The sequence below is a fragment of the Cricetulus griseus genome, chromosome 7, assembly GCF_003668045.3.
Source record: "Cricetulus griseus strain 17A/GY chromosome 7, alternate assembly CriGri-PICRH-1.0, whole genome shotgun sequence".
Taxonomy (NCBI): Eukaryota; Metazoa; Chordata; class Mammalia; order Rodentia; family Cricetidae; genus Cricetulus; species Cricetulus griseus.
This window is the reverse complement of record NC_048600.1, coordinates 127,926,470-127,994,655: the sequence shown is the minus strand read 5'-3', so window position 1 is coordinate 127,994,655 and position 68,186 is coordinate 127,926,470. Positions and strand designations below refer to the sequence as shown.

Below are 68,186 nucleotides of genomic sequence, written 5' to 3'. Positions count from 1 at the left end.
AAAATGAGTCAGACTAAGATTAATTTCTATAATGTGACGTTTTACTCTTTTGGGGTTTTTTTGGGGTGGGGGTAACCACCCAGCTCCCAAATAAATTACACACAGAGGCTTATTATTAGTTATGAATGCCCGGCCTTAGCTTGGCTCATTTCTTGCCAGCTTTTCTTAATTATCCCCGACTACCTTTTGCCTCTGGGCTTTTTCCTTTGTATCTTACTTTCACTTATTCCGTGGCTGGCTGAAGCCTGATGTCCTCCTCTCCTTGTTCTCTTGCTGCTCCTCTTTTTTTCCATCTATTTATCCTCTCTGCCTGCCAGCCCCGCCCACCCTTATTCCTGCCTTGCTATTGGCTGTTCAGCTCTTTATTAGGCCCACCAGGTGTTTTAGACAGGCAAAGTAACACAGCTTCATAGAGTTAAACAAATGCAGCATAAACAAAAGTCACACACTTGAAAACAATATTCCCCAACAAACTTCATAGTATTAAAACCTTAGTGCAAGTCACTGCCTTTTGTGAGAACATGTGGGGCAAACAGAAGGCCTATGTGACCCATTTGGCCCAAAGCAGGAGAGCGCTGATGTATTATTATTAATTGTTATTGTTATTATTTAACATTATGAGGCCGTTTGTTACACAGCCTTCATTCTAGGCTGATGGTGTAAATCTGGAGCAGGATTTGTAAAAGCAGCTCTTCCGGGGCCAACAAGACGCCATGCTATTTTTATACATAATGATAGTTCTGCCTTCCCTTAAAGACACGGGCTCTCTGGTCCTTCTGAAAAGTTTTAGATACACGGTTGTTTTGGCTACACCCTCTGCACGGCAGCAGACAGGCCCAGGTGGGCCTTTCTCTTGCATCCTTACAGAGCAGGGACCCTGGATGGGCAGAGAACAGCTCTTTCAGCTCAGCCTAAGACAAGACTGTGCTTCCTTGCAAAAGCCAGAGCAGCCTGACCAGCCACTGAACCTACACAAAAGGCCCAGGCTTAGGGATAATGTCGCTCCCGCACAAGGGTAAAGTTTTCTTCTCTCTTTCCAAGACAGAGTGTCTTGTAGCTCAGGCAGGCCTCAAACATGCAACATAGCTGAGGATGACCTTGATCTCTGCCTCCACCTCCTAAGTGCTGGGATTGTTGGGATGTGCCACAATATCTGGTTTAAGTGGTGTCCCTAGGGCTTCCTGCTTGCTAGGTGAGCATTCCACCAGCTGATCCGAGTTCCCCCACAACTTTCATTGTTGTTGTTTTGAGGTAGGGTCTCGTGCAGTGAGGTTTTCCTTGAGATGTAGCCAAGGATGACTTTGAACTTCCCGATCCCATTGCCTCTACCTCCCAAGTGGTAGGATACAGACAAGCTCAGAGCAGGGATGAAGTTTTGAAATAGCCAGAATGGGGCCTCTAGAGCTAAATTAATTGGGGATGAGGACTTTACGTCCTGATGTCACTGGGGAAGCAGACCACAGCACTCCCCTCTAGCTAGGCTGTCATGACACAGCCTAGAACAAAAGCAGTTTTCCTGAAGGAAATTAGCTACAAACCCCATAGCTTGGGGCAAGTAACCTGCCCAGTAAAGATGCCAAAATATCCAGTCACCTAATATAAACCTAGTAAGGTATTTGAGGACACTTGCTATAGGAGTTTATGTATGTTGGGCCAAGGTCTGGAGGCGTCTACAAAAATAATTCGAAGCCTGGTGTTCCCATTGTTGAATGGCAGCCTTGTGATATAGCATGCACTTGGGGATAACAGGGGGTGGGGCGGGGCAGTGTGGTTGGCTATGAGAGAACCTCACCACCTTTCTAGTCTGTAACAGGATGGCAACGTTCAGCTCACCTTCCTAAAGGTGAGGTTCCTAAGTTTCAGGCCTTGGAACTGTTAGGTGGTCTAGGAAGTGACCATTGCTATACCATACACGGGGGTGGCCCTGCCTCAAGATCCAGTGGCTTAACCAGGATTCAAGGCCAGAGGAATGAGGAAAGGCCAAGGGCAGTTTCAATACCATGCTCTTCCTCCCAGGTGGGCTGGGCTGTGTGACTTCTTGCTGTTTGTAGGCTGGCATGGGGATGGGGCTCATACCACACTAGGGACCAAGAGGCGTTGAAGACTGCCTCAGAGACATCGAATGTGACCTAGTGGTCCAAGGATGATGGAGGAAGAAAAAAAAGAAGCTGCTTGGGGAGGAAGCTCAGACCGACTCAGGGAAACTGGATCACATTGCAAGCTCAGCTGCTCAGAGCCACCTGGAGGGATGATGGAAGGAGACTAGAAGCTGGAGAGCCAGAACCTGGAGGAGTCAAGAAGTAGTGGCGGCAGCTTGCTGAAGGATAGTGGCAGTTCTGGACTCAGGGGAGGGTGGCCTGGGAACCTGGAAGCTAGCTAAGCAGGATGCGGCACCAGGCAACAGACAGCCTGCTGTGACTGGATTAGCAGGCAACTCTGAACCAAACCAGGGAAGATACTGAGTCTGGGCTGCCACCTTCCCTGCCTGAACTTAGGGGCTTTCTGGGGCTTCCTTCTGGGGACTTTAGTGGTTATCGGTAAGGCAATGTACCAGAGAAAACAAAAGAGACCCTGAAATCCCATGGCCCCCCTGGCTGAACCTCAGGGTGGAGCAGGACACTCTTGAGAGAGAGGCAGGAAAGAGACAAGAAAATAGGTCAAAAGGCAGGAAATAGGTCAAGGTGGACAGAGGCAGAAAACACCAGATGGTGGAGCCAGGGGTCTTGCCCCACAGGGCACAAGAGTCAGGAGCTCAGAAAGGCCTTTGGGGGTAGTCAGAGTAGAGAAAGGGTATCATTTTCCTTACCATGTTGTCAGAGCATTCCCTGGGGTGGAGGACTCAACTCAAGGTCAGGCTGGGCAGGAAGGGGAGGTCAGGTCAGAAGAGCTGTGACTCAGCAGCCATCCCTCAGCCTGGACAGAGGTGGTCACAGGTGGAGGAGGGGGCAGGCAAAGAAAGAGCCAGTGCTTAATAATTAATTCATGATTTTTCTATTTTTAACAGGTGCTCATGGCAGCCAGTAGAAAGGACAGAGCAAATCCAAGCCCTCACCTGTCCTGACCACCCCAAAGTCAAACAGCATCTCTAGGAACAGTCTTTTTGGGAAGTAAAGTTGGGGCTTGGTCCAGGGTAGGGGAAAACAGGCAGGCAGGATACCCCGTGTGTGGGAGAGGAAACCACTCTACTGGCCACCCAGCAGATGGGAAGGGAAGGATTTGGGAATAAAATACAAAGAGGAGCACTTGCACGGGACCGCTGATGGGACTGTCTTTGGGCAGACACTCCTCCCCGTCACTCAGTCACTCAGTTCTCCTGGGCCGGCATGCAGAGCTGAGTGGCTAGCACTTCTTTTGTCCCCTACTTCCCTGTCCTTCATTTGGTCCCATGCCTTGGTACAAAGATTTCTTCCCCCAGAGTGCCCTCCCCTTCCTTCCTTCCTCCACCCTCCAGCTCAAAGCTCTCTTCACTGAGGGGGCCAAGCTGTCACACAGTTGTCACTTTGATCTCCTCTGCTGGAATGCAGACTCGGGGCAGAGATTCCCTCCCTAGACCCAGTGCAGCCCCTGGCAGGGAGGTACCGTTTCCCCATAGAGTGCTTCATTATCGGGTGTCCCCTCTGGTTCCTGGGCTCTGTCTATGACTGGAGCTGCAGGCCAGGCCAGCAGGACCCAAGAAGTGGGGGGTGTGCAGAGTTCTTCAGCCCCACTGGAATGGCAATTTCTACCCCTCATCAGACTCCACACATCTCCCACCCCGACTCTCTGGCTTCTTCCTCCCACATCTGGGCTGGGCATGGTGCCAAGCCTTCATTAGGGGTGCGGGAACTAAATGAGACTGCTATAGTATTAGCATCTGCCTCCCCTAGAGGCTAGCTTCCACAGAACTCAGCTTTTCATCTTTCCTTCTGAGCTAGCCTCTCCCAGGAAACCATCCCGTAATCGCTTACACTCAGAGCATACACACCCCCACCAGCCCTTGTGTACCCAGAGGTTCCAAGCTGTGACTGTTCCAAGGTCCCAGGATGATGTCTGGGACTCAAAGGAGGCCAACAGATGTTTACAGAGAGGAAAAGTTTTAAGGGTAGACACCAGGACAGAGAAGAAGGCACCCCATGAGCACGGGGCAGCTCATTGCATAGCCAAGTCTAACCCTAACCCTCCATCTTACACAGGTATCCCAAGGTTCTGATTCACTGACAGGTACTGGGACAGCTCCTCTTCTGCAGGTGAAGCCTGGCAGCCTGGGGGAGTGGGTCGGGAAACAAAGGCTCCAGGATGCAAGTGAATGCTTCCTACACTTGGAAAAGCAGAGCTCTGGGGCCCTGAGGATGGAGACCAGACCTCCGTGGCACACTCTGTGCCAGTGCCAGGCTTGTCTTTTAATACCTCGGGGCTTGCAGGCGACAGTGGGAAGGTCACTTTCCCCTAGATACATTTCCTTACCCCCTGAAGGTATCAGCCCCTGAGGATATCGGCAAGAACAGGCACCTTAGCAGAGAAGAGGGTGGGGCGGACTCCACACCAGCAGGCTTTGGCCTTGACCCTGACCCTCTCAGGCCTCCTTCTGGTAAAGACGACTCCACCTTCTCTCAGTGATGTCACTTTAGCCATCTCATCACCAGCTTCTATACCCCTTCCGGTCATCCTCTGGGCCCTCAGATGAGAGCCATGGAAATGACTCCCTCTTTCCCAGGGCAGGGAGTACGTCTGAAATGACTAAAGGATGCCTGCACATCCTGAGCCACTTGGGTGCAAGCCCAGTGCAGGGAAGGACTAGGGGATAATTTTCTCAGGAAGGCAGGCTGGAGACTCCAGGTTTCTTCACAGGCATGTTCTCTGCACCACCCCTTCTGCGCAGAGGAAAGCAAGCTGGGGAAACTTTCTGACAGAGTCTTAGAGCTCACAAATCCAGGCCAGGACAGGTGCTGTTGATCTGGAGCGATGACAACTCAACTGAGCCACTCCCGGCAAAAGTACCAGGAATCCCCTGCGGACTTCCATTCCACCTAGTACTCGGGCCTCCTAACAATACCCTACCAGGGATACCCCAATAGGCAGATGCTGCTACTAAGATGAGGAGGGTGATGGATGCCCTGTCAACTAGACACTTTAGCAGGTCTTTTGCAGGTCTCCCTCTATCGCGTCCGAATCTTCCAGGGCAGCGCCCCTCTCGGTCCACGTCCCCATTCTCAAGACTCATCATGCGCACCAGGTCCAGCCCAGCCCTTTTCTAGGTGATGCCGCCCAACAATGGAGTAGCGGCCAGGGGTCTCGGGGCACACGCCACTTCCCTTCCCGCCATGCTCACCCTGCTCCAGGTCCTGATGATCGTACCAGGACTCCTCCTCCTCTGCGGAGTAGTCCTCCATCCCCGCCGCTCTCCGCATGGCCCCGCGGGTGGCGGTGGGCGGACGCTGCGGCAGCTCAGGGCCTGGGCTCGCAGCCCGGGACAATGCGTCGGAGGCGGCCCGGGTTTCCCACGTCGCGGGCTCGGGCTGCAACGCCCCTTCGCCCGCCGCGCGCGATCGCCATCCGCTACCGGCCGTGCGCACAGCGGGGCCTCTCGCTCCCGCGCGCCCTGGGTCCCGCCGAGCTGGGGGCGTCGGGTGGCTGCGGCACAAAGGGCGGAGGGGTGGGGACTGCAAAGCGGGACGACGGCTGGGAAGACCCGGGACCGCCTGCAGGGCTGCGGCGTCAGGAAAGTGTGGGTGCCGCGGCGGATACCCCCTGCCCGCCTCGGGCCCGCACACCACCCGGCCCGCGCCGCGACACCCGGAGCCGCCGCTGCAACTCCGCCCGGCCCGCTTGCAGCTTCCCAGGCCGCCAGCTCTGCGGGGTGGGGCCTGCCGCCGGAGGCCAATCACAAGGCGTATGCAAATAGGGGGCGTGGCCTCGGGTGAGGCCCTTCCTGGTGTCCTGGTCTGGGAATTGCTGGATCAACCCTCTGTCCTGCTTTCTTTTTCCTCCACGTCCACGTCCGACTTTTGTTTACGTCCTTCTGAAATTATTTTGTTTACTTGTTGCCTGTCCTGGCTTTCCTGAGAGCAAGGGTCTGTCTGTTGTCCACAGCGGTCTTCACCGCGGAGAACCGGCTTGACCCACGGGTACATTCCAAGAATGTTCTTTAAAATGATATTAATTTACAAATACCTTTAAGTGGCTCAGGATTGGGGGTTTGATTACTGGAGAGAAGAATGGGGGTTAAGAGCTCTTGTTGAGAATCTGAGTTCGGGTTTCCGTACCCATGTCAAGCAGCTTGCTACAGCCTGTATCCCCAGCTCCCGGGGCAATCTGACACCTCTAGCCTCTAGGTACCTGCAATCACATGAACCTTCACACAAACACAAGGTTGGAAAGAGCAGGCACTGTGGCTCCTTCCGCTGATAACAAGACTTGGGAGGCTGAAGCAGGAGGATTGTCTTGAGTTCCAGGCCAAGCTGTTTTACACAGCATGTTCCAGGCCAGACTAAGCTACAGTGTAGGAGTCTTTCTGTAAACTAAACTAAGCAAAACTAAACATTACCTTAAGGGGTCTGAGGAGATGGCTTGGTACACTAAAAGTGCTTACCAGTTTAAAGAGGCAGGCGGATCTCTCTGAGTTCAAGATGAGCCTGGTCTACAAGAGCTAGTTCCAGAAAAGCCTCCAAAGCCACAGAGAAACCCTGTCTCAAAACTCCCAAACCCCCCAAAAAAGAGAGCCTTAATTTTGATCTGGAAATTGCTCAACAGTTTAGAGCATTTGTTGGCTCTTGCAGAGGAATCCATTCCCGGGACTCATATGATGGTCCAGAAACATCTGTAATTCTGGTTCCAGGGATCCATTCTCCTCTTTAGACTTCCTTGGGCACCAGGCACACACATGATGTTGATACATACATGCAGGCAGATACTCATACACATAAATATAGGTAAATACAGACATATATCACCTTTTTGGGTGGCAGGTTTGAGACGGATTCTCTGTGTAGCCTTAGCTGTTCTTGCCTTTCCTGGAACTCACTCTGTAGACCAGGCTGGCCTTGAACTCACAGAGATCCACTTTCCTCTGACTACTTAGTGCTGAGGCCAAAAGCGTACACCACCACTGCCTGGTAGAAATATAACACCTTAAAAAAAGAGCTTGACTGTTTAAAACCCTGTATATCTGGAAACAGGCTGGAAGGAGTGAAAGCTGAGGATGTTTTCTTGAGTTCTGGTCTTTCTCCCTTGAGGTTCTGTTTCTTATTGCTTGAGACGCAAATCTTATATCCAGTTACACCCTTAAAATCAGCAGTTTAATCCATCCAAGCATTTCTTCCTTCAAGGAGTTTTCATATTCAAGCATTCATTAAGCTTGCTTTTGTTGAGACCCATCATGTGTGGGCATTGTTGGAGCACTCTGAGTATGTGTTGTGATATACCCAGTAAACGACCTGTATCCAGAGTACAGCAAAACCTGAGAATCCAAAGGAAAAAGGCATAAGGCCAGGAGGAAAATGTGTAAAAGACTTGACAATTCCCAGAAAGAAATATCCAAATGGTACTCAGTTTCTTTAGACATCAGCAAATGATAATTAAATCCACAATGAGGTACCACTATTTCCATGTGCTTGGGTCCTCCAAGGCCCATGACTCCCTGAGTGGTGGTGTCAGGATGTGTAAAAATACTTGAGATAGCCGGGCGGGGGTGGCACAAGCCTTTAATCCCAGCACTTGGGAGGCAGAGGCAGGCGGATCTCTGTGAGTTCGAGACCAGCCTGATCTACAAGAGCTAGTTCCAGGACAGCCTCCAAGGCCACAGAGAAACCCTGTCTCAAAAAAAACAAAAACAAAACCAACCAAACAACAACAAAAAAAACCCTTGAGACATGGATAAGTACTGAGTATACGTGTGTGTGTGTGTGTGTGTGTGTGTGTGTGTGTGTGTGTGTAGGAGTCAGGCCTGTGCAGCAAGCGCCTTTGCTGCCGTGCCGTTGGCTGGCCTGAGCTTCAGGGTTTTAAGTGTAGAACTCCACAGGGTTGGACACACGATGCTGAGCAGCATCACCACCGTCATCTACTGAACGCTTTGCTTACCGTCAAAGCGAAGCTGAATCCCTCACTCCCTGTGCATTGAGATGTTTTGGTTTCCATTCTGCGTGCTGGTTGCACGGCTCATTTTGGGAAAATAGAGGTCTACTTGAACACCTAAGACGAATGCATATTTTCTGAAGACATAGCTTAAGGAAATAAGTAGGGGCTGGAGAGGTGGCTCCGTGTAAAGAGCACTGACTGCTCTTCCAGAGGATCCGGGTTCAATTCCCAGCACCCACATAATGGCTCACAACTGTCTGTAACTGCAGTCCAACACATTCTTCTGGACTCTGCAGCACTGCACGCATATGAATGCACAGACATTCGTGCAGGCAAAACATCCATGCACATAAGAGTAAAGGATAAGGGCTGGAGAGATGGCTCAGAGGTTAAGAGCACTGACTGCTCTTTCAGAGGTTCTGAGTTCAATTCCCAGCAACCACATGGTGGCTCACAGCCATCCGTTATGAGATCTGGTGCCTTCTTCTAGTGTGCAGATATACATGGAAGCAGAATGTTGTATAAATAATAAATAACTAAAATTTAAAAAAGTAAAGGATAAAAAGTAAAGGACATGGTGATCCAAGTCCAAACTCTCCATACTCATGAGGCCAGGCAGGCAGATTGCTGGAATTTGAGGCCTGCGTGGTTTGCATAGTACAAGGCCAGCCAGGGAGACATGGCAAGACCCTGAAAGCAAACTCTGAAGTCATTTTGAGCAACAGAGGGCAAAGGAGAAGTAAGGGAGGAGGAGAAGGAAGGAAATACCCTGTGACTGGAAGAGGCCATTTCTGCTCTTGTGTAGCTACAAGCTACAGTGTGTTAGGGACAAGGTTGGTGGGTTGTTGAGAGTCTGGGAGATACTTAGATCCAGCCTGTGGAGGTGCCACCCTCAGGGTCAAGCAGCAGCCATGTTAAGCTCTTCAGGAGAACGCTCCAGATACAGGAGACCTCTTGATGAAAGCTCCTAGGCACCAAAGAGCTTGGCTTATAGTAGGGTCCGTGGGGATGCAGCATGGCTGGGGTGGGATGAGCAGAGAGGAATGAGGTTAGAGTCAGAATTGTGGAGACCAGTCAGAATTTTATTCCTAAAGGAACCAATAAAAAGTCTTTTATTTTCATTTGTGGAATATCAGCCTGATGATTTGGGAGCATGGGGTTGCAGAGAGGCAAGATAGGCCTAGGAACTTTCGCAATGGCCTAGAATGGCCGTAACTGTGGGCTGGGCAAGGCTGTGGGGAGAGAAGGGCAGAGATGACGGTGGTGGAGTGAGTGCATGATTGACAGCGCCTGAATTAACCGGTGTATCAGACTGATGCTCACACAGACTGAGCTCTAGCAACTGGGCAGAGGTGAAGCCATCTGGAGCTGAGTGTGAGGGACGCCCGGATTGAGGGATGGAATTCTAAAGGGTTAGCTCAGGTGGGCTTCCCTGAGTGTTTGTAAGTTGATCTGCTCCCACACATCATTTCTTCATCCTGCAGCTCCGTGGGAAGGGACCCATGAGCCAGAGCTGCCCTTGCAGAAGTCCCAGAGGCAAGCAAGAGCTGAGGATCAGGTTTGAGGATGGCCACCTTGGTTTCCCCAGCCTGGGCAGTAAGGAGGCTATAGGGTATCCTCCTTGTTAGAGGAAAGAAAAAAAAAAGAGAGATTTGTTTTACTTTATTTATTTCCACCTTCCCCCAGATTTATTTTTAATGTATATTATGGGTGTTATGCACAGAGGCCAGGAGCTGGTGTCAGATCCTCTGGAGCTGGAGTTACAGGCAGTTGTGAGCTGCCTGACATTGGTTCTGGGAACCAAATCCCAGTCCTCTGAAAGAGCAGCAAACACTTCTTAACCATTGGGCCGTTTCTCCAGCCCTTTACTTGCTTGGGCAATTAAAGGCAGACCCCAAACAAGAAGACTCGCTTGGTCCCTTGTCACTAAAGCTGCTTCCAGAGGTGAGTTAAGTGTCCTTGGTGCTTGAGAGTCACCCAGCTCCTATTCACCTCCACCAAGCTCTCAGCATGGCTCCCTCCAATACTTTGCTTCCCAGAGGCAGGGATGGACATGCCATGTGTCAGCCCATGGAGATGGGGCAGGGGTCATGCTGTCATCTGTTGTTGTTTTTCCAAACATGCTGGTAGAAGAAAGTTGACTCTCAATGTACATCTCAGGTGGCTGGCGTGGTGTTAAGGCTGAAGCTGGGCCACTGACCTGTCCAGAGTGATGGAATCTCTTGGGCCCTTCGGCAGAACACAGAGGCTGCGGTGTAGGAAATTTGGATGTGAGTTGGCTGGGGGAATGGGAATACAAGATGTGGGCCAACCCTGTGATATATCCGTTGCCTGCCCTGGCTCAGAGGCCTCAGGTTCCTGGCAGTGTAGGGGTGGTGCTACTTCCTACTCTAAGCTGGTCCATGAAGAGACAGATCTGCCTCCCAGGAAGAAGGTTCCTCTACCCCCCTTAGCTACCAACCATTAGGTTCAGGGATCAACTTCAGACATGTCCCTGTCATGTTTTCAAAACCAGTTCCCCGGGGTAGGACTAATAAATCTCCTGGCCCCGATAACCCTTTGCACTGTATGCCTCATATTTGGGTCAGAAAACTCATGCCTGGGGGCATGAACGTGCAGCACCAAAGCCTTTGGCAGACTCGATGCCTTCCCAGATCTTGAGCAATACAATTTCCCTTGTTTTTTGTTTTTTGTTTTTTTGTTTTTTGTTTTTTTTTTTTTTGTTTTGTTTTTTTTTCCAGGCAGAGTTTCTCAGTAGCTATGGAGCCAGTCCTGGAACTAGCTCTGTAAACCAGGCTGGCCTCAAATTCACAAAGATCCACCTGCCTCTGCTTCCCGAGTGCTGGAATTAAAGGCTTTCACCACTGTCGCCCCAGGAGCAGTACAATTTCTTAGAGGTCTGTGTTGACTTCTAATAGCAAGACATACTTCTCTGGGCCCACCCTGGATGCCCAGAAATCTGAGCACGCAAGTTTTGGTCCTGAAGATGCAAGCCTAGGTCCTGGGGACGCGAGCCCAGACTCTGACTGTGGAATAGGTCCACGACTGACCTCGGAGCTCGCTGGAGTGGAACTTCCTGGCTGCCAGCTAAGCTCGGCTGAGGCTCTGAAAGCCAATCTGACAGCTTGGAGTCACACAGTCGCCCAGCCCTGAGGCTCTGTCCGCCACCTCCGCATCCAGCCCAAAACAGCTGGCCGGAAATGACGGCGCACGCGCTGGCAGCGCTGACGTTGGAGGTCCGGCGCCTGTAGTCACACCATCCTCTCCAGAAGAGGTTGAGGGCGTCTCACTTCCATCTCCGTGCCCTCCTGTGCCAGGATTAAAGTGAAAGAGGCGACACTAGGGATCTTTCTTTGGGATTTTTCACCTCTTCTGCAGGCGATGCTCCCTCCCCGTCCCCGTTCCCGATCATTCTAAGGGACAAACGGCACCCAATGATCCCTATCTGTCCTTTCTACCAGTATGAGGTCAGCGCCTGGCAGAGTAAAGCACTCAATACATCTGAATGGGTGAGGTCATCTGGTGTTCCTCCGCCCTCCCCCCTTGCACTGCTCTGAAAGAGGAGTTTTAGATTCTCACAGACCTTCTGGAAGGAAGTGCTTCCATGTGCGAGCCTCAGAGTGCTGGGAATAAAGAGCCTTCCTGAGTGCTGGGAGTAAAGCTGTGCACCACCTTGCCTGGCTCTACTTATCTTTTCTGGAAACAGGTTCTTGTGTATCCCAGGCTAGTCTCAAACTGTAGTCAAGGATGACCCTGAACTGTTTTTTAAAATTACAGAGGGTTGTGAGCTGCCATGTGGGTGCTGGGAATCGAATCAGGGTCCTCTGGAAGCACCCAGAGCTCCTAACCCCTGAGCAATCTCTCCAGCCCCGACCCTGAACTTCGTGATCCCTGAGTCTCTACTTCCCAAGTGCTGAGATTCCAGGGATACACCATCACTCTGGATGTATGCAGTGTTGGGGTCTGAAGCTGGCCTTTGTGGCTGCAACATTGTACCAGCTCAGCTAATTCCTAGCCTTTTCGTGTGTTTGGTTTTTGTTTGTTTTGTTTGTAGCCCAGGTTGTCTTCCAATTTACTGTGTGGTTGAGGATGACCTTGGATCCTAACCCTCCTTCATTCATTCACCTCCCAAAGGCTGGAATTACAGATTTGAGCCACCATGCCCAGTTAATTAACACACTTTTAAAGCTGTTCTTGGCCCTCACTGGTGGGACTCCTGAGGTAGCTGGCTGGGGAGGCCTGCACAGGAACCTTGCCTCTTGGCTGGGGGTTTGGGGGTGTGTGGGGAAAGGGCCAGGCTTTGCACTTCTGAAGGAGAGACCTGTAGAGAAGTCCCAGGGCACAGTGCTTCACTCTGGCTGCTCTGGCTCTAACTGTATCGTACCCAGTCACATCACAGCACGTTGTACCATCGCCTGGGATGTCCGAGAACTCCTTGAGGGCAGGCCTTTTGTGGCACATGGCTGGTATCCAGTCAGAACAGACATTCTAAAAATCATGGCAGAAGCAAACTCCTTGGCTTTCTTCACCCTTTTTCCTGGGACCCTCTCCTTATTGCTTCACCCCAGGGCCCCTGAAAAACTCCAAGGAGAATGAAAGATGACTTTGAAAACAGCTGGTCAAAATGTGTCATTCCCATGGCCCCCAGTGGAATGCAAATTACCCAAGACTTCATAAAATCAGTGTGTTGAGAGCAGGGCTGCAGGGAGCAAGACAGGTGCAGTCCCTGCTCATGCAAAACTTAGAGACAGAAGTAGAGACAGGCATGGAACAAAAATGCAAAAAATATACATATGTATGTATTGAAAGTGGCGTGCATGCCTGTGTGGCTCAGAGTTAAGAATGAATATTTCTCTTGCAGAGGACCTGAGTTCAGTTTCTTGTTGGTCAGTTCACAATAGCCTGTGACTCCAGCTCTGAGGAATTTCACACCATCTTTTGTACTCTGTAGGTATTGTACTCACATATACATATACCAACACACACACACACACACACACACACACACACACACACACACACAAACAACTAAAAAGGAGTTAAATCTTAGATAAAACAAAACAACATAGCCTGGCGTTGGTGGTGCACGCCTTTAATCCCAGCTCTCAGGAGGCAGAGGCAGGTGGATCTCTATGAGTTCGAAGCCAGCCTAGTCTACGGAGCGAGTTCCAGGACAGGCTCCAAAGCTACAGAGAAACCCTGTCTCGAAACCCACCCCCACCCCAAACAAAACAAAACAAAACAAAAACAGATGATTAATTCATCTGTATGGTGCTAGATTTGTTGTCCCTCCATAGAGAGGTGGGCTCTAGGTCCCCTTCCCTTGAATCCAGTGGGCTGTGACTATTGATCTATGCAGTAGTATGGTACAGTGATTTTGTGTGTTACTTTCCAGGCTTGGCACTAATGGGCCTTGTAGCTTCCCCTGTTCTCTGGGAACACCCTCTTGTCATACACACTTTTGGGGTGTCTCTTTTCAGCTCAATGTCCTTGCTTCTGGGGCCCAAGTCATAAGGCAAGGCCACAGGTCAGTGTATTTTTAAACATTATTTTATTTATGTGTGTCTGTGTGGATGTATGCTGTGTATGTCGGCTGGATGAAGGTGTTGAATCTCCTGGATCTGGAGCTGCAGGCTGTGTGTGAGCTGCTGGACGCGGGTGCACTCTTAGCCACTGAGCCTCTCTTCATCCCCACGTGCCAGTATTTTATCTTCAGACGCAGCTGAGCCTAGCCTTTGGCCTGGATGTGTGAATGTAGAAGTTCCCAGGCGGTTCCATCTCCCAGCGGTTCTGAGATAACCCTGCTGCAGCCATTCCAGTCTTCCCAGCTGAGACCCAGGCAGGAGATGGAGACCAGCTGCCTCCCAATTGAGTCTCTAACCCAGGGAATTTAAGAGACAGTGAAATGGGTATTGTTTTATGCCATTTGGTGGGGAAGTTGTTTTGTGGAAATGCTCCTTTAAAATGGCCATCAGATTGACAACCGGATTCCAGGACTCTAAGTGCATTCTCTACCTCCGCCCTTGCTGCTACTGCTTTGGTTCAGCCCTATCCACTCTCCCCCCAACTTACTGTCAGCATTCAGCTTACTTTGTTCCTTCTGCTTCAGCCAGGACAGGACCTAATGCCATCTGGTGACATCATTTCTCCACTTCAAAGGCTTTTTATTGGTCGTGCAATAAAATTAAAGCTTATCGGGTTGTATGTAGCTCTCTATAGTCAGCTCCTGGGATATTTCAAATGTTATCTCTCATCACCCCCTGCCCCCCTCCCCAGGTCCCTGGATGTCATACCAGGCTCTCTATGCTCCAGGCCTTCCTGTCACCACTGCCCCCTCCCCCACATCCCTGGATGTTATACCAGGCTCCCTATGCTCCAGGCCTCCCTTTGCTTGTTCTCCCTAACAGCTGGACGCTGAAAATTTTCCACTTGCCTGTGTATATTTCTATCTGTCTCTTCCACCTTGTTTCACACCTGGATGGCTGAGCTTTCTTGGGTTCTCATCAATGGGTTCTCTTATCTTTCTCCTTTCTGGGGGTTCACCTGATTGGCAGGAAGCAAAAGAGGAGTAAGTGGGGTGTCCATTTAATATCTCATTCTCTTCTGGAAGACTACAGCTTCTGTTGGAATTTTCCTATGGAGGGATCCCTTTCCCCGGGTTCCAGCAACTATTTCTTTTCCTGCCCCTTAGGGGTCTCAGTTACCCATTCTGCCCCCATAATGCTTCCCTGTGAGTAGCCTCTTGAGCACTCTTTGGGTACCCTGTCTTCTGTCTGTGTCCAGCTGGGTTCCTCACAAACCATTCATTCACCCCCTCCCCTGTCCAGTTTTTCCTTACCTGTTTCTCCCAGGGTCCCTGGGCAGACATTTACTTCTGATGTCATAGCTCTCAGGCCTGTATTGTTGCCCTTTGTGTCTCGTTCTCTTAACAGCAGAAACATGCACAGGGTCCTAGCCCCTTTAGTGGTACCCAGCACCTAGCAGGTTCTAAGTCAGTGTTTGTTGGATGAATGATGGTTGAGCTTAGAGAAAGGACTCTGGAGAGGGCCACAGGAGCAAGACTTTTATCCTGGGCACAAAACAAGTACGTAACATACTTTCTCATAGCCAAAACACTTCTAGAAGATTGTCACATTGAAGAGGATTTCTGTTAAGTGTTCAAAAGTGCTATTTTATTTGCTGATGGTATGTGTAGGCACACAGATTATTTTCTTAAAATGTTTACTGTAAAAACTTTACATGTATACAACAGTAGAGAAAATAGTGTGTTGAGTTAATTTCTTTGCTGCAACAGCTTTTATTTTTCTTTATTTGTTTGTAGGGCTGGGGATGGAACCCAGGATCTCATGCGTGCTAAGGAAGCAGTGTACCAACTAAGCTATAGCCCATGTTCATTGTCCTTCTATTTTAAAGTCAGGTTTATTGAGGTGAAATTTACATACAGTAAAGCTCACTCTCGAGACATACAGTTATGAGAACAATCAAACCGAAGGTTTTCATTGCCCCACAAAGTCCCCTCGTTATCTTTCTGAATTCCACTTCCAGCTCATGGCAACTACTGGTTTGTTTTCTGCTCCCACGGCTCCACTGTTTCCAGAATGTCTATAAACCATAATGCAGAATATTATAGCCAGAAATATTGTACACATTGTAATCCCAACAGGCAGAGTTGGAAGCAGGAAGATCAGAAATTCAAGGCTAGTCTCAGGTACATGATGAGTTCCAGGCCAGACTGAGCTACCTGAGACCCTGTCTCCAGATAAACACACAAACAAAGAAATAAAAATAATCTGTCAGTTAATCAGTTAATAGCTGATCCCACCAACCAACTAAGCCACAGAAGCAGATTAATCTCCCACTATCTTAGGGCAAGCTGGAAAATTAAAAATTTGACGGCCTGCTTAGGAGTTTCTGAGAAGGCCACCAGCCAATGGCATTGGTGCTTCTTGCTGTGGCATGTTCCCAGATATTTTTTGTTTGTTTGTTTGAGACAGAGTGTCATTATGTAGCTCTGGCTGGCTGGCCTAGAGCCAACTATGTAGAACAGGATGACTTTGAACTCAAGGAGATCCACCTGCCTCTGCCTTTTGTGTGCTGGGAATAAAGGCCGGTGCTACCAAACCTGGCTATGTGGTATGTTTGTTTATTTATTCTTACTAATAAGGAAATCATTTATTATTTTGGAGTGACAAAGAAAAGCCCTGGGCATGCCCAGGATTTTGTTCAGGGCAGGGATAACACACCTTTGAAGAAAAGCTAGAGCTACCCAGTGCTGTGGCATGTTCTGTGAAGGGGTGACACTGTGCCCCTCTCCCTGCTTCTGCACCTGCTCCAACTTTAGGATTCCTGTTTGGGATAAAGTCACCTTGTTTTGAAGTATCCAGGATTCCCAGGAGCTTTCGGACACAGTAGGATGATGGTGTGTGAAAATACCACTTTTTTTTTCTACATAGCTCTAGCTGTCCTGGCTTGCTATGTAGACTAAACACCACTTTCTTGCGGGTGAGGGGATCTGGACTTGACTTTCTTTTTCCAAGGCTGGTCTCAAACTCACTATGTACCAAGGATGACTGGGGCTTCTGCTTCTCCTGTCTTCACCTCCTGAGTTCTGAGATTTCAGGTGCATGCTAGCTATTATTATTATTATGATGATGATGTATCCAGCCATTATCCTTAATTTAAGATTAGAGTGCTTGCCTAGCATGCACAAGGCCCTGGGTTCGATCTCCAGCACCTCATAAGATCAATGTTGGTTGTGCACACTTGTTATCCTGACACTTGGAGAAATGGATTAAAAGTTCAAAATCACTAACAGTGAGCTTGAGGCCAGTCTAAGATAAACTCCCAAAGCAAAGTGTACTGGGCTACACCGTGAGTAACTCCTTTATTCTCCTAAGAGCAGGTTCTGTGATGTGGTCCTGCAGAGACAGTGTTGTCTGCCTGCTCCTCTGCACTTCAAGGAGTTCCCAGGGAAGCCAGGGGACCAGAGAGGGGTCAAGACCCGAGGAGGCATCGTTTGTTGCCAGCTAGGTGCTCAGCTACCTTCCTGGAAGAGAGACACTGAGTCAGACCCTCCACACAAGTTAGGGCTGAGACCGCAGTGTGGTTAGAATAACTGCTGGGGTACCTATGGGTTGGACAGGTCAGAAAGAGAAACAAACAAAAAAATCCAAAAAGGAAAAAAAAAAAAAAGAAAAGAAAAGGCTCCAACAGCAACAATAATAGGGAAACAGGAAAGTCAGAGAGAGATGGCTGGAGGAGAAACTGCAAGCCCTGGGGCGGAGCGGGAATAAAGACTCTAAATGGAGGCAGGGGGTGCGATGTCCGGGGGATTTTGATCTTGGAGACTGAGTGACAGAAGCGGGAGATGGAATGGGACAACACTCGATTGTAGTTCAGTAGGACCAGCAGTTGGGTTCCACTGAGAACTCTGGACCACCGCTTCTCTGGAGGCCTGAACGGCAGGTGCAGAGGCGGGGCCTCTGGGGGCGGGTCTAAGGGCGGGGCCGCAGGGGGCGGGGCCGACGCCGGCGGCGGGCGGGGTTCGCAGCTCCGCTCCGCTCCTCCGCTCCTCCGAGAGCAGCTGGGGCCGCCGAGCTGGAGCTAGAGCCGGAGCCCGAGTCCGCGGCGGAGTCGGAACCCGGGGCTGGGCCGGAGCGGGCTCCATCGACATGGGGTCCGCAGACTCCAAGCTGAACTTCCGGAAGGCGGTGATCCAGCTGACCACCAAGACGCAGGTGCGCCCGGGGGCCCAGCCTCTTCATCCACCTGCGGGGCTTGGGGGCAGGGCAGGGCAGTGACGGGGGCTGGGTGAACTTGCCTCACTCGAGCGAGCGTAGGGTGACCCGCTAATCCCTACGGGAGGGGGATGCTGAGACCAGCACCGGGACGGGATCTTCCCTCTGCTCCGCAGGGCTCCATCTCTACCTCTGGGAGCCCACCCTAAGCCTGCTCTCCCCTGGGAGCACTCTCCCGGGCGCTGCGGCTGCCACCTTAGGCTGACGTGTGCCTACTCCCGAAGCCGGCGGCGACAACGCTATCCGCCCCCCGTCCCGCCCTCCCCAGTGCCCGCAGCCCCGCATAGCCAGCCTCATCCCGCTCCCACCTACCCATCCATCGCCCGGCTCTCCTTCCTGCCCTCAGTGCCCACGATCCCGGACGCACAGCCCGGGCTGACTCAATGCAAACAAAGCCGGGCCGGCGCCTGCCGGGCTCGGGGAAAACAGCTGGTGTGCGGTGGCAGCGGCGGCCTCTCTGGGCCCTGGTTGATGCCTGCGGGCAGGGAAGGCCCAGGTCTTCCTGGGAGCTCACAGAGTGGCTGGCGGCGGCAGCCGAGTAAGAGGAGCTGTCCTCGGGCCTAGGGAAACCAGCTTCCCAGCTAGGGATGCTCCAGGGGCTTCTCCGGGCCCGATGGAGCTGATTGGCTGTGCATTCTGGTCCCCGAAATGGGGATTCGGGGATTCCGGGTTCAGGTATGAGGAGGGACTCCCAGACTGCCTTTAGTCTGTTGCAGAGGGAGCCATAGGTACCTTCAGCTCAGTCCATGCTCCTACCTTTCCCCCTGAGTCCACAAGTGTCACAGAAGCCACCCCCTATCTCAAGCACACACACCTCTTGACACGGATAGGTTCCTCCCTTGCCCTCCTCTCTCTCCTTATTGCTGGGACCAAGCTACTCTGATCAGGAGCTACCCAGCCATGTCTCTCCGGGGCGGGGGGGGGGCTGACTGTCAAAGGGCTCTGGACCTACTACCATCTGGAACCCCACCCCCATCCCGCTGTTCTCAGAGCTCTATATTGTTCTTGGCCGGTTTGAGTGGGATCAGGAGAGCCATCTTCCCACAGCCAGCCAGTCACAGCCTCAGCGGGCAGAGCTCTACTCCCTCCCATACTCGGCTGCCCACCTTGGGAAGGTCTGCCAGGGCTTCTGTCCAGAGAGGCATTTCCAGCCGAGAGGCACTTGATGAAAACCAGAACTTCTCTTTGCTCCCATGACTTGTTCCAGAACCCCAAAGATGAGACTCTAGGTCTGTGGGCAGCAGAAAAGGGTGGTTTGGGGCACCTCACACAGTATAGGGTGACAGGGAGGGAGGAGGGTGTCTTCCATGTTTACTGCCTTGCTGGAAGGTGTGGTAGGCGCAGCAGGTCTTTGGGGAGCAGGATGAACTCAGACTGATCTAGAAGGTGGGCAGTGCCGCTGCTTTGGCAATCTCCCCTGAATACTGCATCCGAGTCTCTTTTCCTGGCTGAGATGGTCTGTCATCCTTAGCTGAAGACACTTAGTTGCGTGGACCAGGGCCTAGAGTAGGCTGAAGACCTGGCCTGGGCTACTCCCCGTCTCCCCACCCCTTCCCTTCTCCTTTCCCTCCTCTTCCTCCTCCTCCTCTCTCACCCCTTCCTCCTCCTCCTCTTCAATTTATATTATTTATTTTTGGGGTGTGTGTGTGTGTGTGCCCGAGCGTGTGTGTGTGTGTGTGTGTGTGTGTGTGTGTGTGTGTGTGTGTGCACCAAGGCCTATGTGTGGAGGATAACCTGTAGGAGTCAGCTCTCTTCTTCCACTCTGTGGATCCTAAGGATTGAATTTAGGTTATTAGGCTTGCATATCAGCAAGCAGAAAGTGTCTTTACCAAGTGTTTTTACCAAGAGCCTTTACCAAGAGTTTTTACCATGAGCCATTTCACCTACCCATGGGCTTTTTTGTAAGCATGGGACCTCTCACAGGTGGGAGAGGGTCAAAGCCTTGGACTCTTTGTAGTGATCAGCTTTGGGCAGCTGAGATTCAAGAGTCTAAGGTGGTCTTCCTGGACCTTCACTCAGTGTCCCCAAGGTGCTTCAGGTGTGTTGACCACAGGATGACCTCACTTCTAGACCCTCAGAGACTGTGCTTTGGGCATTGAATGAGTGGACTCTTCTGAAGCTGGGGCCTGGGCCCTTGCAGGTCAACCTTCCCTGCTTTCCGCCCCGCATCCTGTTTTATTTCCTGCCCTGTTGGCCAGCCCTGGGCTGGGCTTAACCCTAACTCTGAGGCCAGCAACATTGGTTGTGTTTCCTGTCTCCTTACTTGGCTGGAGCCCCAGGGTGGGACATTAGCAGGTTCAGAGACACCCCTCCCCCCAGATCCTGCCTATTTGAGGGTGCTGTGCTACAGGCCAGGGTAAGAGCTGATAGGTTCACATGCACATTCGTTCACATGCACGCACACGTGTGCCTAGGGTGTTTTGATCACCTGTCAGGACAGATCATCCTCATCAGGCTAGATCACAGCTGGTTTTGCCCCCTGCCACACCCACTCCAGAAGGAGACTGTTAAAAGCCACAACTGGGGGGCTGGAGAGATGTCTCAGTGGTTAAGAGGGCTTGTTAATCTTTCAGATGAAGAGTGGTTCACAGCACCCATATGGGTGGCTCACAACTATCTATGACTCCAGCTCTGGGAGATCCAACACCTTCTGGTCTCTGTGGGCACCCTCATGCATGTACATGCGCGCACACACACACACACACACACACACACACAGAGAGAGAGAGAGAGAGAGAGAGAGAGAGAGAGAGAGAGAGAGAGAAACATACACACACACACACACAGAGAAACACACATACTCATAAATAAAAATAAACTATTTTTTAAAAGCTGTATCTGGTTCCCTCAACCAATGTAAATGCCTTAGCTCAGTGGGACCAGGGAGGAGGTACAAGCTGAATTAACAATCATGAGGTCCTGCGGTAGTCTCCATTATGAGAGGGAGTGGGGATGTGAAGGAGTGACGGTTTGATTTCCACAGTCAGGTGTGGTGTAATCCTAGCATTGGGAGGTTGAGGCTGGCGGGTTATGGTTGTAAGGCCACCCTGGTCTACACAGAGAATTCCAGGCTAGCTCTGGCTACATGAAAAGGTTGGGGTGAACAGGAAGACAATAACTTGTTTCTGAACGGTCACCACTCTGCTTCTAGGTTGGACCTCTAAGGCCCCCTTTAAGTCTCATTTGGATTCCAGTCCCTAGATGATGCTTGCCTAAAGAACTATGGCAGAGATCAGGTCCATCTGTGCTCAGCTGGGCTTCTGCCCCTGTAAGGGTGGTGACTACCTGGGAGGCGGGCTGGGTATTAGAGGTGCTCCCCAGAACTCCTTAGGATGACTTCCCATTTCACTGTGGCTCCAGGCCACTAGGACTGGGGTCCCCAGCGCCTGCCCTCCCCCCATGTGTATCTGTGGCTATAGAGCTGAAATCCAGCAAACCAGCTCCAGGGCCTCTCTCCCTTGGCCTTTGTTTACCTCCAGCTAACTTGCTCTACCAGTTCTGGGACTGAGGCTGCAGCCACAAGCTACTCTAGGGCTCCTCAGAGTGGAGTGCGGGGGTTTTTTGTTCAGGGAGTGGGCACTTTGGTGAAGTGTGCAGCCCCAGCCTTGGGTTTGGGCAGCCCCCTGGCACTAAGCCTTGTCAGGATTCATGGCAACTTCAGCACCTGTCATATGCCTCAACTGTGAGGTCAGGGACAAAGGGCAGATGGGCTGCCAGGCAAGGGCAGGGGCAGGAGCAGGGGCAGGGGCATCTAGACCTGAATCAAGAATGTGATGACTTAGCCAGGCGGTGGTGGCGCACGCCTTTAATCCCAGCACTTGGGAGGCAGAGGCAGGGGCAGGGGGCTCTCTGTGAGATCTCTGTGAGAGATCCTCTGTAAAAGGCCAACATGGTCTACAGAGTGAGTTCCAGGATAGCCAGGCCTACGAAGAGAAACCCTGTCTGGAAAGACAAAACAACAAAACAAAACGAATGGGATGAGTAGATATTGGGGCTGCAGGCTCCCTGGTAGGAGCATGCCTGTACATAGAGATGAAACACCATGGCCAAAGCAACTTGCAAAAGAAAGGGTTTATGTTTCCCCATCACTGTTCATCATCAAAGTCAGGACAGGAACTCAGGACAGGGCAGGAACCTGGAGGCAGGAGCTGATGAGACCATGGAGGAGTGCTGCTTACTGACTTGCTCCCCATGACTTGCTCAGCCTGCTTTCTTATAGAACCCAGGACCACCAGCCTAGGGATAGCTGACCTGGGCCCTCCCTCATTAGCCAGTAATTAAAAAAAAAATGTCCTACCTGCCTGCCTACAAGTCCAATCTATGGAGGACTCTCTGTCTGTCTGTCTGTCTGTCTGTCTGTCTGTCTGTCTGTCTGTCTCTCTCTCTCTCTCTCTCTCTCTCTCCCTGTTTTTGTTTTTTTTGAGACAGGGTTTCTCTGTGTTCTGTGTACTGTACTGGAAGTCACTATGTAGACCAGGCTGGCCTTGAACTCAGAGCTCTGCCTGCCTCTGCTTCCCAAGTGCTGAGATTAAAGGTGTGAACCAGTACACCCAGCTTGAGGTTCCCTCCCTCCTGTCAAACGATCCCAGTCTGCATCAGACTGCTATAAAACTCTCCAGCATGGTGGAAAGGGTTGTCCAGCACAGGGGAGGGGGATTCTAGAAATGAAATTTATCATCTAAAGCTGGCTTGGTCATTTACTTGTATGACTGTCTATGTGATTCCAAGACCACAAATTTTATGTTTAATTTTTTTATTTTTATGTATGTGTATTTCATTGTATGTGTGCTACAAATGTGCATGAGCCTATGGAGGCCAGAAGAGGGTGCCAGATCCCCTGGAGCTGGCTGTACAGGGAACCAAGCTGAATCAGATGGAAGGTTGTGCACACACTTAACCTCTGAGCCAGCCATCTCCAGCCCCCATGAGCATGGCAATTTTTTAAGGCTTGTCTCAATAGGACCACAGGGATTTTATTCATTATCTTTTGTTTATTTGTTTGTTTTTGAGATAGGATCTCACTATGTAGCTCTGGCTGTCCTGGAACTCACTCTGTAGACCAGGCTGGCCTCAAACTCAAAGAGAGATTCACCTGCCTCTGCCTCCCATCTGCTGGAATTAAAGTTATATGCCACTACATCTGGTCTGTTAAAATTAACAAACAAACAAACAAACCTGGGGGGGCGCAGGGAAGGTTTAAATTTGTGCAAAGTCACATGTGTGGCGGTCAGAGGACAACTTATGGCAGTTGGTTTACTTCTGGTAAGTAGACCCTGAATTCAATGCTCAGGTCATCAGGCTTGGTGGCAAGCCCCTTTACCAGATGAGCCATCTGTCAAGCCCCAAGCCGGTAGGACTTTGTAATTATTGTTGAAATGAGAAGATTGTAGTGGGAAATGGGGACAGTCTGCCCAAAAGATCTGGTTTGATTTTCTTTGTGTAGCCCTGGCTGTCCTGGAACTCACTCTGGAGATGGGGCTGCCCTTGAACTCACAGAGCTCTTCCTGCCTCTGTCTCTGCCTCCTGAGTGCTGGGATTAAAGGTGTATGCCACCACTGCCTGGCTTGTGTGTATGTGTTTTTTTTTTTTTTTTAAGATTTATTTATTTATTTAATGTATATATGAGTGTTCCATCAGCATGTACATTCTTGCACCAGCAGAGGGCATCAGATCCCACTACAGATGGTTATGAGCCACCATGTAGTGGCTGGAAATTGAACTCAAGACTTCTGGAACTAACTCACTCATTATGTAGTTGAGCATGACCTTGCTGGTGCTGGGAATACAGGCCTTCACCACCAATGCCAATGTGTACAGGACTGTGGGCGCTACACAAATACTCTATTAATAGAGTGTTGAGCTGATGTTTAGAGTTGACCCAGCAGGCAGTAGGGACCTCAAAGGCCTTTATGTGACTTTGGCCATTTGCTTTGTTTGGCGCATGGGGTTGGGGGAGTGTACAAACAGCACCGAGAGGGGGTAGCCTTGAAGGCTGGAGCTCCTGGAAGGTGACTGGACCTGCATCATGGACCAGCCATGGGTGCTGAGAGGAGCATGTGGCCAGTGAGCTCACTGGGGTTGGCACTTGGTAGATGTGCTGAGGAACTGTTGGGAGTGAGAAGACGGCATTGGGGACAGTAAATGGAGGGCTGTTGTCTTCCTTGGTGGGGAGCCTTGGTCTGCGTTCTAGACACTTGACCTGGTGTGGCCTTGGCATATGGCCTGGTGAGGATGACAGCTTCTCTTTCAGAGGCAAATGGAGACTTAGCCAGGGTTACACAAACCCTCGGGGGCTCAGTTGGCTTTAGTGCCTAGCTGACGCTTGGCCATGCCCACCTCTCTCACTGCTGGCCCTGTCTTGTGACAGCCCTTCATCCAGACTGGGTGCTGGCTGGATGGAAGGTAGTGTAGTGCTATGGTCTCCCTGCCAGGGTCTGTCTGTGACTATCAGGAAGGAGTTGTGTAACTCTGGATAACGGATTCCCCTGTAGCCCGTGGAAGCCACCGATGATGCTTTTTGGGACCAGTTCTGGGCAGACACAGCCACCTCGGTACAGGATGTCTTTGCGTTGGTGCCGGCAGCAGAGATCCGGGCTGTTCGAGAGGAGTCACCCTCTAACTTGGCTACCTTGTGCTATAAGGTAAGGGCTGTCTGGTCCCTCACTGCTGCTTTCACCCTCTCCAGGGTGGCCTGATGACCCAGTCTTCAGTAAGTCAGGGCATACATTGGAATATCCCATCCCCAGGTCCTGAGGACCAGTCTCTGTGTCTCAAGTTCTCTTTGGTAGGATTGAGGGGGAAATAATCGTGGCCACCATTTAGGAGTATTTTATTCTGCCTTGGTCTGTATTTTCCACACACTAGCTCACTCTGCATTCTCTGTAAGGCACTGTTGTTATTTTCTCTCTTACAAATTAAAAAATTATGTATATGAATGTTTGCCTGCATCTATGCATATGTTTCATAAGCATGGGTGGTGCCTGTGGAGATCAAAAGAAGGCATTGGGTCCCCTGGAACTGGAGTAACAGATGATTGTGTGGTGCCATGTAGGTGCTGGAACTAACCCTGGGCCCTCTGCAAGGACAAGTGGGATTTGTTTTGTTTTGTTGAGACAGGGTTTCTCTGTGTAGCCCTGGCTGTCCTGGGACCCGCTCTGTAGACCAGGCTGGCCTCAGACTCAGAGATCCACCTGCCTCTGCCTCCCGAGTGCTGGGATTCAAGGCCTGCATTTTAACTACTCGGTCTCCATGAACTAGCTGACCTCTGCAGCCTGGGTAGCCTGAACCCAAAGGGCCACTTCACATGTCCCTGCCTTGCTGCCTGTCCCCACAGGCTGTGGAGAAGCTGGTACAAGGAGCAGAGAGTGGCTGCCACTCAGAGAAGGAGAGACAGGTCGTCCTGAACTGCAGCCGGCTGCTCACCCGAGTGCTGCCGTACATCTTCGAGGACCCCGACTGGAGGGGCTTCTTCTGGTCCACAGTGCCCGGGGCAGGGCGTGGAGGGGTCTGTGGGCCTGGCCTGGGCGGGTGGGAGGAGCCTGGCGGGGCCACCTGCTATTCAGGAAGAGTGGGGATAGGGACTAGGGATAAGATGCCACTGAGAGGAAAGGAGCCAGTACCAACTTTTCAGGCCCTCAGTTTTGCTCCCCAGGGATAGGGCTCAGTGACTGTCATTAGAGGTCCAGAGGGACTATATTGTCTTCTCCCAGACACCACCTGCTCTGGGCTGATCCCCAGGCAAGGGCCAAGGGTTGAGACCCCATGATTCCCAAGAGGGCTGAGACCTTGAGCTTGGTGCCTGACACCCCTGGTGAGGAGCCGTGTCTCCTCACTGTTCCCCAATTCCTGTCTCTGCTCTCTTGTGGCTGAGGGAGGTTTGGGGTAAGCAGGAATTCATTTCCCTTTCCTTCCACTTCTTCCTCCCTCTGTCCCCACATGCCTGCCGAGACCCAGTCCCTGTCCTCTACATTCTAAGCCCCAGCCCCGGGGCCACTTCTCCTTGGCGCACCTCCACTGAGCGACCTGCGTCTTTCTCTAGCAGGGTGAAGAAGATGATGAGACTGCTCGCCCGTTGGCTGAGTCCTTGCTTCTGGCCATCGCTGACTTGCTCTTCTGCCCAGACTTCACTGTGCAGAGCCACCGCAGGAACAATGTGGTGAGACCCCCCCCCCCATTGACCCCATTGGGGCAGGAGATACAGGGTATGGAAGCAGGGGCGGTTCGGAGAGCAAGGCTGATAGCTGTACTTACCCTGGGTGGGGTAGGGGTGGCACAGCTGGAGAGGAGCCAGCCGGTGTCCGGCCTGCCCCTGTCTCCCAGGCAGCCTTGTACAAGCACTCATTGTCCTCTCTGCCTGAGGCGGGAGGGGTGCAGGGCTGGAACCAGGAAGCCTGACATTTTTACTCAGGGCCTCCACCAGGAATCCTTCTCCACACCCCATACCCCCAGCCTTCCCCTCCCTCCTCTCCCTGCCTCAGACTGGACTCAGCAAGTAAAACGGTCAATGTAAGACCGAAAAAAAAGTGAGCTTTCTAAGAAGCCCAACAACATTCGCTTCGCTTACATTAGGACCTAGGGCGTGCGGCGGGGGTGCGGGGATGGGAGGGGGCGGGGGGGCTGTCTTTGGGAGAATACTGGGGCATGTTGCTGCAACTAGGGGCAGCGGGAAGCTGGGGTTTTCTGGGCCTGCGTCACGTGGTCACGTGGCTATTTGTTTCAAGATGCCCTCACCCCCTGCAATCACTCCCTCTTCTAGGACTCAGCAGAAGATGTCCGTTCCCTGGACAGCTGTGAATACATCTGGGAGGCTGGTGTGGGCTTTGCTCACTCTCCACAGCCCAACTCCATCCACGACATGAACCGGTGAGCCTATGTATAGCTCCTAGACCCACGGGGAGGACTGGGGTCATTTTTTCCATGGTCCTTGGCCAGGGCGGTGGGCAGGTCCGGCAGCTCCCTCCTAGAGGGAGCCGGGTCCTAATGTGCCCTTCCGGTTCTTCTTGCAGAATGGAGCTGCTGAAGCTGCTTTTGACATGCTTCTCAGAGGCCATGTACCTGCCGCCATCTCCAGAAAGTGGCAGCACCAACCCCTGGGTGCAGTTCTTTTGTTCCACAGAAAACAGGTGAGAGGCTGCCCTCTTTCTAGTCTTGCAAGGCACTCTTTAAGTTGAGCGCCAGCCCTGTTGGCTTTATTTGAGGAGAGGTACTGCCCCCTGGTGGCATGAAACCATAATCTAGCTACACCTTCGAACCATCAAGATCCCCCAAACCTCCTGGGGGCCCCGGGTGACCCAGGTCCAGATCTACCATCTGGAATCACATTGTTCACTGAAATATAATGTGAGGGCCTTGAGATGCAGCTCTGTGTGTAGGGTTCTTGCTTGGTATGCACGGAGTCTGACCACCAGCACCCTGTGAAACAGGTGTGGGGGTGCGCAACTATAAACCCAGCACCCAGGAGGTAGAGGCTGAAGCAGCAAGGTGTTTAGGGCCATCCTTGACTACTAGTGAGTTTTAGGCTAGCCTGGGGGTACATAAGACCTGTCTCAAAGGCAAAAAGAAAATTAATGTATCTATCCTATTTAATTCAGTGTTTTAAAAAGTGAGCATTATGTTTGTCATGAGTTTATACAGCTATCAACATCATTTGCATTGCTTTCTCTTGTGCTTCTTTCCCCAAATCCGGTGTGTTCATATACTCCCAGCATGCTTAACTGGACCAACCACTCAGCAGTACTCAGTAGCCGGCCACATGTGGCCTGTGGTTGTCCTTTGGGACCGTGGGTAGAGAGGAGGGTCTGAGGACCACCGCGATGGATGGAGAAGTCTGGACTATGGGGGCACCCAAGGAATATGGGGACACCTATGAGTACATGTGGGTGTCACACAGTCATCAGTGGAACACAGTCACTCCAGCTATGCATATCCGGCTCTAGCGTGGCTGTGATGCTGGCATAGACTGTGACTTTCCAGAACGTTTAACCTTCCTGCTTCTGGACTCTGATCCCTGCATAGCATGGTTCCCCTCCTCTGTGTTTTGCTGGCTTCCTGCTGGATTTCTTTTTATCCCCGGAAGAGAAGGGCTCCCAAGTGACCCCTCTACACCAGTCACAATCAGAGGCTGGCCAGAGTTTCTTCTCATAGCTGCGTCAGGCAAAGTGCCACCCTGTTGCTCACTTAACAACTGGATCTTAGTCTCCTCACCTGTAAGATGAGGAACTTGAACCCTGACATCTTCTGGGCCCGATTCAAGTCATCCTGTGGCCTGTGAGCTGGGGGATGGACTGGGCTCTGCTCCCCAAGGGGAAGCTGTGTTACCCTGCACTTCTAACGGCTTGTCTGGAGCCCCCGTGGAGGGTGTGTACCACTGGGGACTGAAAAGGATGTAAGTGTGTTTTCCCACAAGGCATCCTCTGCTCTTGGCTCAGCCTGGCCCTGGCCAGTGTCAGCCACATACACGGAGAGGGAGGGACTTTTCTATTCAGGAAGAGACAAGCTTGCACTTCTGCCTCCCGGGTCCCAGCCTGCAGCCCAATAGCTCCGCAGCTCCTTCTGTGGCTGGAGAGGACCCATGGGAGCACCCCTGCAGCTCTGCTCTCCTCTCCCTACAGACATGCACTACCCCTCTTCACCTCGCTCCTCAACACCGTGTGTGCCTATGACCCTGTGGGCTACGGGATCCCCTACAACCACCTGCTCTTCTCGGACTACCGGGAGCCCTTGGTGGAGGAGGCTGCTCAGGTGCTTATTGTCACCTTGGACCATGACAGTGCCACCAGCACCACCTGCACTGTGGATGGCACCACTACGGGCACTGCCATGGATGATGCTGAGGTAAGGACCCGATGGAGAGATGGCTGTGGGCAGATGGTATCTCCTTTAGCAGAGGTCCTGGGCAAGAGGCACACATGGGAGGGGCCCGATGGTGTGCCTGGGGGTGTTCAACTGCTGCTATCCAGGCAGACCAGACTGGAGGATCTGCTCACCACAGCTCCTCCCCTTGGCAGCCTCCAGGGCCTGAGAACCTGTTTGTGAACTACCTGTCCCGAATTCATCGTGAGGAGGTGAGTCAGCCATGCTGGGAAATCTAACTGCCCTCCTTCTACAGTGGCTGTGGTTTTGTGGGGATTGAGTAGTCCGATCCCGATGCATGAAAGAACATGGTCACCATAAGTAAAATAGTGATGGCAATACTTGGGAGATTTTGAGGTATAGAAAGGGTTGATGGGAGTTGGGGGGTGTGGCTCGACAGGTACAAAACCCTCACGTCAATCCCCAGCATTACACGGTCAGGGAACATGGGTCAGGGCCCATGCCGAATGACTGTAAAGCCAGCATCTAGGAAGTGGAGGCAGGAGGTTTAAAAGTTTAGAGTTGTTCTTGGCTAGCCTGGGCTACAGGAGACCCTGTCTTTTAAAGTAAATAAATAAGCTGGGCATAGTGGCACATGTCTTTAATCCCAGCACTCGAGAGGCAGGCAGATCTCTGTGAGCTCGAGGCCAGCCTGGTCAACAGCCAGGACTGTTACACAGAGAAACCCTGTCTCAAAAAACCAAAACCAAAACCAAGTAAATAAATAAAGAAGGAAAGAAAACAAAGGATTCATAGCCCTAGCTGGGCCAGGATAACCAAGGCAGCTTCCCAAAGAGGGGGGCTGCTGTGACGTTGGGGTTCAGAGGTGGCCTAAATGTCCAGGCAGACTCGAGGAGAGGTGCTACAGTTCCTGGGACCCTGAGTTCTGCAGCTGCTCATCAAGGCTCTGTAGCTGAGCCAGGCCCCTTCTCCACCCCTAAGATCAAAGTAGAGCATAGCCCAGCTTGTGTGTGCCCAGTAAATAGCAGCTCTATGAGAACTGGGGAGTACTTCTGTGGGGGGGGACAGGGGGAGGTGCTAGGGTGGAGCGAAGGACAGTCCCTGTCAACAAGGAATACAGGTGTTCAGGGAGCCTGGTTCAGGGGTCCACCTGGGGGTTACTGGGAGCTGCAGCCTTGCATAGGGGGAATCCTCTGACTTGCTGGAGGGAAGGCAGAGGCTTGGCTTTCCAGGGTGCTGGCAGTAATGTCCAAACCCGAGCCCCCTGACTGGAGATTTGAAGGTTATAGGAGATTGATAAGGAAAAGGGAGAATGAGGAGGCCTGTATGGGGTAGCCAGAGCTGTAGGGAGCTGGTTGGAAGAAACCCTTCTCTGCCCTCCCAGGACTTCCAGTTTATCCTTAAGGGGATAGCTCGGCTGTTGTCCAACCCCCTGCTCCAGACCTACCTTCCCAACTCCACAAAGAAAATCCAGTTCCATCAGGAATTGCTCGTTCTCTTCTGGAAACTCTGTGACTTTAACAAGGTGAGTGGGCTCTGGCCGGAGGGCAGCAGACACTGAGGGCTGCAGCTGATGACTAAGCAGGGTCCACAGAGTCCAAGGACTGACATAGCACTGGGGTCTCCCCAGCCTAGGTGGGAGGACAGAGCCAGGCCTCTCACTGACCCAGGCCACCTGTCCCCTCTCTCATTCCCAGAAATTCCTGTTCTTTGTCCTGAAGAGCAGTGATGTGCTGGATATCCTGGTCCCTATCCTCTATTTTCTCAACGACGCCCGGGCAGATCAATGTATGGAGTAGTGGGCTTGTGATCGTCGGGTCGATATGGGATCTTAATTTCGGGTGGGGTCCAGCCAGTCTGTCCTGCCTCCCACCTGGTGTCGCCCCTTCCATAGGGGGCTCCCTTGAGCCCCTGGAGATGGGTCTTTGCTGAGTTCCCCCCGCCCCCTTGCTCGTGTGACGCCCCCCTGTGTTGTGTGCCTCAGCTCGGGTGGGCCTGATGCACATCGGGGTCTTCATCCTGCTGCTTCTGAGCGGGGAGAGGAACTTTGGGGTACGACTGAACAAGCCCTACTCAGTGCGAGTGCCCATGGACATTCCGGTCTTCACAGGCACACATGCAGATTTGCTCATCGTGGTAAGGGGTGTGCGTGCGTGGTCAGCCTTGCGGGTGCGGGAGTGACATTCTCTTCTAGGCGGAGTCTGGAGATGGTGGGTAATTCACGCCACCCCTTGCCCTTCCTGCATAGGTATTCCACAAAATCGTCACCAGTGGTCACCAGCGGCTGCAACCCCTCTTCGACTGCCTGCTCACCATTGTGGTCAACGGTAGGGGCCTGGAGCCTATCTTCCCCATGCTCACCAGCAGGTGGTGCTAGGCCACAGGCCAAACAGCAGGCCCCTGGTTCCATGGCCTGCTGATTTTTCTAGTACAGTGTAAGGGGCAACCAGACAGGTAATGATGGCTTTAGAGCACCTATGAAATGGCTCAGCAGGTAAAAGCTCTTGCCATGCAAGTTGGGCGTAAAGTGGAAGGAGAGAATTGATACTGCAAAGTTGCCCTATGACTTACACACACACACACACTCATGCACACTCACTCACTCATGCACACAATAATAAATAAAATTTCTATAAAGCTTTAGAATATACTCTATCTTCTAAGTTCAAAACGCCGCCTCTTAGATATGAAGAAACTATAAAAATCACTGAGATAGTTTATGTTCTGTTTCATATCTGGTCTTCAAAGTTCTGTTCACACAGGACATTTCAGTTGAGACTGGTTGTAGTGCAGACATTTCATGGCCACATATGGCTGCTGGCTATTTATTGAGTAGTTAAGGTTTGGGGTGTTGGCGTTTCAGTGTGGGGGTATCAGCAGCATCTTCGGGGCTGCAGGCTGCTCTGGGAATGCAGGCGGGAAGGCTCAGGCTAGCTGGGGGTCCAGCAAGATGGGTAGCAGTAGTCTAGAGTAGAGTGATTTCATGGATGTCTTTTGGCCAGTGTGGTTCATTGATAGGTCTAGTTTACATTCCTGTCACAGTAACAAATACCCTTACATTGCTTTGGCTTATAACACCAGTTTACAACTCAACATTGAGGGGAAGTCAAGTCAGGAACTGAAGCAGCTGGTCACATGACATCCACAGCCAGGAACAGAGAAATTAACAAATCGTTGCTTGCTGCCTAGCTTCACAGGCTCATCTAGCTCTCTGTATGCTTAACTGTTCAGGGCCCAGCTTAGGGGATGGCGACACCCACATTCGTAGTGGGTCTTCCCACATTAATTAACAGGCAAGACAACCCACAGGTGACATGCCCACACGTGAACGTTATCTAGATAATTCTTCGTTGAGGTCTCTTCCCAGGTGATTCTAACTTGTGTCATGTGGACAGTAAAAACTAACTACCCACGATGACCATGCTGTGATTTGAACTTCTGAGTATCTGGGGCGGCACAAGGGGTCCTAAGGTCTCTAGCTAGGTTATGAGCTCTGTACTTTCCCTTAGTTGATCCATTGATTCTGTTTGACAAACCCTAACTGAGTGCCCAACAAGCAGGGCAGTTCTGAGAATGCCTTTGTGACCAAGACAGTCCCACCCTCTGAGGTCTTCAGCAGGGTCAGGGAAAAAGGCAGGGGACAAGGACACACATAGGTCAAACTATGGTTTCCTCTCTGATTCCCACTCATAAAACTGTCCTGAGAGATATAAATCTAATGACAGCAGCTTGTCACTCTTGAAAGATGTCACGTCCCGTGTTAGCACCCCTGCCCTGTCATTTTATTGCTGGGGAACTTGGGCTCAGTTTATAATCTTCTCTCAACCCCAGTCTCTTTATCTACACCCTCATCTCTGTTCTTCCTCCCTCTGTGCTGGGGAGAGATGATCTGAGTGTGCCTTTGAGGTTGCGGGGTGGTGGGCCTCTCATCGACTTTGGTGGGGTAGCTGGGGACACAGGGGATCAGTTAAGGTGAGCTGTTCTGCCCTGGCCTGGAATTTTCAGGGATGGTCCAGCACAAGCTGGCCCCTCCCTTGCAGTGTCACCCTACCTCAAGAGCCTGTCCATGGTGACTGCCAACAAGCTGCTGCATCTGCTGGAGGCCTTCTCTACCACCTGGTTCCTCTTCTCAGCGTCTCAGAACCACCATTTGGTCTTCTTCCTCCTGGAGGTCTTCAACAACATTATCCAGTATCAGTTTGATGGTGAGGCCTGACCTGAGCCCCTGGCTTGGCTTAGGGAAGCCCTAGCCCAGGAATCTTGCCTATTAGCTTGCTTCTTCGATGTGCACCTATTGAGCACCTTCAGTGTACCTGGGCACAGGGATTGCAGTGGGGAATCAAAGCAGATATTCGCCGTCCCTCCTGGAGCTTACAGCTGGGTGTAGAGTCACAGAGGGAGGCTTTAGGCTGTCAGCCTGACCCTAAAGAGTTCATTTAGAGTTGGGTGGCTGGAAAACTTAGAGCATCAAGAGCCTGCTGGCTGTCACAGCAGGTGCCTTACCAGTATCACAGGTACAAATCCAGATCTTGCCATTCATGTGCTCTGTGGCCATGAGAATGTCAGTCTCAGAGCCTTGGTCCCCTCATCTGTAAGATGCTCATAATGATACTGCTGTATGTCCCTCTCCAAGGGCACACACCTTTATTCCCAGCACTCAGGAGGCAGAGGCAGGTGAATCTCTGTGAGTTCAAGGCCAGCCTGGTCTACAGAGTGATTTCCAGGATATCTAGGGCTACACAGAGAAACCCTGTCTCAAAAAATAAAACAAAACCAAGAACAAATAACAAAAAAGGCCCTTTCTTAGAGATTATTGGAGGGATTAGTAACTCACAGAAAAAGCACTTGGCACAACATCTAGCAACTCACATATTAGCAATTATTATTACTATTTCCAAAATAAGTAAAATTTAGATGTATGTGTGAGTGCCAAATGAGAGCAACGTGGGCACAAAGGCGTTGCATGGGCAGGGGAAAGTGCAAAGGCCTTGGGCGGACCTTAAGCTAAAGGCAGGATGGTACAATCCAGGACTAGAGAGGTAGATGCGGGCACTGAAGGCTCCGGAAAAGTCTGCATCTTCCCGATAGTTGTGGGAACCCAGGTAGATGATGGAGGGCAGGCACATACAGCAGTGTCCTCCTAGACCTCTCTGTGTGTCACTGAGAGGGTTACCTTTTTAACGTTGGTGTACAGAGATAGGGCTCAGGTTGTCCCACCATGCCAGATGACACCCCCTTAATGCTGGGCTGCAGAGGCTTTCAAGGTATCCAAAGAAGGATACTAGGGGAGCTCAGGGCACAGCTGTTTTCCTACAGCCTGACATCTGGACGTCCCACCAACATAACTATTTGGTATCTCTCATATCTGCTGTGGCCACTGACACCCATACAGCTGGGCCTGTCCTGCTCTGGGCACCGTGTACCAGTTTTTATCCCTGGGGAAGAAACCTTCCTGTCTCACAAACTGCCCTCTAGTCCTGGAAGCCATCTCAGACAGAGTGGGAAGCAAAATGAAGATAGACATGATCCTCCCACAGGCAATTCCAACCTGGTCTATGCCATCATCCGTAAACGTGGAGTCTTCCACCAGCTGGCCAACCTGCCCACTGACCCACCCTCCATCCACAAGGCACTGCAGCGGCGGCGGAAGACGCCGGAGCCCCTGTCCCGTGCTGGTTCCCAGGAGGGTGCTTCCATGGAGGGCTCCCGCCCGGCTGCCCCTGCAGAACCAGGCACCCTTAAGACCAGCCTGGTGGCCACTCCAGGTCTGGATGCTATCAGGCTGGGAGAGTGTGGGACTTGGTTGGAGATGGCACTGTTGGGGGGGGTGTGATCTCTGGGGTTTCGTTCCTGTCCTGGCATGTGGGGTGGAAGCATTGGGTGGGCCTAGAAAGGCAGCTTGAGAGGGGTCGAGGGTGGGGGAACACAGACAGGGCTCAGAGATGAAAGTGGCTCTAGGAGGGAGGGGTGGACACAGGACCTCTGTGATTAATCGGTAGCACACAACTTCTGGACGGAAGGAGTACCGTGGCATACCCCCTCTCCCTCCTGTGTCCCATCCAGGCATTGACAAGCTGACAGAGAAATCCCAGGTATCAGAAGATGGTACCTTGAGGTCCCTAGAGCCTGAATCCCAGTCAAGTTCAGCGGAAGGCAGCCCGTCTGAAGGGGTAGGTACTAGGGATGCCTGGAGGGAGTTGAGTATCACTTCATTGCCTTTCTCTCTGAACCCTGAAGCGTAGGAGTGGGCAAGGCCAGGGCACACTGAGGTTGCCGTATTAGAACAGGGGAATCAGGGCTGGCATTGCTGAGCCAGGGTGAGGGGGCCATTTACAGGCCTCTCTGTGGTTTACTGCTTGCAGCAAAGCCTTGTGACCTTCAGGTTCCTCATCCATCAACCTTATCTGAGTCTGGCCTTTAGCCTGCCTTCTCTGTCAGGCCCTGGCCCTAAACCTGTCACTGAGCTGGGCTGGGCTGGACTGGACCGGGCCTTGGCCCCAGGGCAAAGGGTACAGGACTGGACCCACCTCTCAGGGGCTGCCAACCTATAGGTTACAACACCATAGTGGGGTCAGAGGAGACACGTTGTTGCTCTGTGACTGCACCCTGTACCCATTCCTTCCCTGGTCACTTCCATTCCTTTCTGGGAACCAGGAGCCCAGTCAGACATGGAGAGAGCAACGGCGGTTGTCCAGTGCATCAGCCAGTGGCCAGTGGAACCCAACATCAGATTGGGTGAGGGGCAGAGCTGGAGCAGCTGGGAGCTGGGGTTTGGGTGGATGGCGTGAGGCAGGGTGTGTCAGAGCTCCAGCTCTGGATGGGGTTAGAAGACCAAAGACCTTTGGCTGGGAAGCCAGGCTGAGGGACAGTCCTTCCAGCTGCACGACCTTGCCTCCGCTTGACCTTTCAGAAGTTGCCCGTATGACTGCTTCCTCTGTCAACCACCCTTGCTTGTTCCTCCCCAAATGGCTCCCACTCCCTGCGTGTTTCCTGGGAGCCCCACTGATTGCTCTGGAAGGGGGTAATAAACACCCTGCGATCGTGCCATCCAGCCGTTGTGAGGATTAAAGGGGACAGTCTTCCGGAAGGCATGAGGCACAGCAGCTGGCCTGTGGCCCTGCTCAGCACAGCCTGGGCTCTTCCCATTAGCAACGGTTCCCCTTCACAGGCCCTGCTTGATGCAGGCCGGGCTGAACGGTGTCCTGGGGGAGCCTGGGACTGTGGGCCGAGGTCAGGCCCGTGCCATAGCTCTGGGTGTGGCTCTCACAGATCTTGTCCTGGAAGTCCAAGCTGCCCCTGCAGACTATCATGCGCCTGCTGCAGGTGCTGGTGCCCCAGGTAGAGAAGATCTGCATTGACAAGTGAGTTGCAAGCTCCTCCGTGGGCGGGCGGGTGGCCCTGAGAGGGAGAGGGGGAGGGGCCAGCCCAGGCTCGGGTGGGTGTGACCTGGGGCACACACCTCAGGGTTCTGTGTTCAGTCTCCATGACGCTCTGGAGGCCTCACCTTTCTCTCCAGGGGCCTGACGGATGAATCTGAGATCCTGAGGTTCCTGCAGCACGGCACCCTCGTGGGACTCCTGCCCGTGCCCCACCCCATCCTTATCCGAAAGTACCAGGCGAACTCAGGCACGGCCGTGTGGTTTCGAACCTACATGTGGGGTGTCATCTATTTGAGGTGGGCCCTGCGAGGGGCAGGGGAGTACACCCCGGGGTGCGCATGGGAGTCTGCCTGAGGACTGCCCACAGGGACACAGCTCTGGGTTCCTCCATAGTGAGGGTGGGCACTCATCACCCAGAGTGGGGGCCTGAGGGTGGGCGGGGACCTTGTAGCTACCTAGCTCCTTGGCTTCACGGTGCCCCCTTCTAGAAGGTGACAGCCCACTCCCTCTGTAGGAATGTGGACCCACCCATCTGGTACGACACTGATGTGAAGCTGTTTGAGATCCAGCGGGTGTGAGGACGCGGCCCGGGGGGAATAGGGCCAGGATGGCTGGTCCTAGACCCCAGGGCTCCCCCAACCCTTTGTTCTGAGCTTTAAAGGACCAATATCAGGGCATGGGGCAAGTAGAGTGGTTGGTCCTGGATGTCAGGTCCCAGGTGCCCATTGTGGCTGGAGACAACAGGGAGGAAAAAGAAGTGCCCTCTGCCCTCTAAGCTGTTGTCCTAGAAGCCTTTTGTCTCCAGAGACATGAGTCCCACCAGAGCCCTTGCCCACTCTGGCTCCTCCTTCAAGATCTGCCCTTGTGCTGTCTGCTCCTAGAGGCTGCCAGGTTGCTGTGCCCTAATAGGTTTTCCCCCCAAAAAGGAGCCATGTGCTGTCCCGTGGGGCACCTGGGCATGGTGAAGGAAGCCCTGGCTACCTAGCCTGAGACTACTGTTCCAGGCCCTCTCCTGGCCAGGGCCTTTGGGGAAAGAGCAGTTGAGCTGCTGGCCAAGGAGGCTGGGGGCTGGGGCAGCTTATAAAGCAAGACTGGTGGTGTGCTGTAGGGGCTTGGAGCAGGGTGTCAGGGTCCCCTGTTACTGTCTTTGGACCAGTGGATATTGCCTGACTGGCGGGGTCTGATGGATGTCAGTGCCCCTGCCCTGCCTGGGTGGTGGGGTACCACACTCTACTGGCCCCAGCTCTGGCCTCCGGGTCTCCCTTGCCCCACCTGTGTCAGTGCAATCTGCTCTGTGCAATCGGCCACTTTACACAATAAAATGTCCCTCTCTGTGCTGTGCCTCTATGCCTGGAGTCGGGGGAGGTGCCTGACTGGGGCTCTTATTTCAGGGCAGATGGGGACTCTACACCCCAGGGTTCATCCACTGAGGGCTCTTGCCTGTATGACTGAGACATTATCTGTCATTTCGGGGAGGGGATGGGACACTGAAGGATTGAACTCCATCACCTGGTGTTTGGCCGCAGCTACCCCAAGTAAAGCCCACACAGGAGGGGCCAGAGGCCTTGACTAAGTCTTTTACATAGACTTAGGTAGCCAGATCTAGTGTTGAGGGGGCCTAGGCCATCATCCCTGGGCTTGACAGTGTGTGGCTTCATGGGAGTAGGAGGATTCCAGGAAGGGCAGAGCCTTGGCTGCAGGGCCAGGGCCACACTCTTTGGGCCTAGCCCTGAACATATTTGTTCTGGGCTCAGAGAGATGGATGAAGTGCTGGGGTTGCCTGCTTGCTCACCTTCCTGCCACACCCAGTGGTTCAGAGGACCAGACAGGCCTGGGAACTGGGCAGGCAGAGGTCACAGTGACCACCCATAGTAAGCCAGTTGCGAAAATGGCCCTGAGGCTCTGTTCCCAGAGATGGTGCTAGCAAAGGGCAGAGGTCAGGGCTATACAAGCCTAGACTCATCCCTTCCTGCCTCTGTCCGTGGATCAGACAGAGACTCTCTGGTGTAGACCACTCCTGGCAGAGGAACGGGACTGTCTTGCTTGAGAGGCCCACTCTCACCACACCTGGAGTGGCAGTTCTGTCCCCAGGAACAAATGCCACAAAGGCTGAATGGAATCGATCAAACAAACAGGGTTTATGGAAGCAGGAAAGAGCTGTTGAGCCCTGCCTGGCAGCTAATTAATGAGCTCATTAGGAAATGGGGTGTGTGGAGAGAGGGGCGGGGCTGCCTGCCAATCTTCCAGTGCTGGGTTCTGAGCTCCCAGTAGGAGTTCTCCAGGACATCCAGGAGTCCCTTCCACCAGAGTAATCAGTCCCTTTCCAGACCCCAGACTCCGTGATGTCCTATTGACCCTCACTGATGGTAGCCTTTTCCAGTCACCTGGGCACATCCATAACTACATGGACTATAGTGAAGATGCTCTGGCCAGTCTTGTGCTCAGGCTCCACTTGCAAGCCCTGCCCTTGGTTTTGAGCTCCAGGCAGTACTCACCCCCTCAGTCAGGATGAGGAGAGGTCACTTTGGGAGCCTCTGTGATGTGATGTGTCTGCCCAGATGGGTCAATCTTCCTTTCTGCCTTGGCACTTTGGGATTTCTGCTGTGACTGATTTCGTTGGGCACTCAGGCCCCCAGGTAGACTTCCACCAGTCCCCCAACAGAGTGCATTCGATAGAAGACCCCCACAGGCAGGCCGAAGTTGACAATGGTGAACCAGGTCCTGTAGCCGTAAAACTCCTTTTCCAGCCCGTTCTCAAACTCAGGGTGTATGCCGAATGCAGGCATCATCCACAGCTGGGGAGAGAGAGGAGGCTCCTAAACCTTAAGATGCTCAGGGGAGGCTGGACTGGACCAACAGTCCCTCCAGCACGGTCCCCACTCCATCATCCTGGGGCTTTCAGAGCAAGATCCCCAGCCCTGATGTCTTTCTTACCCCAAACACAGAAAGTCTTGGCCACATTGGCTTGCCTGAGGCCAGGCTGAGCCCCATACATGGCATTTGGCAGGATTTCACAGCCAGCAATCTGTTTGTGCTGGAAGCCCCGAGCTCAGGCTTTGCTATTTCTGCTAGTTACAGCCACCTGCATCCCCTTTGCTCTCCCATGAGAATTCTACCCATTTGCCAAAGCCTATATGAACCTTATCCACCTTCCAGAAACACATGTTGGCTCTTGGGATACATGCTTCCATCTCCGAACTCTTGACACGGTTTAAAGCCAATTTATCACTTCTCTGCATAGACCAGCTGTTCCACATCTGGGCTGTGTTTTCAGTGCTTTTAGAGGTTTCCAGCTAAACAACCCTGAGTTGTCCCATATCTGCCACTTACAGGTTGTGAGAGCCGGGACTGATCAGACGACATATGCTTCAGTTTGTCCAAGGGGCGGGGGGCGGGGTGGACAGTAACACTGCTGTCATTTGGAGGTACGGTGATGATTAAAGGAGGTGCGGAGATAGTGCTTGGACCTTTGGGCCTGCTACTTAGCAGCCAACAGATGCTAAGAGACCAATGCCGACCTCCAATTCCACTAGGGATTAATAGAAACTAAGTAGTTCTTTTGGCCAAATTCAAGGGATGATGAGTTCAGTGGTCATTTTCTAACAGGCTCCCTGGCACCTTCCCCATCAAGATCAAAAGCTTCTGGGGGTCAGAACCGCACACATTTGTAAAGAGGCATTTGCCATGGTGGATCACATTCATTCATGCCAGGCAGTCTGCCGGGAGCTGCTGGAGATATTCCTGGCTCTCAAGCACCATCAAACTAGCTAGAGATGAGTGACTTCCTAAGGAAGAGGTTCTGGGTCCACGCACCCTCCCCCCCCCCCCCCGTGCCCTAGGAGTTTCTGCCCAGACACTCACTGTGATGTTGCAGAGGATGAGGAAGAGCGAGATCTCCTTCAGCATCCTTCGTTTCCAGTTGAGGTGGCTGTAGGAATGGATGTAGGCCCTCGAGGCTCTCCGTAGGTCCTGGCCCAGCTCCCGCAGGGAGCCCCTGCGGGGCAGCTCGGCATCGGGCTTCCCCGTCACATCCGTCACATCCGAGAGCACGGGCTCCCAGAGGGGGCGGCGGTGCAGGCCCTCGATGATGAAGAGGTTCTGGGTGATATGCTGCAGGATAAGCAGCAGTGAGTAGGCCAGGATGAGTTGGTTGAGCAGCTCATGCGGCTGCGTGGCCACAATAGCCACAATGGAGAAGTAGGCAATGCCCATCTGGCCCAGCGCGGCGCACATCAACAGCACCACATCCAGGCTGCGGGTGGGGTTCTTGAGTGTGTCCAGTTCTCGCTCCTCCAACCCATGCATGGCTGTGCCCGCCAGGCACGCCAGGCTCATGGTGGGCAGCACCACCACATAGAAAGCATAGTAGAGGGTGAAGTACTGGCGGCCTATGTTAGGGCCACTTGCCTCGATCTGGAAGAGCACAAAGACGCACACGCCAGCCACCAGTGCCAAAAGGCCCAGCAGTGGCCCAAAGATGGCCCCATGCAGGCGGAAGGGTGGCCTGTTGGGATGGGCACCTGAGTGGGCTGTCAGATGGCGCCCCACATTCTTCCACATGACGAAGAGCACCGCGCAGCAGATGAGGCAGTACTCGGTGCTGAAGGGGTAGAGCATCAGGTAGCCCTTCCGGAAGACCTCGCACACGGTGGCGTTGAGGCACATGCAAGTGTTGGTCTCGTTACCTGAGAGAGGGCAGGGCAGGAGGAGACAGCATCTCAGGCAGGGTCCTGCACTGAAGAATCTAGCGCCACTGACCCCTCTCACCCACCTCCTGGGGCATACTGGATTCGGACAGGACCCAGTTAGATGTTTGTTTTACAGATGTGGAAACAGCTGAGGCTGGAGCATAGAGATTGGAAATCACAAAATGATTACTCTTTTACAAAGATTGGTAGGTGCCAACCTTTCATAAAACAAGGCATGCTCTCCCGGATTCCGGGCATCACCTGCACATGTTGCTTGGTTGGCAGAGCAAACCCATCATTTGCAATAAGAAACTGGGCTGCCACACCTGAATGCAGTGACCGGCCTCAGCAGGACATACTGGGGTAATTAGAAGCCAGCTCCTCTGGAGGAGAGCATGGTGTCACTGGGGCACATGGGTGCCAAAACACTGGAGCTCAAATCCAAGTCAGACTTTGGGCTATGCATCCAGATCTAGGAAAAGCAGGGGAGAGGGAAGGAGCTAAATGCCACCACTGCCAAGCAACTGGAAAACCTCACGGTCATTTTAAAAAGGAATCTGTACCAGAGGCTGGAGAGATGACTCAGTGGACCGTCCCTGCAGAGGGCCCAGGTTCAGTTCTCAGCACCCACATCAAGTGCTCACAACCACCTGTAACTCAGGTTCCTAGGGATCTGATGCCCTCCTGCCTCTGCAGACACCCACACTCATGTGCACACACACACACACACACACACACACACACACACACACACACACACACTTAAGAATAAAATAAAATTTTTTTTCGAAACAGGGTTTCTCTGTGTAACAACCCTGGCTGTCCTGGAACTCACTCTGTAGACCAGGCTGTCCTTGAACTCAGAGATCCACCTGCCTCTGCCTCCCGAGTGCTGGGATTAAAGGTGTGCACCACCACCACCAGGTGAGATTAAATTATTTAAAAAAATAGAATCTTAATTGAAGTGCCACGTGTGGCAATACACGCTTGCAATCCCAGAGCTTGGGAGACCAAGCCAGAAGGATTTCAAGTTCAAGGCTAGCCTGGGCTACATAGTGAAACTCTGTTTCAGAAAGTCAAGGGTTAGGAATGTGGCTCTGTGGTTGATCTTTTGTCTAACATAAAACCTTGGGTTTGAACCATTATACTGCAAAACAGCAAACAAACAAGACCTTTAACTTGGGATAGTAGCTCACACGTATAATCCCAAAACTTGGGAAGCTGAGGCAGAAGGATTGGGAATTTTGGGTTAGCCTTGGCTAACCTGTCTCAAAAAAAATCACTATATTGTGTATTTGGGGTATGTGTGTGTGTGTGTGTTATCACACTCACCCAAACATGTGTGTATGTGTATGTTTGATGTTGATTTGCCTTCCTTAATTGCTTCTCCACCTAATGTTCTGAGTCAGGGTCTCTCACTGAACCCGGAGCTCAGTGTTCTAAACTGACTGGCCATTGAGCCCCTGGAATTGCCCAACAATAATAAACAGAAGCCCTGGGTGTGGCTCAGTGGCAGAGTGCTTGCTGAGCATGAATGAGGCTCTGTTCCAAGCCCTAGCCGCAGACATACAAACATACATCCATGATGTCACTGGACCACAGTTCCTTCTTTACACTTTTTGTGCAAAGTGCAAACACAGTATAAGGGATGGCCACAACACCCAGACATGCCATGATTCATGCTTTGGGTGTGTGAATGCATGAGAGCTGGTGCACACAGGTCAGGATGCCACCTGTGGGTGGGGCAGACACATAGGTGTGGCTGAATCCCACAGACTGCAAGCTCCCCACGTGGATTTATGGGATGTTGCTTCAAAGGGCAGACTATAGAGACTCAGGATTGGCCAGATGGGATGACCTAGGGAGAGCTGTCTACCCACAAGTCTCCTCTCCCTCCTGGTATGTTTAGATATTCAGATTGCATTAGGACAGCATTCCTTTCAGCCCCAGAGACCTTTTAGTTTCATACAAGGAAAATACAAATATAATGGGTAGGTGCTTGCCTGAGAGACTTCTTGGTAGCCAATTCAGCCAGGATTAGTGGCTGGCTTGCTGGCAGCAGCATGGCCACAGGGAGTAGGACAAGAGGTACCAGTCCCCGATGGAGTGTGAAGGGGACAATTGACATGATGAACTGTGTGTGTGTGCATGCATATAGAGACTGAAAGACACTCAAGAGAGTGTAGTATCTTAGGAAGTATCTGCTTTTTTTTTTTTTTTTTTTGAGACAGTCTTTCATTAGCCGACAGTTCACCAATTAGGCTGGTTGGCCGGTGAGGCCTAGAGATTGATCTGTCAGGCCATGCATGATCTTTTTTTTTTTTTTTACATAGGCTCTCACTGTGTAGCCCTAGCTGGCTTGGAACTCACTATGAAGACCAGACTGTCCTTGAACTCACGGAGATCTGTCTCCCAAGCATTGTGGGGATTAGAGGGGTGTGCCACAATGCCTGGGTATGCCTAGCTTTCTTAATGTGAGCTTCTAGGGACCAAACCCAGATCCCTGTGCTTGTGTGACAAGCACTTTATAGCTAGAGACATCTCTGCAGGCCATACTTTACTGTTTAACAGTGACGTGGCCTTGAGTGTGCTCCCAACTTCAAATTGTGTGTGCCTCCCGTGTGTGTGTGTGTGTGTGTGTGTGTGTGTGTGTGTGTGCACGAGCGTGTAAATGTGATGATGGGTGAGGTTCTGATCCCCTTTGTACCTGAGAACTTTTCCATGAGGGCGTCGAGCTCGGCCTCAATCTCACGGTGCATGGAGTCATTGGTCACAGCCAAAACCCACAGCAGCAGGTTTGTGGCCAGAGTCAGCATGAGGCCACACCTGGAGGAAGGACCACACTCCGCTCATGCACATGGCTTACACAGCCTGAATAGCTCCCAGGGTCCTGTCCTCACCATTCTCTGCTGTTGGGGCGACCACTCAGTCTCAGAAGCAGATCTCAAATGGTGGTAGGATTTTAGGAACCCTTAGAGGTCCCTCGGGATGTATCCCACGCTAACTCACAGCTCCTGGCTCCTCCTGTCTGGGGAAACTGGAGGGCGGCGGATACAGAGAGCCCCAGGAGACTCCAGCTGGGGGCACATCTTACCTGGTGAAGTTGGTCTGCACCTGAACACAGTCCTTGCAGTGTCTCCAGAGCACCCACGTCTGCAAGAGATAGGGCCTTGATCCCAGTGCTAGTGTTGTGGTGGTGCGTAGGGTGAGCACCTGAGGTGTGTGTGTGCGCATGTGTGTGTGTATCTGTGTGCATGCGTGTTTGCAAACATGTGTATGTCCGTGTGTATGTGTGAAAAGTAAGACCCCATAAGGAAGCCTGGGCTGGAATCCTGGCTCTGCCATTTCCGTTTTCTGTGTGGTATTGGGCCAGTGCTAAACATCCCTGTGCTGTAGCTGTGAAAGGGGGCTCGATCGTCACTGCTTGGGTGAGGGAAATAAGGGTGACATGAATACAGCACAGAAGAGACCCAACAGGTGGAGAAGCAGGGGTCCCTGGGAGCCGGGCTCAAGAATATGCAGGTGCATATAGACGAACGTATTTATAGGTGTCCACATCCGGGAGACGGGTATGTGCGGAGGTGCGCATGTGCAGAGGAATGTTACGTAGGTACGCACACGCGGAGGTGGGCTACGCTTGGTGTGTGTTGGCACCCTGGGGAATGGAGACGTTACCTCTGTGGCTGGTTTTAGTGTAGGTTGGGTGATACGTGTGTCCCTAGAGGTATGCGGGTGTGAGAGACCCATCACCTGGACACTCATGAAGACGATCTCAACGACTGGAAAGATGAGCTCCACTTCTGACTTGCAGTGAATGTGGCTCACGTCATAGCCCATGCGAAACACATTCAGGCAGATGGTGCAGCTGCCGAAGAGCACCAGGGAGCCTGGCCGGGGAGGATGGCCAGGTGTCTACGGTGGGCACGGGCACGGACACCTGCTCCGGATCAGGTTCTCCTTCCCCAGCTCTCTCCACCCTCCTAGCTCTGAGCACTAACCTCTCACCCAAATGGGTCCTGCGTGAGGGTCACGGTACAGCACTGCGTGGGGCTTCCGTGTGGTGCCCACTGCGTAGTACAGGAGCCACAACAGGGACAAGGCCTTCAGCGCAGCCAGCAGGATCCACACGTCACCCAGAGTGACAGCCACATTGTTGAAGATCATGCTACAGATGAACGCCCCGCCCAGGAATACCACATTGAGGGCCAGGAGCCCCGAGAAGAGCTGCCCGGCCTTCTGGGCCTGCCTGTCTCTCCTCAATAGCAGGGAGAAATGCCGCGCTAGCCAAGACTTCTGCTTTGGAGGGCACGGGAGCCCTATGGGTTTGGCTGCCATGTCTGCTTGGTCATAGGTGGATGCTGCTTCGGTGGTCTCTGTTTCTGAAGACGACATGGGTGCAACTTTGGCAGGGGCTGGAGAGGATGAGAGAGTAGATAGACCAAGCTGACAAGGGGACCTGGGTTGGAGTCCATCCCAGCTCCTAATGTCTGGGCAATGAGAGCATACTATGGAGTCCTTCTAGTTTGGACACTCAAGCTGCCCCATATCCCTTATGGGACCCAAGGTTGAGACACCAACATATATATAAGAAGTCCTTCATGCTGCACATGAGCATAAAAGATTATTTTGAATACATTGAGAGCCACCTTTCCCTCCCCACCCATGACTGGGCCACCTCACTTCTCAACTCAGTGCCTCATCTAAAGTGGGATAATGGCTTTATCCAGACAGCAAGGGTGACGTGAGTACTGTCCTGTCACTGGGCAGTTTTTCAGAGCTGGAACTTTTCATCAGCAAAAGTCAGTGTGAACCTGCTAGTTGATAGAGAAATTCCACTCATGAAGTCAGGAGGGCAGGGGCTGTCTCCCTGAAGGTGGGATATGATTGCCTGCAGGGTTGTGTTGAGTCTGGGCTTGCTGGGAAAGAATGCTGTGTCTGGAGTAATACTCTATTAGGGACACGGGAGTATCTGTAGATACAGGCAAGGTCTAGATGATACCCACTGGGTTCACAATAGAGTTTCTTCTGGGGGAGGGATGAAGGGGCTGGGAGAGAGAGAGTTCCCTTTAGCTTCACTGTTCTTAAAGACATTTAACAAATGCCAGGTGGTGGTGGCGCACACCTCTAATCCCAGTACTCAGGAGGCAGAGGCAGGTGGATCTCTGAGTTCAAGGCCAACCTGGTCTACAGAGTGAGTTCCATGACAGCCAGGGCTGCACAGTGAAACCCTATCTTGAAAAACAAAATAAAACAAATTGCCAATATAACGAAAATGTATCTTAGAATTCACTAAGGTTTGGAAGGAAAGCTCTGTGACTGTTTTGCCGAGTCTGCTGTGTGCGTGGATGGATGGGTAAGGATCAGCATGAATGCCATGTACTTTAACTGCTCCGTCTTCCATCTGCTCCCACCCTATCCTGGCTGCCCCATGATGGCACTGCAAGCAAGAGGACACCACTCTTTCCCCAAATGTCTCTTGCCGTTTCCTTGCTCACCAGAAGCTTTTTCTCAGGCCACCCACTGTCAACACTGCTAGGGCCCACTCTTGGTCCACCCAATAGCTGCAGTGCTGTCCCTCGAGGCCACTTTGGGCACCGCTCCTCCCCAGCATGCTTCTGCTGCTTCTGTGTGCTCCCCGCTCCACTCCCCCAGTGGCCCTTGGGAGAGCTCCTGCATCCAGGCATTCTGGCCTCAGGGCTCTGAGTTCATACCGACCCTTCCTGCTTTCTAATGTTCATGATCCTCGGGGGTTTCTGTACTCGCATCTCTTAGCAGAGAGCTGGACTCCCTCTTTGCTTTGGTCTAGACTATGCATGCCATCAGACCCCAAGCTTGTTCATTCCAGCTCGCCTGAAACCTTCCTCCTTTCCTTTATCTCTTTCTCTCCCTCTTGGACTCTCCTTAGCTTGCTTTCTTTATATTCCGGCTCCGGAGCTCAAGCTGACCCTGAACTCTCAATCTTCCTGCTTCTGCCTCCCACGTGTTGGGACTATGCATACCTGCACGTCGTACCTGTACCTCTACGCCTGCCTGGCTACTTAGATTAACCACTACTTTGGAGCCCATCTGTTCTCTTCTGCACTGGCCTTCCTGTTCATGGTGCCTGTCTCCTACTGAGAGTCTTGCAAAGACAGCCAGTTGCCCTCAGTATAAAGTCCAAGGCCTGTGGGACCTTACTGAGTGAAATGAGTCGTGTATGCTAACGAGGGCCTGGTGCGCACAGTGCTCCAGGAAGAATGGCCGTTGCTGCTGCCGCTTCCTGCGCCTGCCTTCACTTACTTCCCCATCTCCCCCATCTCCCCAGGGGCTGCAGCATCCCGCTATAGTTCCCAGAATGCCCTCCACTCTTGTTCACCTCCCTGTCTCTGCATGCCTCCTGTCCTTTATCATTCCCACCTTCTTGCTCTTTGGTGACTCCAGCTAGTCCTTTAGGACTCACTCAGGCTCAGGGTCCCTTTTGCCACCTCCCAGCATCCCTTGCTCATTGCTTTGCCCAGCATGCTCTATCTTCATTAAGGAGCTTTGCTCTGTCCGTCCCTCAAGACTCTACTAGGAGACCCTCACCACACTGGCCCTCACCACAGCCTCTCTGGGGCCCTATTTCCCCACACGTACCCTGAGCAATACCAAGAACTGATAACTTCTGATGTTGCCTGTTGGGCAGTGAAGTACTAAACTTTGAACCCCTCTCAGGACTTTATAAACAAGTTTCTGTCCTTTGCCAGTCCATCCTGTCATCCCTGGGGACAATTCGACCTCCCCCCCATCCAGGCCCTGGCCATAGCCTAGGGCTCCCCATATGCATTCAAACCCAAATAGAGGCCTCCATGTTTTCCACATGGTCTCTTGGCTTCCTTTTCTGCTGTGGTTTCTCTCTTGCCTGCCAGCTCCCACCAATGACCCTCATCCAGCCTCTTCATGTCAAAGCCTTCCCTCTGCCCCAGCAGTGGCTACTTTGTTAGGTCACTCCTCAGCTGAGCATGAGTGTGCATCACCCAGAGCTGGTTCCCTCAAGATCTGGAACTCCTCCATGCCAGAGATGGGATCCTGTCCCACTCACCTCTCCAAATCTAGCAGTCCTAAAACCCAGCCAGTGTTTGCCCTGGAACCTGGCTGTTTCTTAGGGGGATTTCAGCACCAGAGCTGCGGACAGAGACCCTGCCCCTTAACTCTTTCCACCCCGGTGCCGCTGAGGAGCCGGTCCAGATGGTTATCTTTTTACCTCCCTCACCCAGGTCGAGCAAGGTAAGGCTTCCAGGACACCTCCCTGCTCCTTTTCTGCCAGTCCTGGTGGCTCCACCTAATCTGCCCCACAACCTACCCTCCCTTCCACCCTCCCTACGGATCAAGAGCCCAGATGACATTCAGCATTTCTGTGATCTTGGCCAAGCTACTTAGTTTCTGTAGTCAGTGTCTCGTCCATCCGCGAAATGAGCGAGCGACTATAGAATGGTGATGCCCGGTGTTCAGTAAATCTCCCTGGCTCCCACTCAGCTCTCATCCCCCTCTCCCAGAGCTGCGTGCATTCTAGGCTGGTGCAGTACCACAGAGCTACACCCCCAGCACAACAAATTCTTGAATGAATAAACAGAAGAATGAACACATGATACCTACCTCAGGAATTCTGTCAGAATTTAATAATTTGGTACACGAAAATTTGATACACGAAGAACCATGCCTAGTAGATGTTTGTGAACTCCCCTATAGATCAAGATCCTAGGGGGACTGAAAGGTTGGAGTTTTCGCTCAGACTGCAGGCTGTGGGAGTGGAGGTGTGTGGCCACCCTGGAGAACAAAGTTCCAGGTCCTCTCCCTTCAAAGGGCTTGCCCTCTGAGGGTTTCCCCTGCTCCCGCGCCCGCCCGTGGTTCAGTGCTCCACCAGCGGTTATCAATGGGGCAAGTATGGTATGAGGGTGGATGGACATCAAGGGGTCCGGGGAAAGAGCTAGAACGAACGCGCTTGGAACCAGCTAGAACTCTGCCATCCTTGGCACACCTCTCGGCACGACGCCATTCCAAGGGAGGTCCTAGACACCAAACTGGTTTATGGTTCGCGTTCAGAGGCGGGCGATGAAAGAAGACGAACCGTCGGGGCGACAGGGCCAATAGCTAAGGGCCAGCCAGCTCCGTGGGAGGCTGAGGAGCAGGCCTGGAAGCTTCGGGATTTCGTTCTGAGCCAGGGAGGGAGGTCTAGGTAGCCCCCACATTATACATATTTTTTAAGCAACCATCCATCCAGGTTTCTGGATTCTTTCAGGCCTGGGCACCCTCTTTGGGCTGTGGGGACCCTTGAACCCGAGGGTGAAGTAGAGAGGAGGAGGTGGGCGCAGAGCCAGAGTTGGGGAGCCTGATACAGGGGAGACAGCCTCGGGCCGCCTCGCTCACTCTCCCCTTCTTTCCAGCCCTTGTAGCCCCGGCTCATGAACCCAACTTTGGAGCAGTGAGTGTGAGCGGTCAGCTGTCCCGGGCCCTGAGGCGGGGGGGTGGGGGGGCGTTGTCCCAGCTCTAGCTCGGGAGCCCTACCTGAGGTCTGCAAAGCCATCGTGCGGACTCCCCACGCCTGAATTGCTGCGCGTATCTCCCGTCCAGGTGAGGCCCGTGGAGCCCCGGGGCAGATGCTCGACGCCCTTTAATCCCCCCACCCCCCTCCCCCGCGAGACTGCGCAGCCGCCGCTCGGGCTCCAAGCCCCATCGATTTTTCTGTTGACTTTGGGAATCTCATTAATCCCTCGTTAATTACTCCGCCGGGGGTTCGGGCACAGCCAATGGCCAGGCGGCTGGGCGTGGGGGCGTGGCAGGAGGCGGGGCGGACGCCGCCTGCAGGGTCTGAGTCCCCAAAGTATATTGGGGTGCTTCCTTCTCAGCCTCGCACCGGGAGCTTGCTGTCTTCAGCTACACTTGCCTGTGGCGTCTGAGCTACGAATGGGACGCCCTTCTCTCCCGGTGCAGGTCGCCTCTTTTCCACACCCTACCTCGCTGACCCAGCTCCAAAGCGGCCTCTCGGGACGCTCTGCCTTAACGTCAAACCTCAAGTTGGGGTAGAAGAGACCCAAGGCAGGAGATTGGATTAGAAGGCGCGGAGGGAGGGGCTGGGGGGGAGTCTTTAGGGCCTTCTCTGGTCCTCCCCTTCTCCTCCCCCCCCCCTCTCTCCGCCTCACATTCCCACCACGCCCAGGCTCAGCCTCAAAGACCTGTGGACCTCACGCTGATGAGGTCCCCTGAGGTCTCCAGTGTTCTCGGTGTCTCTGCTCTCACACTGTTCTCCCCAATGCCACCACTTCCAGCACAGTCCTCATCCTAATCCAGGCCTTGCTCTCCCCCCCTTCTGGCTGTGAGGTCTGCATTCCAGTCTCTGACTCTCACAAAAGGGCCGGTGCTGGTGAGATGGCTCAATGGGTAACAGCTCAGTGGGACCTGGGTTCCATCCCTAGGACCTATATAAGGTGGAGGGAGAGAACTGATTCTGCCAATTGTCCTCTGACCTCCGCTGGTACACACAGCTCAGCAGGTGAACACACACACATATATTGAGAAATTAAAACATAATAAAAATTTAAAATAAACAAACTGAGTTGTGCACATTTGTAATCACAGTACTTGGGTGGGGAGGTACAACACTCCCGAGTTAAAGGTCATCCTTGGCTACACAGGGAGTTAGAGGCCAGCTGGACTTCATGAATCCCTGTCTCAAAACAAACAAACAAACAACAACAACAACTAAAACCTACTGCACCACACTGTAATAGAAACCAACTCTAGCCCTCTAGCCCTCTACCTTTCTGTTTTCCTCCCTCCTCCCTCCATCTCTGTACACAGCTGTGGCCGATCGGAAGTCTTGTGGCTTTGGAGGGGTGCCTAAAGGACCCCAAGCAGAGTGAGTAATGGAAACCCCCTGGGGGAAACTTCTCTTAAGCTGGAACCACCTCTTATAGATATACAACGAACTCATGTTCCCGGTGTTCCTGAGATGTTGAAGGGAAAACGTCTGCAGCTCAGGGTTAATGGGTTCAGGTTCAGATGGACTGGAGGATTGCTTCCTGCAGTTGTATAGCACAGGAGGGAACAATGGGTGGCAACAATTCATTGTGTATTTCACAACAGCAAATCCAACACACGTACACAATGAAAGCTCCCAACACACGTACACAATGTTCTCCGTCTGAGGTAACCAATAAGCCAGTACAGGGATCCGATCCTGACACACTGTACTCTGAAATGGCACACTAACAATGACTACATTTCAATCAAAAATGTTAATAACAACAACAAAACCTCTATTGCTCTTGAGAAAGAAGTTTGAGGGCTGGGGAGATAGCTCAGTCAGCAAGTGTCACATAAGTGTGAAGACCTGATTTGGCTCCCCAACACCACATGTTGGGTGTAGGTGCACATTTGTAGCAATAGGGCCAGGAGAACACTTAGATTAGAAGGGCCAGGAGGATCTCTAGAACCTAGTGACCAGGTAGCTGTGATTGGTGAACTCCCCTCAAAAAACCCTGTCCTACGTGATCTGATAGCATACAGGCAGGCAAATCCATGCTGGCTCATGGGTTAAAGCACTTGTGCACATTCACATAAATGGTAAACACCCTGTAGCTGTGGTGACTTGTTTGTCCTTCCAGCCTTGGATAGCCCAGGGTTAATAGGCTGCCAAGACTAGCCCTATACTAAGTGAGCTCAAAGAATAAGATGAAAGTGAAAAGGTGGGCGATTCCTGACACCAACGTCAGGCCTCCACATGTCCTCACACACACACTCGTGCACACACACACACCTGTACACACACCCTCACACACCTGTACACACACACCCTTACACACCTGTACACACACACACCCTCACACACCTGTACACACACACCCTCACACACCTGTACACACACACCCTCACACACATGTACACACACACACCCTCACACACCTGTACACACACACCCTCACACACCTGTACACACACACCCTCACACACATGTACACACACACCCTCACACACCTGTACACACACACCCTCACACACCTGTACACACACACCCTCACACACCTGTACACACACACACCCCTCACACACCTGTACACACACACACCCTCACACACCTGTACACACACACCCTCACACACCTGTACACACACACCCTCACACACCTGTACACACACACACCCTCACACACCTGTACACACACACCCTCGCACACCTGTACACACAAATCCTCACACACCTGTACATACACACACACACACACACACACGCCCTCACACACATGTACACACATACCCTCACACACCTGTACATACACACTCTCACACACCTGTACACACACACCCTCACACACCTGTACACACACACCCTCACACACATGTACACACACACCCTCACACACATGTACACACACATACACACACACACACACACAGATAAAAAGGCTCTGGCTCTTTCTATCTGTGAACCTCACTTTCCTTCCTTATAAAGCATGGACATTAAGTTAAGTCAATCCTCCCTAACTTCCCCTGTGTCATAGAAAGACAATCACATTCGTGGTCATTGTGTTGGTCCCTCCCAGTCACCCTGTCATCCACTGTCCAGAAAGTCTGCATCTTGGACTCAGCTGGGCTCACCCACCGAAAGGTGGATGTCAGAAAACCTTGAATTTTTCCATCTCAGACCCGGGTTCCTCTCCTGTGATTGTCACAGGCAAGGCAGCTGAGACAAGGAGCTGGGGCAAAAGTGCGTTGAAGGTTTATTGATTCTTAGCTCCAGACAGTGCACAGGCCTCACGGCTGGGATTAGAGATAGAGCCAGAGAAGGTATTTCCAGATCCTGTCTGGTCCTAGGGTATGCTGCTGGGAGTCATTTCCCTGCCTCAGTCTCCCCAGGCTCCAGGGTCACGCAGGAGTAGATGGGTGGGTACGTCTTGATTTTGATTTAAAAATTCATCCTGGAAAAATAAACTTTGGTGAAAATTCCAGTCTGGGGCAGGCAGGGAGTGAGTGCCAGCCTGATTCACCCCCCGAGGTGTGGGGTCCCTCTGTCTTGTCTCTGTGGAGCTTCAGGACAGCACATAGACCTCCAGCAGACTGGAGACAGCGTGCATTCGGTAGAAGATGCCGAAAGGCAGGCAGATGTTGACGATGGCCGCCCAGAGGGAGTAACCATAAAAGTCCACCTCCACGGTATTGCTGAAGTGCGGGCGGGCGCCGAAGGCAGGCATGATCCACAGCTGTGGGGAGAGGGGCATCAGGAGCCTGCTTGTGACATCTGCCGGCTGTGTTGGGCATGAAGGAAAGGGATCCCAGCCTTCTAGTTTGGTGGCCATCGGGACTGTGACCCTCCAGCGTTGAGAGCCTGGGTGGGGAGCTGAGGAGGTTTGTCTGACTAAACTGGCCCACCCCTAGGCTGGGGACCCTCTTGAAGTCACTCCTCCCACCCTTGGGCTCCCTATCAGATGGAAGTTTCAATAGGTGATGTAAGGCATTGATCCAAATAGCAGAAGGGGCGCGGGGAGCAGGGTGCTTGAAAACTTACTGGTGCTGCGATCACTTAAGTCTAGGGTGATGGGGTGGGGGTGGGGGTGGGGGTGGGGTTCAAAACTCAGCCAGGAGGCCACCCCACTCTAGCCCTCCAGGGGCTCCACCCCTCTGTCTCACATCTCCTCCTTGTCCCTTCCATAAATGAGAGGAGTCCAAGGCTAGCCCCCCGCTGCACCTCCAGACAGGAACTCAGACCTTCCTTATGGGTGTGGGATATGGGACAAAGGACCAAGTCTTCAAGGCCAGCCTAACCCCTATGCCAATTAACTCCATTCTCGGGGGACATCACAGCCGATCCCGAGTCTGCTTCTGGCGAAGAAAATGAGCGATGGGAGGACGCTGCTAAAAGTGATTGGAACTCAGGTACTTGGAGCCAGAGCAGCCTCCTGGAAGGTAGCTCTCAACCTCCAGGCCAGGCTGAAGTGGGGGAGGGGCAAAGGCAGAGAGGCCATATACCAAAGTGACCCCAGACACAGTGAGGTTTTGAGCCTTATTGCTTCTCCTGGTAAGGTCAGAGCTTGAAGACTGATTTATTTTTCTTTAAAGCAAAGTTGACTACTAGAAGTCTGCATGGGGGGGGGGGGTGTTTATATCCTGAGTTCCCAGACTCAGGATATGATTGCATTAGGGTGTTTCTATCTTAGGGATATTCCACTGTAGGATATAGTCAAAATGACTGTTTTTGTATTGAGTCAGATTTCATTAGATTTTTTTTTTTTTTGGCTTGAGATGCACAGCTATCATTTGATGTAAGTGGGGGATTGGTTAAAGAACTGGCCCTGGAAGCAATATTTTAGGGAACCAGCGCACAAGGATGTTCAAGTCCCTTATATAAAATGACTTAATGCATCCTCTTATATACTTCTAATTACTGTGTTCAATATATATATATATATATATATATGTTATGGAAGTAGTTTGTACTTTGTTTTGTTTAGGGAATAATGGCAAGGAAAAGATATGTTCAATAGGATCAGATGTTTTCCCTAATATTTTCCATCTAAGGGTTCAGCAAATCCTGGGGCTTGGGACCTGCAGACCCAGAGGCTGACTGTCCCCGTAGGTGCACGTTTTTGTATTAGATACTTCTGTGTTGGGGATTGTGTCTACACTGGGGCTGGCTATGCTGGGTGGAGTTATGCTAGGAATGTTTCTCTTTGGGGGTTCTGTCTTAGTATGAGGGCTGCTACTTTGAGGTATTTCCTTCCAGAGAACATATTTGTTCTCTCTCACTCTTTATAGCTGACTTTGCCAAGTCACAGAGGTGGGGGGCAGCTGTTGTATACACCCCTCTTCCCAGCCAGCCCTCTGCTGCATACTGTCAACAGCCTGGTCACACTTACGCTGATCTCTGCGACTTCCTGAGGCTGCTCCAATTATTCTGAGACACAAGCGGGTCACAAGACCCTGGGAGCAGTCACACCTCCCACTGGGGGTGACGCCCTTCACCCTGCAGCTCTCAGCTCCCTCTCACTTCCACCCAGCCTCCACATCAGCCTTCCCTGGGACCCTTCCATTAGCTGCCCACATGCAAGAGGGATGGGATTGCACACTCCCTGTGTGTCCTCAAACGCTATTTGCCTAAAGGCTGCAGCTGCCCTTCTCCGAACCTACCCCTATATTAAATTCTAGAATGCGCCTTTGGCAAGACAGAGACAGCAATCCTTCCCCAATCTAGCGGGCATCCCCACCACACTCACCCTCCCATCCCTGAAGCTACTCACGATGACATTGCAGAGTAGGAGAAACAGAGAGATGTCTTTTAGGCACCGACGTCGCCAATGGCACCTGGGAGCTGAGATGATGGCCACCGCTTCCTGAGGACTTTCTGGGTTGGAGCTGACCAGCCTGGGGGTGGGCGGGCAGGAAGGCAAGGTATGGATGGCATCCAGGTTGGCAAAGGTGATGCCTTGACAGGGCTCCTTGGGGGGCATTTCACAAGGCTCAGCCCCAGGCGGTCCCCTATGCAGGCTTTCAATGATGAACACATTCTGGAAGGTATGCTGGGCAATCAGGAGCAGGGCATGTGACAGATTGAGTGCCCCCAGCAGGTCCCTGGGTGAGCCCACCACCACAGCCACGATGGAGTAGTAGGAGATAGCATACTGGCCCAGGGCAGCGCCCATTAGCAGGGCTACATCCAGGGTACGTGTTGGGTTCTTATGGTGGTCCATCGCCCGCTGATCGAAACGATAGATGACCGAGCCACTCAGGCTGACCAAAGTCATGAGTCCCAGACAGACGATGTTGAAACTGTAGTAGGTGACCAGGGCCTTCTGGGTGTGGTCTCTCTCTCCACTCACCTGGACCTCGTAGAGGATGAAGACAGCCAGGCCCACAACAAAGAGTAGCAGGCCCAAGATTGGACCAGCAAAAAAGGTCTCCCGGAAGAGGCTGACCCTGGATGGTGTGTGGCCGTGGCCATGGGTGGGGGCAAGCAGCCTGCCCACATTCTTCCACATGACATAGAGCATGGTGGAAGCAAAGAGGCTGTACTCGATGTTGAAGGGGTACAGGTAGAAGTAGCCTTGCTGGAAGATCTGGCAGATGGCTGTGCTGCACGGGCACGGGTCTCCTCCAGCGGTGCCGCCTGCACGCTCCGCTGTGGAGAGAAGGAGAGAGGGTGGGTTGGGCTCTACCCTCCTCTTCTAGTTTGTGACAAGTGAGAACAGAGGTTTTATCTGGCAGTTACCACTGCAGTCCAAAGGACTTCACAGGGTCTGGCATCTTCCTTCATTCCATAATGATTAATGGTGCCGTACACTACAGGACAGATCAGTGCCAAAAATAAAATAGTAAAAATCTGGGGCTTGGGCTGGAGAGATGGCACTGATTGTTCTTCCAAAGAACCTGGGTTCAATTCCCAGCACCCAAACGGCAGCTAACAATGGTCTGGAACTCCAAAATCTGGCGCACTCACACACACATACATGCAAGCAAACAGCCAGTGCAAATAAATAAAAGCAGTTTATAAAGCACTTGGGATGCAGGCATGAGAACCCGAATTTGACTCCGTGGTACCCATGGAAAAAGCTTGGCATGGTGGTACATGATCCCCGTGCTTGGGAGGGCATTCCTGAAGCTTGCTGACCAACCATTTTAGCTGAAGCTGTGAGGTCCAGGCTTAGTGAGATAGCTTGCCTCAAAAGTAAGGTGGAGGGCCAGTCTGAAGGCTCGGCAGGTAAAAATGTGCTTGCCACCAATTACCACCAAGCCTGGTGATTCCCAGAAACCATATGGTGGAACGAGAGCCCCAACTCTTAAAAGTTGTTTTATGATCTCTGTATGACTACACGCGTGCGCGTGCGAACACACACACACACACACACACACACACACACACACACACACCATAAATACATAAATACCTGTAAAAAAAAAAGAAAAGAAAAGGAATTGAGGAACTACTTATCATTGACCTCTGGCTTGAAACATGCACACACACACATGCTCACACACAGGAACACACACACACTCAAACACACACAAAAAATGAGAACTTTCTCCAGTCCCTCCCAACCCATGAGGACCTTTTGCTCCCTGAGTTAGGCAGGCTCTGGTCCCCGACCCTCTCCCCAGGTCAGCTCCCTGCGGCTCCCCCCACATTTGACCCCTCAGAGCCCCAGCTGCTGTGTCCAGACCCCCACCACGATTCCCTTCACTTCAGTTTGTGCCACACAGAGGGGACTTCAGAATGTGTTGTCCACAGGGGTGGGGATGAGGGGAAGGGGGGTTCAGAATATGCTGTCCAGGATGCCTGGGCCTCAGCAAATGGCTCTTTTGGCCCCAGAGCTAACCAGCTGGATTTGTGAATGAAGAAGCTGAGGGCCAGTGAGGTCTGGGGATTGTCATGGATGAGCCAAGGAAAAAGGCAGGACTCCTGCTGCAGCCTCTCCTGCTCCAGAGGTCATCTGTTAGGTGACTGCCTGCCTGGGGCTGTGTGCTCCACCATCAAGATTCCCGTATACAACACGAGGCTCTTGTCAGTCCTTTCATACTACGGTCTCTTTGCAGGCCAAGGCCATGCTTCCAATTTCTGAATTGGACAAAAGGGGTTGTGGGTATATGTGGGAGTCTTAGTCATCTGGTTTGGCCCTGGACAGAGAAGTCCAGGGATCTAGAACCAGTGGACTGTGAAGAATGGTCTTTCTCTGGATAACTCACTGGCTAACAACAAAGGTGATTTGAACACTTCCGTTTTAGGCTCTGTGACCTTGGGCAACTATTGAATCTCCCTGTGCTTAGTTTCTGCTTCTATAAAGTGGGAAATTGATAATATTTATCTCCAAAGGGAAGTTGTTAAACAGAACATTTGAGGCATTTTGCTTCAAGCAAAGCAGTCATATGTCCAAGTGATGCCACTACATGAGGGGGCGGGGCATTTCATTTCTTGCTTCCCCCCCCCCCCCCAGTCTGGAAAGGCTGAACCACTCTGTCTCCCTTCCCTTTCCTTCTCATCATCACTCTTGCCCTTCCTTCAGGAAGCTTGGGCTCCTTCTTGGTGGAATGGAGATCAGGACAGTATGGCCAGGACTGTACCCACAAGGAAGAGGAAATACACTATATATTCTTGTTCCTTGTTGTCTCTACCCACACTTCTGAGGGAGCGCCCAGATTCTGCCTTTACCACCATGCCCTGGCAAAGGCATGGTTGACTGACTGTGAATACGCAAAGCACCCATCCAGAGCCTGGCGGCCACAGGGCCAGTGCTAACAGGGAACTTACGGTCAGGGGCGAGGCGGGTGTGGCTGGTGTTGCCATGAGAGCCGCTGTAGGAGTGAGCCTGGTGCACAGACTCGTCCACGACGGCTGCCATCCAGATGGCCAGGTTGGTGGTGAGGGTGAACATGAGCCCACACCTGTTTCAGAGTGATGGATGAGGCGAATAAAAGGCTCGTGAGTCTTGGACTCACTATGGGTCCCTGGCAGAGCAAGGCAGGGGCGGGAGCCCTCCTGAGAAATGGGGTTATGAAATGAGGATGTAGAAGGGCCCCTGTGAACAGGGCACTTGAATTTGGAAGCAAGACTCAGAGTGGTGGGATGCCAGACGAGAGAGGGCCGGTGGGTGTCCTGAGGCTCAGGCCCCACTAGGGGACAGGGCACAGTCCAGGCAGTGGAGAGTAAGGACAAAGAGGAAGAGGTGGCTGAAACCCCACCCAGGACTTAAAAGAAGCCACACCCAGGATGAGAAGCTTCCTCTCTCACGCCAGGTGAGCCCTTGGCCCACAGACGCCGAGCTGTGGTTCTTACCGGGTCAGGTCCAGGTGGGTGTGGATGCAGTCTTTAGCAGAGACCCAGAGAAAGTAAGTCTACACAGAGAGAGGGACAGGCTCAGCCCCATGTATGTGGGCTAATCTCCAGAGCCCAGTGGCCACCCACACCCAATATGACCCAAGAATCCTTAGACTAATCAGGTTTATTTTGGAGTTACAAGAGAGAAGGAATAACTTCTCTTTCTACTCTATACTTCAGCTTGCTAAAAAGAAAATAGTGCCAGGCCATGGTGGCACACACCTTTAATCCCAGCACTTGGGAGGCAGAGGCAGGAGGATCTCTGTGAGTTCAAGGCCAGCCTGGTCTACAAGAGCTAGTTCCAGGACAGCCTCCAATGGTTTCAAGAAACCCTGTCTTGAGACCCTCCCCCCAAAAAACAGTGGTTCTGTTCCTTAAAGATTAGGGAAATGTCAACTGTAAGACATTTTAATTCGATAAGATTTGTGGGGGGGCAGGATTGATAAAGGGGCGAGTGAAGTCTTGGCTACCAAGTGATGTATTTCTGGGAGAAGGTCAGGCTTAGACTAGATCTTGCTCAGGATCTCAAGGTTTAAAAAGGTCTTTGGGGTTTACTGTTGTTGAGACATGGTCTCTCTATGCAGCTCTGGTTGACCTGGAACTCTATGTGTAGACTAGGCTGACCTCAAACTCACAAGTATCTGTCTGCCTCTGCTTCCTGAGGGCTAGCATTGGACTCATTATGTAGCAGAGAGTGACCTTGAACTCCTGGCTGTCCTGTAGGCACTTCTGGCTCTTTGTGCACATCCCCTGCTACCTTTTTCCTTTGTGGATCTGAGCGGCGGTGCCCTTGCCTGAATCCCTGCCACTGAATCCCTGCCACGGGACCTAGTGATGTGGGGGCATTTCTGTTTCCATTTTTCCTGAGCCTTCTTCAAACTTATGAAATGTAAAAGGCTAAAGCTACATTAAGTGTCACAGCCACATGCGTGTGGCACCGTGGACATCTCTGTGGCAGGGGATGCTTCAAAGCATGGCACCATCCACTGGTCATCTTGCTTGTACTGCAAAGTGAGCAGTCACTCCTCAACTTGCTCAGCTCTTTCAAAATGGCCTTTATGCAACACATTAAAATGAAAAACTTGCGAGCCAGGTGTGACACACTGCTGAAATTCCTGAACTTGGGAGGTGAGAAGAGGAGTTCAAGGCCAGTCTGGGCTGCATGAAGTGAGTCACAAGAGGAAAAAGACAAGAAATTAATTTGAACTTGTCTGGAAAAAAAATCAGAGTTACGGGATGCCCTGCCTCCTAAACAAATATCAAACATGCAGCTATGGCTGAGATCAAACAAGCCATAGCCATGGTCATGGCCACAGCACAACCCTAGGCAGAGACGGTTGCCCGCCATGGCCACCCAAGGTTCTATCAGACAAGGCCAGCTGTCACAACTTGCACCTCCTAGGTGTTGATTACTGGCACCACTGAGGTCAAAATAAAATTGCAGCTCCCCTAAGTAGGAACTCGCATTTAGACACCACTCCATGAGTCAGTGTTTCCTTGTTTATGGGCTCATGTGATCCCTACCTACCACAGTCCGAATCCATTTACTGAATTGCTCAGAGTGGGAGGGGGCAGTATGTGTGGAGTTCAGATCTCCTGAGCTTTTGCCAAGCATCAGGCTCTTCCCTATATGGGGACTTCCTTCTACCCACCTGGACAATGACAAACACAGCTTGGATGATGGGGTGTAGGATCTTGATGGCCGACTGGCACTCAAAGAAACTGGAGTAGTAACCGGTTTTGAAGACATCCATGACAAGGGTGCAGATCCCAAACAGTACCAGCCCACCTGAGAATCAGCCAGTGGAGAAGCAGAGCCTCAGAGAGGCAGGAGAGAGGGCTGGTAGGGTGGAGGATAGGTGAGTGGCGAGTTGGGGAGCGTGTGCAGGGAAAGGGCGGACAGTTGGATGGAAGAATGGATGAGCGGAGAGGTTGGGAGGATGAGCGAATGGGCGGATGGATACATGAATCGCCAACTGTGTGACTGATCAATGAATGAACGGGGGAATGGAAGGCCGAGCGTGTAAGTGAACAGGTGGACGGATGGGTGAGTGGAGAGCTCAGGAGGATGGATGGATGGATGGATGGATGGATGGATGAGTGAGGAGGTGGGGATAGATACGTAGATGACGGGTAGGTGTGTGGATAAACTAGAAGATGAACAGGTGGGTGGAGACGAGGGCATGGTGAGTGGGAAGAGGGTGGGTGTCCCTCATCCCCTCCACGGCACAGACGAGGGGAAAGCCTGGGACAGACCTTGTCATCTGCTATTGTCTTTTACTTTTTTTTGCTCACAGTCAAAGGCTCTGCATGGCCCTCTCTGTCCATTCTTTAGACAAGGCAAAGAAGCTTCCTCCGCCTCTCTCTGTCCTCTAGAGTTTCTCCCCTCCACCCCCCTCACAGCATCCCTCACAGTGAGCTCCCAGCCACATCCCTCTTCCCAGGGAACTGTACACCTGTCTACCCAAAGGTCCTCCAGGAGCCCCGGACTGCAGTTCCCCACTGTGACCGCCCCACTCTTTTCCGTCTCCCAGGGCACCTCGGAGCCAGATGGGGCCAGCATGAGCATCCCGGTAGGGCACAGCATCCCGACAGCGCGCCGTGCGGAGGAGGTAGAAGACAATCCACAGCGTTGCCAGCAGCGTCATGGTCGTGAGCAGTGCGAACACGTCGGTGTCATACACAGCCACCTTGTTGAAGGCACCACCGCTGATGAGCGTGCAGGCGAGCAGCAGCACGTTGACAGCCAACAGCACCGACAGCAGGCGGCCACCCTTTTTCCACACCTCGCGGGGGCTGGCTCGTGGCCCCGGCAGGCTCTCCTTGGGGTGCTGGACCAGTTCCTCCGACATGGTGGGGGCGACTGGAGGAGGTTGAAGGGATCACTGTGGGGTTGGGGTGGGGGGGGACAGGATTCCAAGTCAACCCGGCGGGCTCTCCTTTCCTCCTAAGTGATCCCTGGATTTGGGGACCCTGGAATGTGGGGACTATGGATGCTAGACCAAGCCCTGGGGAAAAAGAAGAGAAAAACTGAACTCTCCCACCTGGACCGGGGATATTGAACAGAAAGGAATGGCACTAGGCCGGATCCCACACAAAGTCCCACTCCCCAAATCTGACAGTACCCTGGACAGGGGCACGCACCTGGCTGCACCGGGAGCCGACACCAAGTTGGGGGTTAAGGGGCAGCGGGCGTCTCCTCTCTCCCACGCCGGGCTGGACCAGTGCTTTATACCGGAGAGGGCAGAGTGATTTACAGCCACAAGAGCTCGGCTCCATAAACCTCTCAGTACCACTCACATGATCCATCTTTTCTCCGAGCTGAATTTAGGGAAGCCAGATAAGGTGAGATTTATATTTACCTGTTAAGATCCCCTCACCCTGTCGCGTTGGTGCGCCCAGGGTTCAGGCGCGGCCCCATACTGCGGTACCTTAGAGGGTCCTCCTCTCCGAATGCTCACCGCAGCCTGGTACTAAGAGATAGCACCCGCCCAAAGCCTGCAGAGCTGACCCCCACCCCAGTGACCGTCTGCACCTAGAGGCCGTAGCAGCTCAGGATTCAGCTGTATCTTGGCTCTTGCTTGCTGCCCTGAGATCGGGACAACAGTTCTCCCTTTCCCCACCTGCCCTCAGAGTGATCCAAGTTCGGTCTTCTGTATCCCTTACTACAATGCCGGGAGGGAGATGCTTGTTGGATGCTGCAAAGTCTGGTTCCCACGAGGTGTCCGCAGCCGGCTCGCGATCGTTTGGCGCCCCCTGCTGGAGAGTTGTTGTCCGACTCCACGCGAGTAGGCGATCTCTACAGGGGCTGCTGCGCTCTGCTTACGGACTGTCTTGCAGTGGGTCCTCCTGTTCTTCTAGTCCCACTGTCCTTCGGATCAGAACTACATCTCCAACACCATTTTCCAACCCTTGACCGGTTCCTTTTGACGGGTGAGGAAATCAGGGAATCCAGCGCTCGGAGCTCTGCCGAAGACATACTAACTGTCCCTATACTGGGCCTCAAGGGGCCAGAGTAGCCGCTTTTGGCGCGAGAGAGCTGGACTTCTCTTGAGTCGCCCCTGTGTGCTGAAAAGCAGGGCGTTTAGGACCCAGGGGAAGCTCCTGGGCGGCTCCGGGGCAGTGAGAGATTTCCCCCCTCCCTCCGCTGCTGCGCGGCTCAGATGTCCCGGTAGTCTGTAGTCGTCTGTAGTCGTGGCTCTGGCGCTCCGCATCTTCCATCTGTGGCCGCAGGGGCTGGCAGCACAGGCCCCTGCCCAGCCCCTTCCCTCAAGCCCATGTTTCAGTCCTAAGCCGGCTGCCCTCCCCGTCGGGGACATTTCTCGGGGCCCCTTGCCCGACCCCTCCAACTCGGGGCGCCATGAATGACCAGTATCACCGGGCCGCCAGGGATGGCTACCTGGAGCTCCTCAAGGAGGCCACCCGGAAGGAGCTGAATGCCCCCGACGAGGATGGCATGACCCCCACCCTCTGGGCTGCCTATCATGGCAACCTGGAGTCGCTGCGCCTCATTGTGAGCCGAGGGTGAGTATACTCTCTGCCCAGCCGGCAGGGAACCATAAGAATCCCCGTGTCCCAAGCCTCATGGCATCGCTGGTCCTCCCCCCTGAGATGCCCTCTTCCCATATGGATAGTCCCTAAGGGGAGACACATGTGGAGGGGACATGGGCTGAAGCTTGTGGCACTTGTGAAAACATGTAGGGCTTAGAGGGGGAACTGTGATGGGGGGGCGGTGTCCATGGTTATGGGATGGGGCTGCCGAGAGATTCAAAGGTCAAAGACATTTCTGGGTTGGGGGTACCTGCAAACAAGAATGGAGGGAAGGTGGGCACCAGAGAGAAGGCTGAGAAGTCTCCAAGGGCCTAGAAGAGGGGGCCAGAAAGGAGACTTTCGCTGCCTACTCCCCAACCTAGGAGTCCAAAGGCTGTGACTCCCGTAGGACCTGTCTAACACTGACCTGTGCCTTCTCCCCACTCCACTCCTGAGATTTATAGGCGCTGTCCACACTACCAAATGTCACTTAACACTTAACTCCAGTGATTAACTCTCTGGACCCCTCCCCCACTGCAGGACCCAGTAGTGGGAAGCCATGGTGTGCAGAGAGGGCATCTTCTTGCGTCCTCCCTCTGGAGTTGTCCTGGGAGGGAGGGTGGGCACAGAGTCCACCTGGAGGGGTCACTGAAATGGGCTGGGGGAAGAGGATGAAACCACCTTACTGGAAATAGCCTAACATCAACAGTTTGGTAAGGCTGGCCTTGGTACTGGTGTGCCTGGACAGGAAAAAGGGTGCCCCAAGAGGGTTCATGTCAATGTCTCAGGTTCTAGGGGTCAAGGGCAGTGGCTGTGGCAGAGATTACATTGACCCTGGTATTTGGAGTGCCTGAATATGTGGGGGAAAGGTTTCACTCTCCCCACCACAGCCCCTTGGGTCTAGCAGTAGGTGGGAACAGTCTGGGATCAGACAGCTGAGGCAGTTACAGGCCAAGACTCTCCAGGAGGGCACACAGTGGTACTATTTCCCCCCCTCCCCCCGCAGCATCCATCAGAGAGACTCATGGGAGTCTCGTACAGGGGGTCTGAAGGGAAAGAGGGCTTGTCTTTGGCCCTCCAAAGCCCTCAAGTCCTACAGAAGCAAGGACTTGTGCTTGATGAGGGAGGGCCTGTTGCTGAGCAACACTTCCCCACAGTACCCTTCAGGACAATCAGAGGGGAAGCTGAAGTCGGGTGGGAGTGGGGGGTGTGCTGGGAAGTGCTGAGATAAGGGAGTGATTCGTTCCACAGCTCTGGGCTGGCCTTGTGGCCTCATTAGTGCGGGGCAGGGCCCTGTGCTAAGGCCAGACACACACACACACACACACACACACACACACACACACACACACACAGAAAGAGAGAGAGAGAGGCAAGATCGTTAGAGAAGTCAGCAGGAGCTGGGCTATGGGCCCGAGCCCGACCAGGAGGGCATTAGAGAGGGCTGCTGGAGGGGGGCAGGCCACCGGCTTCAAAAGGCGACCTGAACTAGGGAGAGCAGCACAGCCAGGTCGCCAACCCTCTTCCTCTCCAGTTCTGGCTGTCCCCACAGTCCCCTTCTGGCTCAGGCCAAGACCCGACACCTGCTCTAATACTGGCGTTGCCAGGCCTGGCCCCGCTCCCTGCAGACATAGCGGTGCCCACTGCATGCCAGCACGCACCGTCTCACGCTCTTCCAGGCTTCAGCCCAGCACTCACTACCCTCTAGTCCTCCTGCACAGTGACCCTGTAACATGTGGCTTCACAATCCACCTCACTCGCCTAGAGACCCAGACTCAGCCCTGGCCCACCGCCTCTCTGGGCCAGCTCCCCACAGGGCCCATGAATAATTCACACCTTTCTTTCAGCGCATCAAATATTTATCCCCTGAGATTCCCAGCCTTCAGTTCTCTAGGGGAAGGCCCGCCCCATCCCGCCTCCTGGGTGGCCCCGCCCCCTTGTGGGTTGGACCATCCCCCACACCCCTGCGCAGTGCTCTCAATCCTGACGCATCTGTCGGCTCATCTCCTGGGAGTCGAGGTCTCAGCCCCATGGGTTTCTTTAGGACAGTGGTCCTCAACCTTCCTAATGCTGCGACCCTTTCATACAGTTCCTTGTGTTGTGGTGACCCCCAACCATAAACTTACTTCGTTGCTACTTCATAACTGTTATTTTGCTGCTGTTAAGAATTGCAAGGGCAATATCTGATATTCAGGGCATCTGATATGTGACCCTGCTGGGATCGCCGCCCACATTTTGGGAACTATTGCTTTAGGGGATGCGCTGTTGCAGGTCCAGGGAACTCACAATGTCTCTGGACTTCCTTTTTTTCTTTCTTTTTTTTTTTTTTCTGGTGTTTCCCCAACCCAGATTCCTTGTACCTCCACAGTCTGGTTTGTTAAAAGGACTCATCCTTCCTCTCCACGTATTGTCCCTACAGGGGTGACCCGGATAAGTGTGACATCTGGGGAAACACACCCTTGCATCTGGCAGCTTCCAACGGCCACCTGCACTGTCTGTCCTTCCTTGTGTCCTTCGGGGCCAACATCTGGTGCCTGGACAATGACTACCACACGCCACTGGACATGGCCGCTATGAAGGGCCACATGGAGTGCGTACGCTATCTGGACTCCATCGCAGCCAAGCAAAGCAGCCTCAACCCCAAGCTGGTGGGCAAACTGAAGGACAAGGCCTTCCGCGAGGCGGAGCGGCGCATCCGCGAGTGCGCCAAGATGCAGCGCAAGCACCACGAGCGCATGGAGCGGCGCTACCGGCGAGAGCTGGCCGAGCGCTCCGACACGCTCAGTTTCTCCAGCCTCACGTCCAGCACCCTGAGCCGCCGGCTGCAGCACCTGACGCTGGGCAGCCAGCTGCCCTACTCGCAGGCCACGCTGCACGGCACGGCCAAGGGCAAGGCCAAGATCCAGAAGAAGCTGGAGAGGCGCAAGCAGGGGGGCGAGGGCACCTTCAAGGTCTCTGAGGACGGACGCAAAAGCGTCCGATCGCTCTCGGGCCTGCAGCTAGGCAGCGATGTGATGTTTGTGCGCCAGGGCACCTACGCCAACCCCAAAGAGTGGGGCCGTGCCCCACTCAGGGACATGTTCCTCTCGGATGAGGACAGCGTCTCCCGTGCCACGCTGGCTGCCGAGCCTGCCCACTCGGAGGTCAGCACAGACTCAGGTCACGACTCCTTGTTTACTCGCCCCGGCCTGGGAACCATGGTGTTTCGAAGGAACTATTTGAGCAGCGGGCTGCACGGGCTGGGCCGCGAGGACGGGGGCTTGGATGGGGCAGGGTCGCCGCGGGGTCGGCTGCAGAGTTCCCCAAGCTTGGACGATGACAGCCTGGGCAGTGCCAACAGTTTGCAGGACCGCAGTTGCGGAGAGGAGTTGCCTTGGGATGAGCTAGACTTGGGCTTGGATGAGGACCTGGAGCCCGAGACCAGTCCCTTGGAGACCTTCCTGGCCTCACTGTACTTGGAGGACTTTGCCTCCCTCCTGCGGCAGGAGAAAATTGACCTGGAGGCCCTGATGCTGTGCTCTGACCTCGACCTCCGCAGCATCAGCGTGCCTCTGGGGCCTCGGAAGAAGATTCTGGGGGCCGTAAGGAGGCGCAGGCAGGCGCTGGAGCGCCCGCCGGCCCTGGAGGACACAGAGCTGTGAGTGTCAATATGGGGGAGGGGTTCTCCCTTTTCAGTAACGGAGCGGACTAAGCACCTTACTCCATAAAAATCAAAGCAGTAATCAACTACAAGATGTCCATTACCACCAGCTCAGAAAAAACAAACAAACAACCCGCCAGATTAGTAATTGGAGGTTTTCGTATCATAGTCGATACTCAGTTCTGGGGTAATCTAAATGGAGGAAGCTGAGCCTTTTAGTAAGGGTAGGATTCTTTTAGAGTAACCGTGGCTTGAACTTGTGTAGCTGAGAAGGACCTTGAATTTCTGATTCCCCTTTCCAAGTGTTGGTGTCTGAACCCAGGGCTTTGCCCATGCTAGGCAACCACTCTTTACCGGCTGAGCTATATGCCCAGCCCCAAAGCTGGCATGGTTTTGAGCCCTGACACATTCCAGGTGCTTGAGCAAATGCTTTTGTTGAATCCGGAGTTCCATTCTCGGAGCCACAGTGAGCCAGTGGAGGATCAAAGATTAGACTGTAGCTCCCCCATGCCTCACCGTGGCTCCCTGCAGAGATGACCCGATCTTGGGTTGGGTCATCTCTAGAGCCTGGGGAGCAGCCAACTGCTCTGGGATGGAGGGCGTGGCTGATACACTTCACCTCAGCTGCCCACACCCTCAAGGCAGATGTGTTTTGCCTACTTTCCCCCAAGCCCTGCTCCCAGTGGGTCCAATAGCAGCCTTGTCGGCACAATTGTGTTTTTAGGAAAGCAGCCCAAACCTTTGCCTGCCCCTCCTGTCCACGGTAGCATCCCACAAGCTCGCTGCCCTTCCCTTTGGTATCTAAGGCCTTCTACCCCAAGTGCCCGGGGGCAAGGCTGGCTTTGGGAAGGCAATCTGGCTCACAAGTCAGGCAATGGGGGTGTCAGTGTCCCCATTACTGACCACCAGTCTGCGGAGGGAGGGGATGGCTCAGTCATCAGAGTGGTTGGTCTTGGAAGAAAATGAGATCTTTGAAGGCTGTCATCTAAACCCGGGTTCTGTCTGTCTGTCTCTCCACAGATGAAAGGTGCTCCTCTCCTCAGACCAAAATGAATTGCAAGTTGCCACAACTCATAGTGGGGCCCAGAGGTCCTCACAATTGCCATCCCTGCAGCCCCTTTTCCAGGAGCAAGGGTCACACGGGTCATCTCCCTGGAAACCCTGTCCACACTCTGAAGCAGAGGTGTAGTCTGGAGGCACCTAGAGGGACCACAGCCTGACAGATCACCACTTTTAAGAGCCCCTGAGCCACGCTCATTGAAAAGCCCTGAACTACAAGATAACATCATAGCTGAATTAGAAATAGGGCGGGGGGGGCAGCTTTACCTGTCACAGGTACATCACCTCCCCTACCCATCATCTCCAGCCCTTCTTGGGGGTGGGGGTGGGGTCCTGTCTTTTTTTTTTTTTTAATAGGCTGGAAACTTGTTGCTTCTATTTACTGTAACGGAAGAGTTTGGGTACCCTCTCC

At 52.8% G+C, this 68,186-nt stretch overlaps 5 protein-coding genes and 1 long non-coding RNA gene across 11 annotated transcripts in view; 2 read left to right on the top strand and 4 right to left on the bottom strand.

The window, feature by feature from the left end:
- Cdr2l (cerebellar degeneration related protein 2 like) overlaps window positions 1–5,817 on the bottom strand; it is a 15,310-nt gene extending 9,493 nt beyond the window's left edge. Inside the window, exon 1 of one of the 3 annotated variants that reach the window (XM_027425720.2) lies at window positions 5,309–5,817. In XM_027425720.2, the coding sequence (XP_027281521.1) occupies window positions 5,309–5,387 (79 nt within the window). In that variant the 5' untranslated portion in view covers window positions 5,388–5,817. The remainder of the gene's footprint in view (window positions 1–5,308) is intronic. The other 2 variants (XM_027425717.2, XM_027425718.2) reach the window with 2 other exon arrangements.
- Window positions 5,818–9,699: 3,882 nt separating this feature from the next.
- Window positions 9,700–11,259, bottom strand: LOC118239222. Its single transcript, XR_004770911.1, has 2 exons — window positions 11,103–11,259; window positions 9,700–10,300 (listed from the first exon to the last, which is right to left on the bottom strand). It is a non-coding gene; the product is annotated as an uncharacterized LOC118239222 (long non-coding RNA).
- A 6,335-nt stretch (window positions 11,260–17,594) lies between these two features.
- On the top strand, window positions 17,595–37,375 carry Hid1 (HID1 domain containing). 4 transcript variants are annotated; one of them, XM_027425723.2, is made up of 19 exons: window positions 17,595–17,789; window positions 24,341–24,490; window positions 25,183–25,353; window positions 25,891–26,004; window positions 26,605–26,711; window positions 26,855–26,971; window positions 28,460–28,682; window positions 28,856–28,912; window positions 30,046–30,186; window positions 30,359–30,449; window positions 30,646–30,797; window positions 30,910–30,988; window positions 32,702–32,866; window positions 34,199–34,426; window positions 34,725–34,831; window positions 35,316–35,396; window positions 35,931–36,022; window positions 36,178–36,336; window positions 36,555–37,375. In XM_027425723.2, exons 1-19 carry the CDS (start codon window positions 17,724–17,726, stop codon window positions 36,616–36,618), a joined length of 2,364 nt encoding a protein of 787 aa, XP_027281524.1. In that variant the 5' UTR covers window positions 17,595–17,723; the 3' UTR covers window positions 36,619–37,375. The 4 variants fall into 4 exon arrangements, with proteins under 4 accessions (XP_027281524.1, XP_027281523.1, XP_027281525.1 ...); XM_027425722.2 differs by having other exon boundaries at window positions 25,888–26,004; XM_027425724.2 differs by lacking the exon at window positions 25,183–25,353 and having other exon boundaries at window positions 25,888–26,004.
- A 1,289-nt stretch (window positions 37,376–38,664) lies between these two features.
- Otop3 (otopetrin 3) lies at window positions 38,665–46,412 on the bottom strand. The gene is made up of 7 exons (XM_035448169.1): window positions 46,224–46,412; window positions 44,727–45,171; window positions 44,479–44,615; window positions 43,823–43,881; window positions 43,436–43,554; window positions 39,902–40,725; window positions 38,665–38,835 (listed from the first exon to the last, which is right to left on the bottom strand). The coding sequence occupies exons 1-7, from the start codon at window positions 46,410–46,412 to the stop codon at window positions 38,665–38,667; spliced, it is 1,944 nt and encodes a 647-aa protein (XP_035304060.1).
- Window positions 46,413–52,771: 6,359 nt separating this feature from the next.
- On the bottom strand, window positions 52,772–61,397 carry Otop2 (otopetrin 2). The gene is made up of 6 exons (XM_027425728.2): window positions 61,085–61,397; window positions 60,198–60,334; window positions 58,504–58,562; window positions 57,979–58,112; window positions 54,977–55,854; window positions 52,772–52,942 (listed from the first exon to the last, which is right to left on the bottom strand). The coding sequence occupies exons 1-6, from the start codon at window positions 61,395–61,397 to the stop codon at window positions 52,772–52,774; spliced, it is 1,692 nt and encodes a 563-aa protein (XP_027281529.1).
- Window positions 61,398–62,905: 1,508 nt separating this feature from the next.
- On the top strand, window positions 62,906–66,716 carry Ush1g (USH1 protein network component sans). The gene is made up of 2 exons (XM_027425727.2): window positions 62,906–63,069; window positions 65,495–66,716. The coding sequence occupies exons 1-2, from the start codon at window positions 62,906–62,908 to the stop codon at window positions 66,714–66,716; spliced, it is 1,386 nt and encodes a 461-aa protein (XP_027281528.1).
- Window positions 66,717–68,186: the final 1,470 nt, after the last annotated feature.

Excerpts from the sequence above, each read along its gene's own strand:
- Hid1 (XM_027425722.2), top strand. The coding sequence starts at position 17,724 with ATGGGGTCCGCAGACTCCAAGCTGAACTTCCGGAAGGCGGTGATCCAG. Across the intron at positions 28,683-28,855 it reads CTGCCATGGATGATGCTGAG|CCTCCAGGGCCTGAGAACCT; the intron begins GTAAGGACCCGA and ends TCCCCTTGGCAG. Across the intron at positions 28,913-30,045 it reads CCCGAATTCATCGTGAGGAG|GACTTCCAGTTTATCCTTAA; the intron begins GTGAGTCAGCCA and ends CTGCCCTCCCAG.
- Otop3 (XM_035448169.1), bottom strand. The coding sequence starts at position 46,412 with ATGCCTGGATGCAGGAGCTCTCCCAAGGGCCACTGGGGGAGTGGAGCG. Across the intron at positions 43,882-44,478 it reads TCGTCTTCATGAGTGTCCAG|ACGTGGGTGCTCTGGAGACA; the intron begins GTGATGGGTCTC and ends TATCTCTTGCAG. Across the intron at positions 38,836-39,901 it reads TCATCCTCTGCAACATCACA|CTGTGGATGATGCCTGCATT; the intron begins GTGAGTGTCTGG and ends CTCTCTCCCCAG.
- Otop2 (XM_027425728.2), bottom strand. The coding sequence starts at position 61,397 with ATGTCGGAGGAACTGGTCCAGCACCCCAAGGAGAGCCTGCCGGGGCCA. Across the intron at positions 60,335-61,084 it reads TGGCCCCATCTGGCTCCGAG|GTGGGCTGGTACTGTTTGGG; the intron begins GTGCCCTGGGAG and ends GCTGATTCTCAG. Across the intron at positions 52,943-54,976 it reads TCCTACTCTGCAATGTCATC|CTGTGGATCATGCCTGCCTT; the intron begins GTGAGTAGCTTC and ends CTCTCCCCACAG.
- Ush1g (XM_027425727.2), top strand. The coding sequence starts at position 62,906 with ATGAATGACCAGTATCACCGGGCCGCCAGGGATGGCTACCTGGAGCTC. Across the intron at positions 63,070-65,494 it reads CGCCTCATTGTGAGCCGAGG|GGGTGACCCGGATAAGTGTG; the intron begins GTGAGTATACTC and ends TTGTCCCTACAG.